Consider the following 72,089-nt stretch of genomic DNA (forward strand, 5'->3'; position numbering starts at 1 on the left):
TCTGTCTTTCTTACACACCATGACTCACCCTCCATCTCTCACACACTGTCTCACCCTCCATCACTCTCTCACATTGACACACCCTCAATCTCTTTCACACTGACTCAACATCCATCTCTCTCACACTGACTCATCCTCCATTTCTTTCACACACTGACTCACCCTTCATCTCTCTCACACTGACTCACCCTCCATCTCTAACTCACCCTCCATCCCTCTCACACACTGACTCACCCCTCATCTCTCTCACACTGACGCACCCTCCATCTCCCTCTTACACTGACGCATCCTCCATCTCTCTCACTGAGGCACCGTCCATCTCTCTCTCACAGTAAGGCACCCTACATCTCTGTCACAATGACTCACCCTCTATCTCACACACTGACTCACCCTCCATCTCTCTCACACTGACTCATCCTCCATCTTTCACACTAACATACCCTCTATCTCTCACTGACTAACCCTCCATCTGCCTCTCACATTGACTCACCCTCCATCTCTCTCACACTGAGGAACCCTCATTCTCTCTCACACTGACTCACTCTCTATCTGTCTCACACACTGACTTGCCCTCTGCCGTTGTCACACACTGACTCACCCTCCGTCTCTCTTACACACCATGACTCATCCTCCGTCTTTCTTACCATAACTCACCCTCCAGATCACACACTGACTCATCCTTCATCTCCCTCTTACACTGATGCACCCTCTATCTCTTTCACTAAGGCACCCTCCATCTCTCTCTCACACTAATGCACCCTACATCTCTCTCACAATGACTCATCCTTCATCTTTCACACTAACATACCCTCTATCTCTCACTGACTAACCCTCCATTTCTCTCTCACACTGAGGCATCCTACATCTGTCTCACAATGACTCACCCTACATCTCACACACACACTGACTAACCCTCCATGTCTCTCACACTGACACACCTTCCATGTCTCGCACACTGACACACCCTCCGTCTCTCACACACTGACTCACCATCTGTCTCACTGAGACCCTCCATGTCTTTCACACTGACACACCCTCCATCTCTCACACTGACTCATCCTCCATCTCTCACACACTGACTCACCCTTCATCTCTCCCTTACACTGACATCCTCCATCTCTCTCACTCACACTGACTTACCCGCTGTCTCTCACACTGACTCACCCTCAATCTCTCTCACACACTGACTCACCCTCTGTCTCTCACACACTGATGCACCCTCCATCTCCCTCTTACACTGATGCATCCTCCATCTCACTCACTGAGGCATCCTCCTTCTCTCACAGTAAGGCACCCTACATCTCTATCACAATGACTCATCCTCCATCTTTCACACTAACATACCCTCTATCTCTCACTGACTAACCCTCCATCTGCCTCTCACATTGACTCACCCTCCATCTCTCTCACACTGAGGCACCCTCATTCTCTCTCACACTGACTCACCCTCCATCTGCCTCACACACTGACTTGCCCTCTGCCTTTCTCACACACTGACACCCTCCATCTCTTACACACCATGACTCATCCTCTGTCTTTCTTACACACCATGACTCACCCTCCATCTCTTACTGACACCCTCCATCTCTCACACACTGACTCACCCTCCATCTCTCACAATGACACACCATCTCTCTCACACTGACTCACCCTCCATCTCTCTCACACTGACTCACCCCCCATCTCTTTCACACACTAACCCACCCTTCATCTTTCTCACACTGACTCACCCTCCGTCTCTCTCACACTGACTTACCCTCTTTCTCACAAACTGACTCACCCCTCATCGCTCTCACACTCACTCACCCTCCATCTCTCTCACATTGACTCCCCCTCCATGTCTCACACACACTGAATCACCTTTCATCTCTCTCACACTGACTCACCCTCCATCTCTCTCACACTGACTCACCCTCCGTCTCTCTCACACACTGACTCACCCTCCATCTCTCTCACACTGACATCCTCCATCTCTCTCACTTACACTGACTTACCCTTTGTCTCTCACACTGTCTCCTTCACACACTGACTCACCGTTCATCTCTCTCACACTGACTCACCCTATGTCTCTCTCACACTGACTCACCCTCCATCTCACACACACTGACTCACCCCTCATCTCTCTCACACTGACTCCCTCCGTCTCTCAAACACACTGACTCACCCTTCATCTCTCTCACACTGACTCACCTTCCAACTCTCTCACACTGACTCACCCTCCATCTCTATCTCACACTGACTCACCCTCATCTATTTCACACTGACTCACCCTCCATCTCTCACACTGACTCACCCTCCGTCTCTCTCACACACTGACTCACCCTTCATCTCTCTTACACACCATGACTCATCCTCTGTCTTTCTTACACATCATGACTCACCCTCCATCTCTTACTGACACCCTCCATCTCTCACACACTGACTCACCCTCCATCTCTCACAATGACACACCCTCCATCTCTCTCACACTGACTCACCCTCCATCTCTCACACTGACTCACCCTCCATCTCTCACACCATGACTCACCCTCCATCTCTTACTGACACCCTCCATCTCTCACACACTGACTCACCCTCCATCTCTCACAATGACACACCCTCCATCTCTCTCACACTGACTCACCTTCCATCTCTCTCACACTGACTCACCCTCATCTCTTTCACACTGACTCACCCTCTATCTCTCACACTGACTCACCCTCCGTCTCTCACACACTGACTCACCCTCCATCTCTCTTACACACCATGACTCATCCTCTGTCTTTCTTACACACCATGACTCACCCTCCATCTCTTACTGACACCCTCCATCTCTCACACACTGACTCACCCTCATCTCTTTCACACTGACTCACCCTCTATCTCTCACACTGACTCACCCTCCGTCTCTCACACACTGACTCACCCTCCATCTCTCTTACACACCATGACTCATCCTCTGTCTTTCTTACACACCATGACTCACCCTCCATCTCTTACTGACACCCTCCATCTCTCACACACTGACTCACCCTCATCTCTTTCACACTGACTCACCCTCTATCTCTCACACTGACTCACCCTCCGTCTCTCACACACTGACTCACCCTCCATCTCTCTTACACACCATGACTCATCCTCTGTCTTTCTTACACACCATGACTCACCCTCCATCTCCTACTGACACCCTCCATCTCTCACACACTGACTCACCCTCCATCTCTCACAATGACACACCCTTCATCTCTTTCACACTGACTCACCCTCCATCTCTCTCACACTGACTCACCCTCCATCTCTCTCACACTGACTCACCCTCCATCTCTCTCACACTGACTCACCCTCCATCTCTCACACTGACTCACCCTCCATCTCTCACAATGACACACCATCTCTCTCACACTGACTCACCCTCCATCTCTCTCACACTGACTCACCCCCCATCTCTTTCACACACTAACCCACCCTTCATCTTTCTCACACTGACTCACTGTCAGGAATCGACTTACTGCAGCTGCATCTGTCCGCCGGTGCGGCCTCCGTCTGGGGCTCCCATGTCTCACTGCCACTGGTCACCATGTCGCCAAGTGTCATCCTGGGCCCAAGGACACTCCTGTTGTCAGCAGGCGTGCATGCACGCCGCAGCATGGGCGCCGCCATGACAGTTCCCATCAGCTCCTTCGCATCGGCCAATCCGGAGCTTGGCCGCACCTCCCCATTCACTTCCAGCCAATACCTGCAGACCGGGGGGTATATCAGGAGCAGCAGGGAGAGTCAGTCCTTGCCTTGGACTTCGTGTCATTCTTCTGACCTGTGTCACTGGCTCCGTTCTCCAGTTCCTCTGAGTTCCTACTCTGCCTTCCAGTCTGATCCTGCATTGCCGTGGAACCACAAGCACCAGCAACCTGGGTGCTTGTGATTAAGCCTCGTCAGTTCCTCTGTGAATCTACTCCACATACCAGTTCGGTCCTGTACTGCTGTGGAACTACAAGCACCAGCAACCCGGGTACCTGTGATCAAGCTTCACACCTCTACCAGCTACAGTGTGCTCCAGCCCTCTGCAGTAGAGACTTTCCTCCAGGTGCATCTCGCTATCTACACCTGTTCATCAGCCTGCAAGCTCCCAGTGTTATTCAACCTGCACTGAGGATTTCAACACTTGTCTCCTGCAACTGTTACCTGGCTTGCTATTCTCACCATCATCTCTGCTGTGTTCCATTATCCAGGAACCATCGGTTTCCACACCGATACATCGATCCCCTGATCGATTGTTACATACCATACAGACTTTGCCATAAGACTTTCAACTTCTTATTATTTATTCATTATTGCATATCCTCTGTTACCATCAAGTATTCCTGCTGCCATACTACCTGTTGAAACGGTTTAATAAACAACTTAGCGCACATGCGCTGGAATCCTATCCGGCCTCCTCGTTTTCTCCATCCTATCTCCACTGACCCACTAGCGCCCCCTCCGGGAACACAAACTAGACAGAACCTGACAGTAAGTCCAAGGCCCATGGACTCGGATGGTGGTCAGAATGTGGGGTCAGGGGCCTTACAAAATCTGGTCTCCCGCTTGGATGGTCAAGAGGCTGCGCAGCAGCAGATGTTCCAATTCCTGCAGGGAATGTCCTCCCGTCTCGATACACTACAACAATCCTTGCCCAGTGCTCTCATTCCTTCAGTTCCAGTTACCCCTGCACCTGCAAGTTCAGCGGGTTCTCCTTCACCGGCTGCATCAACTCCAGTGTCACGCTTGCACCTGCCCGTGCCCAGCAAATATGATGGCAGTCCCAAGTTATGTCGCAGGTTTCTTAATCAATGTGAAATTCAGTTTGAGTTGTTATCACACAATTTCCCCACGCCAAGATCCAAGGTTGCTTACATTATATCACTGCTCTCTGGACCAGCCTTGAGTTGGGTATCTCCTCTGTGGGAGCGTGCTGACCCTCTTATGAATAACTATACCGAATTTGTGTCAACCTTCAGACGCATCTTTGATGAACCTGGTCGCGCAACATCAGCCTCTGCAGATCTTATCCAACTCCGTCAAGGTACCCGTAGCATGGGTCAATACGTCATCCAGTTCCAGACGTTGGCCGCAGAGATTCAATGGAATAACCAAGCGCTGGTAGCAGCCTTCTGGCATGGACTCTCTGATCGAATTAAAGATGAATTAGCCACTCGTGACATTCCTGAGCAATTATCAGATTTAATTTCTTTGTGTATCAAGTTGGACTCTCGCATTCGCGAACGCAACAGTGAGCGTGCTCGTAGTGAGCTCCGCAAGCCGAGAATGGTACCTCCGACACGATTTCAGCCTCCATCTTCTGATGAGCCTATGCAAATTAATAGGTCCCGCTTAACCCCTGAGGAGCGGTCAAGAAGACTCCGAGGGAGACTGTGTCTTTATTGTGCGGCTATAGGTCACCAAATTAATTCTTGTACAGCGCGTTCGGGAAACGCCACATCCTGCCTTGTAAAGGAGGAGTCAAGTTGGGATCTTCTAGACGAGCTCCTTCAAACCAAGACCTTATCCTTCCTGTGACTTTAGAGACTAGGGCTGGACTTCAGTCTGTATACGCGTTAGTGGACTGTGGAGCTGCTGGAAACTTCATTACTCAAGCTGCAGTTGATAAGTTCCATCTGCCTACCTGCGAACTCACATACCCAGCCTATATCACTGCAGTGGATGGTAGCCGAATTTCCAAGGGTTCTATCTCTCATCAAACCAAGCCAGTTGTTCTGGGAGTCGGGTTCCTGCATTCTGAATTAATTGAGTTCCTAGTCATCCCTAAGGCAACCCAGGAGATCATTTTGGGTATGCCCTGGCTCCAGCTACATAATCCACAGATTGACTGGTCCACGTTACAACTGACTTCTTGGGGATCACATTGCCAGCAGTCCTGTCTAGCCCAAGTTCGTCCTGTAAGGTCTTCAGAAGTTAAAATTCAGTCAAGTTTCCCTGTGGCCTACCAAGATTTCTCTGACGTCTTCAGCGAAGAGGCCGCTGATGTTCTGCCGCCCCATAGAGAGTGGGATTGTCCCATCGATCTCATCCCCGGCAAGAAGCCACCTAGGGGACGTACTTATCCGTTATCTGTACCTGAAACCGAGGCAATGAGTGAGTACATCAGGGAGAATTTACAGAAAGGATTCATCCGCCCTTCGTCCTCGCCCGCCGGAGCGGGTTTTTTCTTTGTTAAAAAGAAAGATGGAGGATTACGTCCGTGCATCGATTATCGGGGGCTCAACGATATTACCATCAAAAATAGTTATCCATTACCTCTCATCACTGAATTATTTGACAGAGTCAAGGGAGCCCGCATTTTCACTAAGTTGGATCTCCGCGGTGCCTACAATCTCATCAGGATCCGAAGTGGCGATGAATGGAAAACTGCCTTTAACACTCGGGATGGTCATTACGAGTACCTTGTTATGCCGTTCGGGTTGAGTAATGCCCCAGCAGTGTTCCAGCACTTTGTTAACGAAATTTTCCGTGATGTCTTGTATAAATATCTTGTAGTCTATCTGGATGATATCCTTATCTTCTCTCAAGATCTCTCCTCGCATCGCCTACAAGTTCGTGAGGTCCTCCGACGTCTTCGTGAGAACCGTCTCTACGGCAAGTTGTCTAAATGTACCTTCGAAGTTCCTTCCATACCCTTCCTGGGGTATGTAATCTCCGGATCGGATCTCCAGATGGACCCGACAAAATTAGAAGCTATTGCTAATTGGTCCATTCCGAGTACTCTCAAGTCCATTCAGCGATTCCTGGGGTTCGCTAATTATTATAGGAAGTTCATCAGAGGATTCTCAACCCTCATTGCTCCTATTACCAGCTTAACTCGAAAAGGGGCAGATCATTCCAACTGGTCAGAAGATGCCTTGGCTACGTTTCAGAAAATCAAGCAGGCTTTCATGTCCGCCCCAGTTCTGTCACAACCAGATGTTAACAAGCCGTTCGAGTTGGAGGTAGATGCTTCTACAGTGGGAGTTGGAGCTGTTCTCTCCCAAGTAGGGGTTGATGGAAAGATTCATCCTTGTGGGTTCTTCTCTCGCAAATTCCTTCCTGCGGAAGCTAATTACTCCATCGGTGACCAAGAATTACTGGCGATCAAGCTGGCCCTTGAGGAGTGGAGGTATCTCCTGGAAGGGGCAAAGTTTCCATTTAACATCTACACGGATCACAAGAACCTGCTCTACTTAAAGGCAGCCCAGTGTCTTAATCCTCGCCAGGCCCGATGGGCAATGTTCTTCTCTCGTTTCAACTTTAAGCTTCATTTCCGTCCAGGTTCTCAGAATACCAAAGCTGATGCTCTGTCCCGTTCTATGGGATCCGAAGAGGAGATTTCCGATCCAGTTCCTCATTCCGTTTTGAATCCAGTTGTGTTTGCCTCATCTCAAGTTACTCCTGTTTCGCCTCCTGGCAAGATTTTTGTTTCTCAAACACACTGACTCACCCTTCATCTCTCTCACACTGACTCACCTTCCATCTCTCTCACACTGACTCACCTTCCATCTCTCTCACACTGACTCACCTTCCATCTCTCTCACACTGACTCACCCTCATCTCTTTCACACTGACTCACCCTCCATCTCTCTCACACACTGACACCCTCCATCTCTCTTACACACCATGACTCATCCTCTGTCTTTCTTACACAACATGACTCACCCTCCATCTCTTACTGACACCCTCCATCTCTCACACACTGACTCACCCTCCATCTCTCACAATGACACACCCTCCATCTCTCTCACACTGACTCACCTTCCATCTCTCTCACACTGACTCACCCTCATCTCTTTCACACTGACTCACCCTCTATCTCTCACACTGACTCACCCTCCGTCTCTCACACACTGACTCACCCTCCATCTCTCTTACACACCATGACTCATCCTCTGTCTTTCTTACACACCATGACTCACCCTCCATCTCTTACTGACACCCTCCATCTCTCACACACTGACTCACCCTCCATCTCTCACAATGACACACCCTCCATCTCTCTCACACTGACTCACCCTCCATCTCTCACACTGACTCACCCTCCATCTCTCACACCATGACTCACCCTCCATCTCTTACTGACACCCTCCATCTCTCACACACTGACTCACCCTCCATCTCTCACAATGACACACCCTCCATCTCTCTCACACTGACTCACCTTCCATCTCTCTCACACTGACTCACCCTCCGTCTCTCACACACTGACTCACCCTCCATCTCTCTTACACACCATGACTCATCCTCTGTCTTTCTTACACACCATGACTCACCCTCCATCTCTTACTGACACCCTCCATCTCTCACACACTGACTCACCCTCCATCTCTCACAATGACACACCCTCCATCTCTCTCACACTGACTCACCCTCCATCTCTCACACTGACTCACCCTCCATCTCTCACACCATGACTCACCCTCCATCTCTTACTGACACCCTCCATCTCTCACACACTGACTCACCCTCCATCTCTCACAATGACACACCCTCCATCTCTCTCACACTGACTCACCTTCCATCTCTCTCACACTGACTCACCCTCATCTCTTTCACACTGACTCACCCTCTATCTCTCACACTGACTCACCCTCCGTCTCTCACACCATGACTCACCCTCCGTCTCTCACACACTGACTCACCCTCCATCTCTCTTACACACCATGACTCATCCTCTGTCTTTCTTACACACCATGACTCACCCTCCATCTCTTACTGACACCCTCCATCTCTCACACACTGACTCACACTCCATCTCTCACAATGACACACCCTCCATCTCTCTCACACTGACTCACCCTCCATCTCTCACACTGACTCACCCTCCATCTCTCACACCATGACTCACCCTCCATCTCTTACTGACACCCTCCATCTCTCACACACTGACTCACCCTCCATCTCTCACAATGACACACCCTCCATCTCTCTCACACTGACTCACCTTCCATCTCTCTCACACTGACTCACCCTCCGTCTCTCACACACTGACTCACCCTCCATCTCTCTTACACACCATGACTCATCCTCTGTCTTTCTTACACACCATGACTCACCCTCCATCTCTTACTGACACCCTCCATCTCTCACACACTGACTCACCCTCCATCTCTCACAATGACACACCCTCCATCTCTCTCACACTGACTCACCCTCCATCTCTCACACTGACTCACCCTCCATCTCTCACACCATGACTCACCCTCCATCTCTTACTGACACCCTCCATCTCTCACACACTGACTCACCCTCCATCTCTCACAAGGACACACCCTCCATCTCTCTCACACTGACTCACCCTCCATCTCTCACACTGACTCACCCTCCATCTCTCACACCATGACTCACCCTCCATCTCTTACTGACACCCTCCATCTCTCACACACTGACTCACCCTCCATCTCTCACAATGACACACCCTCCATCTCTCTCACACTGACTCACCCTCCATCTCTCACACTGACTCACCCTCCATCTCTCACACCATGACTCACCCTCCATCTCTTACTGACACCCTCCATCTCTCACAATGACACACCCTCCATCTCTCTCACATTGACTCACCCTCCATGTCTCACACACACTGACTCACCTTTCATCTCTCTCACACTGACTCACCCTCCATCTCTCTCACACTGACTCACCCTCCGTCTCTCTCACACACTGACTCACCCTCCATCTCTCTCACACTGACATCCTCCATCTCTCTCACTTACACTGACTTACCCTTTGTCTCTCACACTGTCTTACCCTCCGTCTCTTTCACACACTGACTCACCGTTCATCTCTCACACTGACTCACCCTATGTCTCTCTCACACTGACTCGCCCTCCATCTCTCTCACACACTGACTCACCCCTCATCTCTCTCACACTGACTCTCCCTCTGTCTCTCAAACACACTGACTCACCCTTCATCTCTCTCACACTGACTCACCTTCCATCTCTCTCACACTGACTCACCTTCCATCTCTCTCACACTGACTCACCCTCCATCTCTCACACTGACTCACCCTCCATCTCTCACACCATGACTCACCCTCCATCTCTTACTGACACCCTCCATCTCTCACACACTGACTCACCCTCCATCTCTCACAATGACACACCCTCCATCTCTCTCACACTGACTCACCTTCCATCTCTCTCACACTGACTCACCCTCCGTCTCTCACACACTGACTCACCCTCCATCTCTCTTACACACCATGACTCATCCTCTGTCTTTCTTACACACCATGACTCACCCTCCATCTCTTACTGACACCCTCCATCTCTCACACACTGACTCACCCTCCATCTCTCACAATGACACACCCTCCATCTCTCTCACACTGACTCACCCTCCATCTCTCACACTGACTCACCCTCCATCTCTCACACCATGACTCACCCTCCATCTCTTACTGACACCCTCCATCTCTCACACACTGACTCACCCTCCATCTCTCACAATGACACACCCTCCATCTCTCTCACACTGACTCACCTTCCATCTCTCTCACACTGACTCACCCTCATCTCTTTCACACTGACTCACCCTCTATCTCTCACACTGACTCACCCTCCGTCTCTCACACCATGACTCACCCTCCGTCTCTCACACACTGACTCACCCTCCATCTCTCTTACACACCATGACTCATCCTCTGTCTTTCTTACACACCATGACTCACCCTCCATCTCTTACTGACACCCTCCATCTCTCACACACTGACTCACCCTCCATCTCTCACAATGACACACCCTTCATCTCTCTCACACTGACTCACCCTCCATCTCTCTCACACTGACTCACCATCTCTCTCACACTGACTCACCCTCCATCTCTCACAATGACACACCATCTCTCTCACACTGACTCACCCTCCATCTCTCTCACACTGACTCACCCCCCCATCTCTTTCACACACTAACCCACCCTTCATCTTTCTCACACTGACTCACTGTCAGGAATCGACTTACTGCAGCTGCATCTGTCCGCCGGTGCGGCCTCCGTCTGGGGCTCCCATGTCTCGCTGCCACTGGTCACCTTGTCGCCAAGTGTCATCCTGGGCCCAAGGACACTCCTGTTGTCAGCAGGCGTGCATGCACGCCGCAGCATGGGCGCCGCCATGACAGTTCCCATCAGCTCCTTCGCATCGGCCAATCCGGAGCTTGGCCGCACCTCCCCATTCACTTCCAGCCAATACCTGCAGACCGGGGGGTATATCAGGAGCAGCAGGGAGAGTCAGTCCTTGCCTTGGACTTCGTGTCATTCCTCTGACCTGTGTCACTGGCTCCGTTCTCCAGTTCCTCTGAGTTCCTACTCTGCCTTCCAGTCTGATCCTGCATTGCCGTGGAACCACAAGCACCAGCAACCTGGGTGCTTGTGATTAAGCCTCGTCAGTTCCTCTGTGAATCTACTCCACATACCAGTCCGGTCCTGTACTGCTGTGGAACTACAAGCACCAGCAACCCGGGTACCTGTGATCAAGCTTCACACCTCTACCAGCTACAGTGTGCTCCAGCCCTCTGCAGTAGAAACTTTCCTCCAGGTGCATCTCGCTATCTACACCTGTTCATCAGCCTGCAAGCTCCCAGTGTTATTCAACCTGCACTGAGGATTTCAACACTTGTCTCCTGCAACTGTTACCTGGCTTGCTATTCTCACCATCATCTCTGCTGTGTTCCATTATCCAGGAACCATCGGTTTCCACACCGATACATCGATCCCCTGATCGATTGTTACATACCATACAGACTTTGCCATAAGACTTTCAACTTCTTATTATTTATTCATTATTGCATATCCTCTGTTACCATCAAGTATTCCTGCTGCCATACTACTTGTTGAAACGGTTTAATAAACAACTTAGCGCACATGCGCAGGAATCCTATCCGGCCTCCTCGTTTTCTCCATCCTATCTCCACTGACCCACTAGCGCCCCCTCCGGGAACACAAACTAGACAGAACCTGACACTCACCCTCCATCTCTCTCACATTGACTCACCCTCCATGTCTCACACACACTGACTCACCTTTCATCTCTCTCACACTGACTCACCCTCCATCTCTCTCACACTGACTCACCCTCCATCTCTCTCACACACTGACTCACCCTCCATCTCTCTCACACTGACATCCTCCATCTCTCTCACTTACACCAACTTACCCTTTGTCTCTCACACTGTCTGACCCTCCGTCTCTTTCACACACTGACTCACCGTTCATCTCTCACACTGACTCACCCTATGTCTCTCTCACACTGACTCACCCTCCATCTCTCTCACACACTGACTCACCCCTCATCTCTCTCACACTGACTCTCCCTCTGTCTCTCAAACACACTGACTCACCCTTCATCTCTCTCACACTGACTCACCTTCCATCTCTCTCACACTGACTCACCTTCCATCTCTCTCACACTGACTCACCCTCCATCTCTCACACTGACTCACCCTCCATATCTCACACCATGACTCACCCTCCATCTCTTACTGACACCCTCCATCTCTCACACACTGACTCACCCTCCATCTCTCACAATGACACACCCTCCATCTCTCTCACACTGACTCACCTTCCATCTCTCTCACACTGACTCACCCTCCGTCTCTCACACACTGACTCACCCTCCATCTCTCTTACACACCATGACTCATCCTCTGTCTTTCTTACACACCATGACTCACCCTCCATCTCTTACTGACACTCTCCATCTCTCACACACTGACTCACCCTCCATCTCTCACAATGACACACCCTCCATCTCTCTCACACTGACTCACCCTCCATCTCTCTTACACACCATGACTCATCCTCTGTCTTTCTTACACACCATGACTCACCCTCCATCTCTTACTGACACCCTCCATCTCTCACACACTGACTCACCCTCCATCTCTCACAATGACACACCCTTCATCTCTCTCACACTGACTCACCCTCCATCTCTCTCACACTGACTCACCATCTCTCTCACACTGACTCACCCTCCATCTCTCACAATGACACACCATCTCTCTCACACTGACTCACCCTCCATCTCTCTCACACTGACTCACCCCCCATCTCTTTCACACACTAACCCACCGTTCATCTTTCTCACACTGACTCACTGTCAGGAATCGACTTACTGCAGCTGCATCTGTCCGCCGGTGCGGCCTCCGTCTGGGGCTCCCATGTCTCGCTGCCACTGGTCACCTTGTCGCCAAGTGTCATCCTGGGCCCAAGGACACTCCTGTTGTCAGCAGGCGTGCATGCACGCCGCAGCATGGGCGCCGCCATGACAGTTCCCATCAGCTCCTTCGCATCGGCCAATCCGGAGCTTAGCCGCACCTCCCCATTCACTTCCAGCCAATACCTGCAGACCGGGGGGTATATCAGGAGCAGCAGGGAGAGTCAGTCCTTGCCTTGGACTTCGTGTCATTCCTCTGACCTGTGTCACTGGCTCCGTTCTCCAGTTCCTCTGAGTTCCTACTCTGCCTTCCAGTCTGATCCTGCATTGCCGTGGAACCACAAGCACCAGCAACCTGGGTGCTTGTGATTAAGCCTCGTCAGTTCCTCTGTGAATCTACTCCACATACCAGTCCGGTCCTGTACTGCTGTGGAACTACAAGCACCAGCAACCCGGGTACCTGTGATCAAGCTTCACACCTCTACCAGCTACAGTGTGCTCCAGCCCTCTGCAGTAGAGACTTTCCTCCAGGTGCATCTCGCTATCTACACCTGTTCATCAGCCTGCAAGCTCCCAGTGTTATTCAACCTGCACTGAGGATTTCAACACTTGTCTCCTGCAACTGTTACCTGGCTTGCTATTCTCACCATCATCTCTGCTGTGTTCCATTATCCAGGAACCATCGGTTTCCACACCGATACATCGATCCCCTGATCGATTGTTACATACCATACAGACTTTGCCATAAGACTTTCAACTTCTTATTATTTATTCATTATTGCATATCCTCTGTTACCATCAAGTATTCCTGCTGCCATACTACTTGTTGAAACGGTTTAATAAACAACTTAGCGCACATGCGCAGGAATCCTATCCGGCCTCCTCGTTTTCTCCATCCTATCTCCACTGACCCACTAGTGCCCCCTCCGGGAACACAAACTAGACAGAACCTGACACTCACCCTCCATCTCTCTCACATTGACTCACCCTCCATGTCTCACACACACTGACTCACCTTTCATCTCTCTCACACTGACTCACCCTCCATCTCTCTCACACTGACTCACCCTCCGTCTCTCTCACACACTGACTCACCCTCCATCTCTCTCACACTGACATCCTCCATCTCTCTCACTTACACTGACTTACCCTTTGTCTCTCACACTGTCTTACCCACCGTCTCTTTCACACACTGACTCACCGTTCATCTCTCACACTGACTCACCCTATGTCTCTCTCACACTGACTCACCCTCCATCTCTCTCACACACTGACTCACCCCTCATCTCTCTCACACTGACTCTCCCTCTGTCTCTCAAACACACTGACTCACCCTTCATCTCTCTCACACTGACTCACCTTCCATCTCTCTCACACTGACTCACCTTCCATCTCTCTCACACTGACTCACCCTCCATCTCTCACACTGACTCACCCTCCATCTCTCACACCATGACTCACCCTCCATCTCTTACTGACACCCTCCATCTCTCACACACTGACTCACCCTCCATCTCTCACAATGACACACCCTCCATCTCTCTCACACTGACTCACCTTTCATCTCTCTCACACTGACTCACCCTCCGTCTCTCACACACTGACTCACCCTCCATCTCTCTTACACACCATGACTCATCTTCTGTCTTTCTTACACACCATGACTCACCCTCCATCTCTTACTGACACCCTCCATCTCTCACACACTGACTCACCCTCCATCTCTCACAATGACACACCCTCCATCTCTCTCACACTGACTCACCCTCCATCTCTCACACTGACTCACCCTCCATCTCTCACACCATGACTCACCCTCCATCTCTTACTGACACCCTCCATCTCTCACACACTGACTCACCCTCCATCTCTCACAATGACACACCCTCCATCTCTCTCACACTGACTCACCTTCCATCTCTCTCACACTGACTCACCCTCATCTCTTTCACACTGACTCACCCTCTATCTCTCACACTGACTCACCCTCCGTCTCTCACACCATGACTCACCCTCCGTCTCTCACACACTGACTCACCCTCCATCTCTCTTACACACCATGACTCATCCTCTGTCTTTCTTACACACCATGACTCACCCTCCATCTCTTACTGACACCCTCCATCTCTCACACACTGACTCACCCTCCATCTCTCACAATGACACACCCTTCATCTCTCTCACACTGACTCACCCTCCATCTCTCTCACACTGACTCACCATCTCTCTCACACTGACTCACCCTCCATCTCTCACAATGACACACCATCTCTCTCACACTGACTCACCCCCCATCTCTTTCACACACTAACCCACCCTTCATCTTTCTCACACTGACTCACTGTCAGGAATCGACTTACTGCAGCTGCATCTGTCCGCCGGTGCGGCCTCCGTCTGGGGCTCCCATGTCTCGCTGCCACTGGTCACCTTGTCGCCAAGTGTCATCCTGGGCCCAAGGACACTCCTGTTGTCAGCAGGCGTGCATGCACGCCGCAGCATGGGCGCCGCCATGACAGTTCCCATCAGCTCCTTCGCATCGGCCAATCCGGAGCTTGGCCGCACCTCCCCATTCACTTCCAGCCAATACCTGCAGACCGGGGGGTATATCAGGAGCAGCAGGGAGAGTCAGTCCTTGCCTTGGACTTCGTGTCATTCCTCTGACCTGTGTCACTGGCTCCGTTCTCCAGTTCCTCTGAGTTCCTACTCTGCCTTCCAGTCTGATCCTGCATTGCCGTGGAACCACAAGCACCAGCAACCTGGGTGCTTGTGATTAAGCCTCGTCAGTTCCTCTGTGAATCTACTCCACATACCAGTCCGGTCCTGTACTTCTGTGGAACTACAAGCACCAGCAACCCGGGTACCTGTGATCAAGCTTCACACCTCTACCAGCTACAGTGTGCTCCAGCCCTCTGCAGTAGAAACTTTCCTCCAGGTGCATCTCGCTATCTACACCTGTTCATCAGCCTGCAAGCTCCCAGTGTTATTCAACCTGCACTGAGGATTTCAACACTTGTCTCCTGCAACTGTTACCTGGCTTGCTATTCTCACCATCATCTCTGCTGTGTTCCATTATCCAGGAACCATCGGTTTCCACACCGATACATCGATCCCCTGATCGATTGTTACATACCATACAGACTTTGCCATAAGACTTTCAACTTCTTATTATTTATTCATTATTGCATATCCTCTGTTACCATCAAGTATTCCTGCTGCCATACTACTTGTTGAAACGGTTTAATAAACAACTTAGCGCACATGCGCAGGAATCCTATCCGGCCTCCTCGTTTTCTCCATCCTATCTCCACTGACCCACTAGCGCCCCCTCCGGGAACACAAACTAGACAGAACCTGACACTCACCCTCCATCTCTCTCACATTGACTCACCCTCCATGTCTCACACACACTGACTCACCTTTCATCTCTCTCACACTGACTCACCCTCCATCTCTCTCACACTGACTCACCCTCCGTCTCTCTCACACACTGACTCACCCTCCATCTCTCTCACACTGACATCCTCCATCTCTCTCACTTACACTGACTTACCCTTTGTCTCTCACACTGTCTTACCCTCCGTCTCTTTCACACACTGACTCACCGTTCATCTCTCACACTGACTCACCCTATGTCTCTCTCACACTGACTCACCCTCCATCTCTCTCACACACTGACTCACCCCTCATCTCTCTCACACTGACTCTCCCTCTGTCTCTCAAATACACTGACTCACCCTTCATCTCTCTCACACTGACTCACCTTCCATCTCTCTCACACTGACTCACCTTCCATCTCTCTCACACTGACTCACCCTCATCTCTTTCACACTGACTCACCCTCCATCTCTCACACTGACTCACCCTCCGTCTCTCTCACACACTGACTCACCCTCCATCTCTATCTCACACTGACATCCTCCATCTTTCTCACTCACACTGACTTACCCTCTGTCTCTCACACTGACTCACCTCATTCTCTCTCACACTGAGGCACCCTCCATCTCCCTCTTACACTAACGCATCTTCCATCTCTCTCACTGAGGCACCCTCCATCTCTCTCTCACAGTAAGGCACCCTACATCTCTGTCACAATGACTCACCCTCTATCTCACACACACACTGACTCACCCGCCATCTCTCTCACACTGACTCATCCTCCATCTTTCACACTAACACCCTCTATCTCTCACTGGCTAACCCTCCTTCTGCCTCTCACATTGACTCACCCTCCATCTCTCTCACACTGAGGCACCCTCATTCTCTCTCACACTGACTAACCCTCCGTCTGTCTCACACACTGGCTCGCCCTCTGCCGTTCTCACACACTGACTCACCCTCCGTCTCTCTTACACACCATGACTCATTTTCTGTCTTTCTTACACGCCATGACTCACCCTCCATCTCTCACACACTGTCTCACCCTCCATCACTCTCTCACATTGACACACCCTCAATCTCTTTCACACTGACTCAACATCCATCTCTCTCACACTGACTCATCCTCCATTTCTTTCACACACTGACTCACCCTTCATCTCTCTCACACTGACTCACCCTCCATCTCTCTCACACTAACTCACCCTCCATCCCTCTCACACACTGACTCACCCCTCATCTCTCTCACACTGACGCACCCTCCATCTCCCTCTTACACTGACGCATCCTCCATCTCTCTCACTGAGGCACCCTCCATGTCTCTCTCACAGTAAGGCACCCTACATCTCTATCACAATGACTCACCCTCTATCTCACACACTGACTCACCCTCCATCTCTCTCACACTGACTCATCCTCCATCTTTCACACTAACATACCCTCTATCTCTCACTGTCTAACCATCCATCTGCCTCTCACATTGACTCATCCTCCATCTCTCTCACACTGAGGAACCCTCATTCTCTCTCACACTGACTCACTCTCTATCTGTCTCACACACTGACTTGCCCTCTGCCGTTGTCACACACTGACTCACCCTCCGTCTCTCTTACACACCATGGGGGAAATTTACTAAGCTCCCGATTTTGACCGAGATGCCGTTTTTTCATCAAAGTGTCATCTCGGTAATTTACTAAACACTAATCACGGCAGAGATGAGGGCATTCGTAATTTTTTGCAAGTCCAAGTAAAAAATTACGAATGAATACACCATCGGTCAAAACGCGGCTGTTTAAGTATGAATCTCGGTCATTTACTAAGAAGTGCAAAGCAAAAAAAAAACAAACACTGCCGTGAAAAATTACATCTCGTAAAAAAGTGCTAAAAAAAACAGACCTTTTTTTTTTATTCGTGATTGGATAGGCATGCACGGATCCATGAGATCCGTGCATGTATATCAGTGGGAAGGGGTGGGAAAGTGCTTATTTTTTCAAAAAAAATTGTGTGGGGTCCCCCCTCCTAAGCATAACCAGCCTCGGGCTCTTTGAGCCGATCCTGGTTGCCGAAATATGGGGGAAAAAATGACAGGGGTTCCCCCATATTTAAGCAACCAGCATCGGGCTCTGCGCCTGGTCCTGGTCCCAAAAATACGGGGGACAAAAAGAGTAGGGGTCCCCCGTATTTTTAAAACCAGCACCGGGCTCCACTAGCTGGACAGATAATGCCACAGCCGGGGGTCACTTTTATATAGTGCCCTGCGGCCGTGGCATCAAAAATCCAACTAGTCACTCCTGGCCGGTGTACCCTGGGGGAGTGGGGACCCCTTCAATCAAGGGGTCCCCCCCCCCCCCCAGCCACCCAAGGGCCAGGGGTGAAGCCCGAGGCTGTCCCCCCCCATCCAATGGGCTGCGGATGGGGAGGCTGATAGCCTTTGTTGTAAAAGAAAAGATATTGTTTTTAGTAGCAGTACTACAAGGCCCAGCAAGCCTCCCCCGCATGCTGGTACTTGGAGAACCACAAGTACCAGCATGCGATGGAAAAACGGGCCCGCTGGTACCTGTAGTACTACTACTAAAAAAATACCCAAAAAAAGACAAGACACACACACCGTGAAAGTATAATTTTATTACATACATACACACATACATACATACTTACCTTAAGTTCCCACGCAGGTCGGTCCTCTTCTCCAGTAGAATCCAAGGGGTACCTGTTGAAGAAATTATACTCACGAGATCCAGGGGTCCAGGCTCCTCGGGAAATCCAGGGGTAATCCACGTACTTGAAAAAAATAACAAAACGGTGTCCCGACCACGAACTGAAAGGGGACCCATGTTTGCACATGGGTCACCTTTCCACGAATGCCAGAAACCCACTTTGACTTCTGTCTAAGTGGGTTTCTTCAGCCAATCAGGGAGCGCCACGTTGTAGCACTCTCCTGATCAGCTGTGTGCTCCTGTCCTCACTGACAGGCAGCACACGGCAGTGTTACAATGTAGCGCCTATGCGCTACATTGTAACCAATGCTGGGAACTTTCTGCTCAGCGGTGACGTCACTTTAGGTCAACCGCAGGGCAGAAAGTTCCCATCATTGGTTACAATGTAGCGCATAGGCGCTACATTGTAACACTGCCGTGTGCTGCCTGTCAGTGAGGACAGGAGCACACAGCTGATCAGGAGAGTGCTACAACGTGGCGCTCCCTGATTGGCTGAAGAAACCCACTTAGACAGAAGTCAAAGTGGGTTTCTGGCATTCGTGGAAAGGTGACCCATGTGCAAACATGGGTCCCCTTTCAGTTCGTGGTCGGGACACCGTTTTGTTATTTTTTTCAAGTACGTGGATTACCCCTGGATTTCCCGAGGAGCCTGGACCCCTGGATCTCGTGAGTATAATTTCTTCAACAGGTACCCCTTGGATTCTACTGGAGAAGAGGACCGACCTGCGTGGGAACTTAAGGTAAGTATGTATGTATGTGTGTATGTATGTAATAAAATTATACTTTCACGGTGTGTGTGTCTTGTCTTTTTTTGGGTATTTTTTTAGTAATAGTACTACAGGTACCAGCGGGCCCGTTTTTCCGTCGCATGCTGGTACTTGTGGTTCTCCAAGTACCAGCATGCGGGGGAGGCTTGCTGGGCCTTGTAGTACTGCTACTAAAAACAATATCTTTTCTTTTACAACAAAGGCTATCAGCCTCCCCATCCGCAGCCCATTGGATGGGGGGGGACAGCCTCGGGCTTCACCCCTGGCCCTTGGGTGGCTGGGGGGGGGGGGGACCCCTTGATTGAAGGGGTCCCCACTCCCCCAGGGTACCCCGGCCAGGAGTGACTAGTTGGATTTTTGCTGCCACGGCCGCAGGGCACTATATAAAAGTGACCCCCGGCTGTGGCATTATCTGTCCAGCTAGTGGAGCCCGGTGCTGGTTTTAAAAATACGGGGGACCCCTACTCTTTTTGTCCCCCGTATTTTTGGGACCAGGACCAGGCGCAGAGCCCGATGCTGGTTGCTTAAATATGGGGGAACCCCTGTCATTTTTTTTCCCATATTTCGGCAACCAGGATCGGCTCAAAGAGCCCGAGGCTGGTTATGCTTAGGAGGGGGGACCCCACGCAATTTTTTTTTTAAATTTTACAGTGTTTAATTAAAAAAAAAAAAAAATAGAACCCCAGCACGGATCACACAGATCCGGCCGAGATTAATTGTAAAAAAGTCGGCAGTGTTTTGCTAATCACTGCCGTAAAAAACACAAAAAAAACACGAATGACATCGACATCGGAAGAAAAGAAAAACCCGAATACGACAGCTTAGTAAATCCATCGTAACAAATTCAAAAAGTTGCAGTTTTACACTTTCGATGTCATTCGTGATTGAACTTTGACCTGAAACGGGAAAATACGAATCTTAGTAAATTTACCCCCATGACTCATCCTCCGTCTTTCTTACCATGACTCACCCTCCAGATCACACACTGACTCACCCTTCATCTCCCTCTTACACTGATGCACCCTCTATCTCTTTCACTAAGGCACCCTCCATCTCTCTCTCACACTAATGCACCCTACATCTCTCTCACAATGACTCATCCTTCATCTTTCACACTAACATACCCTCTATCTGTCACTGACTAACCCTCCATTTCTCTCTCACACTGAGGCATCCTACATCTGTCTCACAATGACTCACCCTACATCTCACACACACACTGACTAACCCTCCATGTCTCTCACACTGACACACCTTCCATGTCTCGCACACTGACACACCCTCCGTCTCTCACACACTGACTCACCATCTGTCTCACTGAGACCCTCCATGTCTTTCACACTGATACACCCTCCATCTCTTACACTGACTCATCCTCCATCTCTCACACACTGACTCACCCTTCATCTCTCCGTTACACTGACATCCTCCATCTCTCTCACTCACACTGACTTACCCGCTGTCTCTCACACTGACTCACCCTCCATCTCTCTCACACTGACTCACCCTCTGTCTCTCACACTGACTCACCCTCCATCTCTCTCACACACTGACTCACCCTCTGTCTCTAACACACTGATGCACCCTCCATCTCCCTCTTACACTGATGCATCCTCCATCTCTCTCACTGAGGCATCCTCCATCTCTCACAGTAAGGCACCCTACATCTTTATCACAATGGCTCACCCTCCATCTCACACACACTGACTCACCCTCCATCTCTCTCACACTGACTCATCCTCCATCTTTCACACTAACACCCTCTATCTCTCACTGGCTAACCCTCCATCTGCCTCTCACATTAACTCACCCTCCATCTCTCTCACACTGAGGCACCCTCATTCTCTCTCACACTGACTAACCCTCCGTCTGTCAAACACACACTGGCTCGCCCTCTGCCGTTCTCACACACTGACTCATCCTCCGTCTCTCTTACACACCATGACTCATTTTCTGTCTTTCTTACACACCATGACTCACCCTCCATCTCTCACACACTGTCTCACCCACCATCACTCTCTCACATTGACACACCCTCAATCTCTTTCACACTGACTCAACATCCATCTCTCACACTGACTCATCCTCTATTTCTTTCACACACTGACTCACTCTTCATCTCTCTCACACTGACTCACCCTCCATCTCTCTCACACTGACTCACCCTCCATCCCTCTCACACACTGACTCACCCCTCATCTCTCTCACACTGACGCACCCTCCATCTCCCTCTTACACTGACGCATCCTCCATCTCTCTCACTGAGGCACCCTCCATCTCTCTCTCACAGTAAGGCACCCTACATCTCTGTCACAATGACTCACCCTCTATCTCACACACTGACTCACCCTCCATCTCTCTCACACTGACTCATCCTCCATCTTTCACACTGACATACCCTCTATCTCTCACTGACTAACCATCCATCTGCCTCTCACATTGACTCACCCTCCATCTCTCTCACACTGAGGAACCCTCATTCTCTCTCACACTGACTCACTCTCTATCTGTCTCACACACTGACTTGCCCTCTGCCGTTGTCACACACTGACTCACCCTCCGTCTCTCTTACACACCATGACTCATCCTCCGTCTTTCTTACCATGACTCACCCTCCAGATCACACACTGACTCACCCTTCATCTCCCTCTTACACTGATGCACCCTCTATCTCTTTCACTAAGGCACCCTCCATCTCTCCCACAATGACTCATCCTTCATCTTTCACACTAACATACCCTCTTTCTCTCACTGACTAACCTCCATTTCTCTCTCACACTGAGGCATCCTACATCTGTCTCACAATGACTCACCCTACATCTCACACACACACTGACTAACCCTCCATGTCTCTCACACTGACACACCTTCCATGTCTCGCACACTGACACACCCTCCGTCTCTCACACACTGACTCACCATCTGTCTCACTGAGACCCTCCATGTCTTTCACACTGATACACCCTCCATCTCTCACACTGACTCATCCTCCATCTCTCACACACTGACTCACCCTTCATCTCTCTCTTACACTGACATCCTCCATCTCTCTCACTCACACTGACTTGCCTGCTGTCTCTCACACTGACTCACCCTCAATCTCTCTCACACACTGACTCACCCTCTGTCTCTCACACACTGATGCACCCTCCATCTCCCTCTTACACTGATGCATCCTCCACCTCTTTCACTGAGGCATCCTCCATCTCTCACAGTAAGGCACCCTACATCTCTATCACAATGACTCACCCTCCATCTCACACACACTGACTCACCCTCCATCTCTCTCACACTGACTCATCCTCCATCTTTCACACTAACATACCCTCTATCTCACTGACTAACCCTCCATCTGCCTCTCACATTGACTCACCCTCCATCTCTCTCACACTGAGGCACCCTCATTCTCTCTCACACTGACTCACCCTCTGTCTCTCACACACTGATGCACCCTCCATCTCCCTCTTACACTGATGCATCCTCCATCTCTCTCACTGAGGCATCCTCCATCTCTCACAGTAAGGCACCCTACATCTTTATCACAATGACTCACCCTCCATCTCACACACACTGACTCACCCTCCATCTCTCTCACACTGACTCATCCTCCATCTTTCACACTAACACCCTCTATCTCTCACTGGCTAACCCTCCATCTGCCTCTCACATTAACTCACCCTCCATCTCTCTCACACTAAGGCACCCTCATTCTCTCTCACACTGACTAACCCTCCGTCTGTCAAACACACACTGGCTCGCCCTCTGCCGTTCTCACACACTGACTCACCCTCCGTCTCTCTTACACACCATGACTCATTTTCTGTCTTTATTACACACCATGACTCACCCTCCATCTCTCACACACTGTCTCACCCACCATCACTCTCTCACATTGACACACTCTCAATCTCTTTCACACTGACTCAACATCCATCTCTCACACTGACTCATCCTCCATTTCTTTCACACACTGACTCACTCTTCATCTCTCTCACACTGACTCACCCTCCATCTCTCTCACACTGACTCACCCTCCATCCCTCTCACACACTGACTCACCCCTCATCTCTCTCACACTGACGCACCCTCCATCTCCCTCTTACACTGACGCATCCTCCATCTCTTTCACTGAGGCACCCTCCATCTCTCTCTCACAGTAAGGCACCCTACATCTCTGTCACAATGACTCACCCTCTATCTCACACACTGACTCACCCTCCATCTCTCTCACACTGACTCATCCTCCATCTTTCACACTGACATACCCTCTATCTCTCACTGACTAACCATCCATCTGCCTCTCACATTGACTCACCCTCCATCTCTCTCACACTGAGGAACCCTCATTCTCTCTCACACTGACTCACTCTCTATCTGTCTCACACACTGACTTGCCCTCTGCCGTTGTCACACACTGACTCACCCTCCGTCTCTCTTACACACCATGACTCATCCTCCGTCTTTCTTACCACGACTCACCCTCCAGATCACACACTGACTCACCCTTCATCTCCCTCTTACACTGATGCACCCTACATCTCTCCCACAATGACTCATCCTTCATCTTTCACACTAACATACCCTCTTTCTCTCACTGACTAACCTCCATTTCTCTCTCACACTGAGGCATCCTACATCTGTCTCACAATGACTCACCCTACATCTCACACACACACTGACTAACCCTCCATGTCTCTCACACTGACACACCTTCCATGTCTCGCACACTGACACACCCTCCGTCTCTCACACACTGACTCACCATCTGTCTCACTGAGACCCTCCATGTCTTTCACACTGATACACCCTCCATCTCTCACACTAACTCATCCTCCATCTCTCACACACTGACTCACCCTTCATCTCTCTCTTACACTGACATCCTCCATCTCTCTCACTCACACTGACTTGCCTGCTGTCTCTCACACTGACTCACCCTCAATCTCTCTCACACACTGGCTCACCCTCTGTCTCTCACACACTGATGCACCCTCCATCTCCCTCTTACACTGATGCATCCTCCATCTCTTTCACTGAGGCATCCTCCATCTCTCACAGTAAGGCACCCTACATCTCTATCACAATGACTCACCCTCCATCTCACACACACTGACTCACCCTCCATCTCTCTCACACTGACTCATCCTCCATCTTTCACACTAACATACCCTCTATCTCACTGACTAACCCTCCATCTGCCTCTCACATTGACTCACCCTCCATCTCTCTCACACTGAGGCACCCTCATTCTCTCTCACACTGACTCACCCTCCATCTGTCTCACACACTGACTTGCCCTCTGCCTTTCTCACACATTGACACCCTCCATCTCTCTTACACACCATGACTCATCCTCTGTCTTTCTTACACACCATGACTCACCCTCCATATCTTACTGACACCCTCCATCTCTCACACACTTACTCACCCTCCAACTCTCACAATGACACACCATCTCTCTCACACTGACTCACCCTCCATCTCTCTCACACTGACTCACCCCTCATCTCTTTCACACACTAACCCACCCTTCATCTTTCTCACACTGACTCACCCTCCATCTCTCTCACACTGACTCACCCTCTATCTCACACACTGACTCACTCCTCATCGCTTTCACACTCACTCACCCTCCATCTCTCTCACATTGACACCCTCCATGTCTCACACACACTGACTCACCTTTCATCTCTCTCACACTGACTCACCCTCCGTCTCTCTCACACTGACTCACCCTCCATCTCTCTCACACACTGAGTCTGTTACGTTCCTGATGCTCAGAACTAGAAAGATGTTGCGAAGTGAGTCCAGTGCACCAGGACGTGACGCTGAAATAGGAAGGGAACGGGAATAGCCCCTAGCACCCTACCTCCGTTGTTTTACCCGTGTGGTCAGTTCACGCCTGAGTGACTATGGTTTCTTGGGCCCACGGCTGCCGCGTTTGAAGGGCGGATTAGGTCTGCCCAACTCCGATGCCCCCAGGTCTTAGCGTGAGACAAAGCATGAACCGAGACAGGATAAGAACAAGGGGACCTCTAACTAAAGCAAACAGAAGCCAGGGGCTACTAACTACCCTATAACTAAATTTATGTGCGGCACGCCGCCAAAGGAAAAGAACAACAAAAGATATCACTGTCCACTTCCCCACACGGCACCACCGAGTTCCGTGGAGGACAGTGAAAAGCGGAAACCTCCGCAAAAACCACCAATACAAAAAGTACCAACAGGACTAAGCGGCCTAGGCCGCAACACGCGGCAGAAGCCGCTACTCACGAAACCGGGAGAGAACCCCAACAAACGAGAACCCCTAGATGACTGCAACAGGTTCACTTGAACAGGAAGGATTCCCAGGACCGGCTTCAGAACTCCAGGACTCAGGAGCACAGGGAGCAGGATCGACCAGATACAGCTGACCAGGAACAGACGTTACAAGGCAGGAACAGCATACAGGAAGCTATCACCGGCGTCTGTGCCAGGCAGTGAGGGAGAATATAACAGGGAGCCCTCCAATAGCTGCAGCGAAGCTTAATTAGTAATGTCGTGCAGCTGCCCTGCTGCACGACCAGAGCTGACAGGTGTATTGATTGATAGGAAGCAACGGTGAACGCGGTTCGTCTGTGGCGTCCCCATTGCTAAGGGTCCGGCGGCTACGCGCGCACGGCGTCCCAGCATTGCCAGGGATCCGGCGGCTCAGCGCGCACGGCGTCCTGGCGTTGCCAGGGACCCGGCGGCTCAGCGCGCACGGCATCCTGGCGTTGCTAGGCGCCGGGCGGGCAGGTAGGGAGGTGCAGCGGCCGTGAGCATCGCCCGAAAGCAGACCGAGCGGCGCCGCAGACTGCGGCACCTAACAGTACCCCCCCCCCCCTTGAGGAGGGGTTAAAGAACCCCTAAAGCCGGGTTTCTGAGGAAATTACTGAAAGAATAATCTCTTAAGTTTAGGGGCATGTAGATCCTTATCCAGGATCCAAGACCTTTCTTCCAGGCCATAGCCTTTCCAGTGAACCACGGCCCGAGAAACTTTGGAATCTAAAACCTTCTCCACCAAGAACTCTTGTTGCCCCTGAACATCCACCGGAGGTCTACCCTGGGAAGTCTTCCGAGGGAATCTCCTGGAAGAAAAATACTGCTTCAGAAGGGAACAGTGAAAAGTATTGCCAATTTTGAGTGATTTAGGCAAGCGTAGCCGAAAAGCAACTTGGTTGACCTTCTTAATGATAAGGAACGATCCAATAAATTTGGGTCCCAATCTAGCCGAGGGTTGTCGGAGCTTGATGTTGCGGGTTGACAACCACACCTTATCTCCCACCTTAAAAGTGCATGGGCGTCGGAACCTATCAGAATTTTTTTTTTCTCGGAAGGCAGCCTTCTTAAGGGCAAGGTGCACATTTTTACAAATCATTCTGAGATGGGAAGTTAAGGTCAACGAGGAGACTGGAAAATGAGGGTAAAAAGAATTGGCTCTAGGATGAAAGCCCAAGACCGAAAAGAATGGGGACTCCTTGGTGGAAGAATGACAAGAGTTATTATAGGCAAACTCGGCCAAAGGAAGAAATTCAGACCAATCATTCTGAAGTTTGGCCGAATATAGCCGTAAATACTGTTTTAACGACTGATTAACACGTTCAGTTTGTCCGTTAGACTGTGGATGGTACCCAGATGTTAAAGAGAGTTTCATATTTAATGAGGAACAAAAACGTTTCCAGAAACGGGCGATGAATTGCGGTCCCCGATCAGAGACAATATCCCTGGGTAAACCATGGAGCCTGAACACATGGCGGAGAAATAAAACTGCCAACCCTTGAGCAGAGGGTAATCGGGGGAGAGCAATGAAGTGGGCCATCTTACTAAAACGGTCTACTACCATCCAAATGACTCGAAATCCAGCTGAAAGAGGAAGGTCCACCACGAAATCCATGGATATATGTGACCATGGCCTGAGAGGAATGGCTAAAGGTATGAGTTGCCCGACCGGCAACGATCGAGATACCTTGTACTGAGCACAAACCTGACAGGAACGGACAAATTCCCTTACATCTTTAGAAAGATTAGGCCACAACACTGAGCGAGAGACTAACTCCAAGGTCTTAGTGATACCCGGATGACCAGAAACCTTATTATCATGAAACTCAGCTAGAACAGTGCCTCTCAGAAATTCAGGGACGAAGAGACGATCTACAGGAGTGACTTTGGGAGCCTGCTGCTGAAGCTGGACTAGCTGTGTAAATAAATCCTGTGTGAGGCCAGCCCGGATGACAGACGATGGACCTATGGGGGTAGTAGCCGGGTGGTTATTGTGAACCGGAAGAAAACAACGTGACAGGGCATCGGCTTTTGTATTCTTGGAACCGGGCCTGAAGGTGATAATAAACCTGAAACGAGTAAAAAACAGCGCCCAACGTGCCTGTCGAGCATTAAGCCGTTTAGCTGACTCAATATACTATAGGTTCTTGTGGTCAGTAAACACCGTAATGGTATGCCTTGCTCCTTCCAACCAGTGCCTCCACTCCACGAAAGCCCATTTAACTGCCAACAATTCTCGATTACCAACATCATAGTTGGATTCTGCGGAGGAGAATTTCCTGGACATGAAGGCACATGGGTGTAATTCCTTAGACTCCGGGTCTTCCTGAGAAAGGATAGCCCCCACTCCAACCTCTGAGGCATCTACCTCGACAATAAAGGGGAGCTCCGGGTTAGAATGTCTGAGCACTGGAGCTGAGACAAATGCCTGCTTTAAGGCCAGATAGGCAGCCTTGGCTTCAGGCGACCAATTGGAAGGGTCCGCTCCTTTATTAGTCAATGCTACTATAGGAGCAACCAAATCAGAGAAGGTATGAATAAAACGCCTATAGTAATTTGCAAACCCTAAAAAGCGCTTAAGTTTGTGGGTTGTGCCCAATTTAGGATGGCCTGGAGTTTTTTTGGTTCCATGAAAAACCCCTTAGGAGAAATAATATACCCCAGGAAGGACACTTCTGTGATGTGGAAATCACATTTCTCCAGTTTGGCGTATAAATGATTTTCCCGTAACTTCTGAAGGACCAGTCACACATGGGTAATATGTTGTTCTAAAGACTCGGAGTAAATCAAAATGTCGTCTAAATAAACGACCACGAACTTTCCTAGAAAGTCGCGAAGGACGTCGTTAATGAGATCTTGAAATACAGCAGGAGCATTTGACAGCCCAAACGGCATCACCAGGTATTCATAATGTCCCGACTGTGTGCTGAAAGCCGTCTTCCACTCATCCCCAGATTTAATTCGGATGAGATTGTAAGCCCCTCTAAGATCGATCTTGGAAAAGATAACGGCAGTCCGGAGCTGATCAAATAGTTCTGAAATCAGTGGCAAGGGGTAGGTGTTTTTAACAGAGATTTTATTCAAAGCCCGAAAATCAATACATGGTCTGAGCGACCCATCTTTTTTTCTCAACAAAAAGGAACCCTGCACTCAATGGAGATTTCGAGGGCCTAATGAAGCCTTTTTTTAGGCTCTCCTGTACATAATCATTCATTGCCGTAGTTTCCGGCCCAGACGGGGCATATAGTCTCCCCTTAGGTAAAGAGGCACCGGGAACTAAGTCAATAGCGCAGTCATAGGACCGATGAGGAGGCAGAATATCCGCATTACCCTTGGAGAAAACGTCGGCAAAGTCCTGATATTCCAAAGGAATAAGTTCTGGGGTGACTGCCGCAACCCGGACTGGACGGGAAATACATTCCTTAACACAAAAGGGACCCCATCGGGAAATCTCCCCAGACTGCCAATCTATGGTGGGATTATGAAAGGCAAGCCAGGGGTGACCCAGAACTACGGGGACAGCCGGACAATGGGTAAGGTAAAATTCGATTTTCTCTGAATGTAGGGCCCCCACTGTCAGTTGTACTGGAGGTGTGCGGTGAGTGATTACCCCGTTAGAAAGCGGACCACCATCCAAGCCGTGCATGGTGAAACGTTTATCCATAGGTATCTGTGGAACGCCCAAAGCCTGAGCCCAACCAAGATCAATGAAATTTCCCGCAGCTCCACTGTCGACGAAGGCCGACACCAACGAACTGAGGCTACCAAAGGAAATTTTTACAGGAACTAATAAGGAATCATTAGAGGAGATTAAATGCAGACCCAAGTGAACCCCCTCACTATTCACTTGGTCAGAGCGTTTCCCTGCTTATTCGGGCAGTTACGTGTGATATGTCCCTTGCCACCACAATACAAGTAAAGACCAGAATTTAGCATTCTGGTTCTTTCCTCTGGGGACAGCCGGGAGAGACCCATTTGCATGGGCTCCTCGACGTCCTTAGGGAAAGTATACACACATGGACTAGGCCTGAAACTAGCTCCTCTTTCAGCCCTCCGCTCACGGAGACGACGATCAATTTTAATAGCAAGCTCCATGAGTTTGTCTAGAGTCTCTGGAGCGGGGTACTGAAGGAGACTGTCTTTAATAACTTCAGACAAACCGAGGCGAAACTGACTGCGAATGGCCGGATCATTCCAGCCACAGTCGTTCGACCAACGGCGAAACTCGGTACAATACGCCTCTGCTGGATTTTTCCCTTGCTTAAGTGCACGCAGGTGGCTCTCAGCCGACGCTTCTCTATAAGGGTCATCATACAAAAGGCCTAAGGACTTAAAAAAGGCATCTACAGATAGCAAGGCAACATCATCGGCTTTTAGCCCAAAAGCCCAGGTTTGTGGATCGCCTTGTAGTAATGATATCACAATCCCGACCCGTTGAGACTCAGTACCAGAGGATCGGGGCCTTAAACAAAAATAAAGCTTCAAGCTTCCTTGAAATTAAAAAAATCCTTTCGGTTACCCGAAAAACGGTCAGGTAGTGTTACGCACACCAGTGCTTACAGGAGTATACCGGTGTATGAACAGAGAGGGAAGCGAAGCAAACGAACTCACAGACAGTATAACATAACGTACACAGGAGGTGATGGAATAACTAATAAACACAAAGTGAACGGAGAAGCCCAAAGTCTCAGGAATTGGGTGTCTCCCTAGTGTCAGGAATGCTCAGATGGAATAGAGCGGACAATGAAGCGAGGTGTAGTGATTTAACATGTGGAGCACCTGAAATGATGTTGCTAAGAGCAACAGAAAAAACCCCAAAGGGTTACCAACGGGTGTGGGAATAAACTCCTTGGTCAGAGATAGAAATATAGACACAAGGAGAGTATCCACAATCCTAACCCCCACTTGCACGGCACAGGTTCAGCTTACTGCCACTAAACTGACACCTGGACGCCCTGCACAGTGAGGGAGGATTAAGCAAGCAGGTCTGAGAGTACAGCCGCAAACCTGCTGGGTTCACAGAATAGCAAAAGAACCCCAGCAGGTCAAACAACTGACTCCAGTCTTACTGCTAGGTCCGGATTGGCAGAATGAAGTACCGAATCCCAAGGCCTATTCGCAGTAAGCAACAAGTAAATACAAAGTCACACAGTACTAGCTAACTCTCTGGAACTGACTAACAAACAAAGATTCAGCAGCATTTGCCTAGCCTGAGAGGATGGTTTATATAGCAGGTGCTGTCCACGCCCCACTCAGACCTCACAGACTGTGAGCACAAAACCAGCGCCGGATTCCCTGCCGTGCACAGAGCCTGTAACCACTACACAGTAAAAACCCTGACCGGAGTATCAGCTGCGCTCAGGTTACTTCGCTAACACTTGCCTACCGGTTGCCATGGCGACGTGGCAGCACAGAGCAGGAGATCCTAACAGTACCCCCCCTCTAATGAGGGGTCAAAGAACCCCTACCACCGGGTTTATCGGGGAACTGCGAGAAGAAAGAGCGTATCAGTCTGGGGGCATGAAGATCACAACTGCGCACCCACGACCGCTCCTCCGGGCAATACCCCTTCCAGTGCACCAAAAATGACAGCCGACCCCGAACCATCTTGGAGTCAAGAACCCTTTCAACCACAAACTCCCTCTGACCCCGTATCAGAAGAGGAGAAGGTCTTCCACTGGAAGAAGGATTACTAACCGCCAGTTTTAAAAGGGAACAATGAAATGTTTTATTGATACCCAATGAACGGGGCAGATCTAACTGAAATGCAACCGGATTGATAACCCTGGTGATCTTATAAGGGCCGATGAACCGGGGGCCTAACTTATGAGATGGCTGTCTCAACTTCAAAATCTTGGTGGACAACCAGACAAAGTCTCCTAATTTGAAGCTGCAGGGTCTTCTCCACTTATCAAAAACCCTTTTGGTCACTAATGACACAGACACAAGGGCTTTCTTCACTTTCCTCCAAATACCCCTAAGGACCGAAACAACAGAGGAACCACCAGGCGTGGAATCCAGGGGGTCAAAAGAATTGGCCTTAGGATGATGCCCATACACACAAAGGAAGGGAGAGATCCCTGTAGCAGAGTGAGCCGCGTTGTTATAGGCAAACTCCGCCATGGACAGATGAGCAACCCAGTCAGTATGACACTTGAAGACATAACACCTGAGGAACTGCTCCAAGGACTGGTTCACCCTCTCAGTCTGCCCATTAGACTGTGGATGGTAGCCTGACGACAAGCTCACAGAAATCTGGAGATCAGAACAAAATGCCCTCCAGAATTTGGCCACAAACTGGGATCCACGGTCAGAGACCACATCAAGTGGCAACCCGTGGAGGCGCACAACATGCTGCATAAATAACTCAGACAGGCGTCTGGCCGATGGCAACCCAACCAGTGGAACGAAATGCGCCATCTTCGAAAACCTGTCAACGACAACCCAAATGGCTGTCATCCCCGAGGATTTGGGCAAGTCCACCACAAAATCCATGGAAATGTGGGTCCATGGCTTAGACGGAATAGAGAGTGGATGTAATGGGCCGACAGGAACCCCTCTAGGAGTTTTATTTCGGGCACAAACGTCACATGCCCGAACCCACTGATCCACATCCCTAGCCACCGAGGGCCACCACACCACCCTAGACAGCAACTCCCGAGTTCTGGCAATACCCGGATGCCCTGCCGACCTCTTGGCATGGAATTCCAGGAACACTCGCTGTCTTAACCTAGGAGGCACAAACAAGAGACCTACCGGAAGGTCTGGAGGAGCCTGCTCCTGTGCTCTAAGGACTAATGACAAGAGGTCCTGGGTAATGCCCACTTTTATACATGATGGGGACACAATGGGCAATGGCTCCTCGGTGGTCTCTTGAACTGGAGCAAAACTCTGCGAGAGCGCATCAGCCTTGATGTTTTTTGACCCAGGGCGATATGTTATCAAAAAATTAAAGCGAGCAAAAAACAGAGCCCATCGTGCCTGCCTGGCATTGAGCCGCTTCGCTGACTCTAAATATGCCAGATTCTTATGGTCGGTGAGAATTGAGACCACAAACTTAGCCCCCTCAAGCCAGTGTCTCCACTCCCCGAGTGCATCCTTTATAGCCAACAATTCCCGGTTACCCACATCATAATTCATCTCGGCAGAAGAAAATTTACGGGAAAAGTAAGCACAGGGATGAAGGCGATTATCAGACACCCCCATCTGAAAGAGCACTGCCCCAATACCTATCTCAGAGGCATCCACTTCTACCACAAAAGGACGCTCTGGATCTGGGTGTCGCAGCACCTTGGCCGAGACAAATGCCCTTTTGAGACGGGCAAAGGCCGCTTTGGCCTCACAAGACCAGTGAGCAACATCCGCCCCTTTCTTAGTGAGTGCCACCAAGGGGGCCACTATAGACGAAAATCCAGCGATAAACCGTCTATAAAAATTTGCAAAGCCCAGAAAACGCTGAAGCGCCTTCAAACTAGTGGGCTGCACCCAATCCAGGACTGCCTGTACCTTAGAACCCTCCATTTGGAAACCTTCTGAGGAGATAATATACCCTAGAAATGCGATTTGCTGGACTTCAAACTCGCACTTCTCCAGCTTCGCCCCAAGCTGGTGGTCTCTGAGTTTCTGGAGGACTAAGCGTACATGCTTCCGATGTTCCTCCAGGGAATGAGAGAAGATTAGGATGTCATCTAGATAAACAACTAAGAATCTATCCAAATATTCCCTGAGCACATCGTTCATGAATTCCTGGAAGACTGCCGGGGCATTACAGAGCCCAAAAGGCATCACCAAATATTCATAATGCCCTGAGTGGGTATTAAAGGCAGTCTTCCATTCATCCCCCTCTCTTATTCGGATTAGATTGTAAGCACCGCGTAGGTCAATCTTAGAAAAAATGGTGGCAGTACGAAGCTGGTCAAACAAAACCGAAATGAGAGGCAGTGGGTACGAGTTTTTAATCGTGATACGGTTAAATTCCCTGAAGTCGATGCAGGGTCGCAACGAACCGTCCTTTTTACCCACGAAGAAGAACCCCGACCCAACTGGGGACTGTGAGGGTCTGATAAATCCCTTAGCCAAGTTCTCCTGAATGTACTCTGCCATAGCCTGAGTCTCAGGACGTGACAGGGAGTACAACCTGCTCTTGGGAAGCTTAGCATCCGGCAACAAATCAATGGCACAGTCATAGGGGCGATGGGGAGGTAGTACCTCCGCAACTTTTTTGAAGAACACATCCGCAAAATCTGCATAACATCCTGGCAATCCTGGCAAACTTAGCTGCGAGAGCCTGACTGGAAGGCTCAAGCAACTCCTGAAACAATCACTACCCCAACTAAGAATCTCCCCAGAGACCCAGTCAAATTGAGGGTTATGGGCCCTTAACCAGGGTAACCCCAAAACCAATGGGGCAAAAGAACAGACAGTCACTTAAAAAGACAATTTTTCAGAGTGTGTGGCTCCAATAAACAAAGGAATTTGGCTGGTGCAGGAGTTAATTTTACCCTGGGACAATGGTTTCCCGTTTAACCCACAGATCTCAATCTCTGATGCCAAAGGTACTGAGGGAACAGAGTGTTCCAGGGCGAATTGACGGTCCATGAAAACCCCATCGGCCCCACTGTCAACAAAGGCCTCAGTCTTGACAGTTTGACTGAGGATCTCCAAAGTCACCGGAATGAGAAAAGTCTTTTTGGGAAATTCTGACTTCTGGCCTGACAGGATATTTCCCATCACCCTCAGGCCCTGAAGTTTTCCGGTTTTTCTGGGCATGATACTACAACATGACCTTTATTCCCACAGTACAAACACAAACCCTGCTGTCTCCTCCGCGTCTTCTCACGCGAGGAGAGGCGGGTAGCCCCAATCTGCATAGGCTCCTCGGAATATTCCTCAGAGTCTGAGGTTCCCTTGGGAAAAAAGGAAACTGCGGTCTCCCTTTCAAGCGTACGCTCTCTCAGCCGTCTATCCACCCGGATGGATAACTGCATGAGCTGATCTAAGCTATCAGGCGAGGGATATTGTACCAGTTGGTCCTTTATCTGGTCAGAAAGGCCCCTTCGGTACTGGTTTCTCAGGGCTGGGTCATTCCACTGGGTATCATGAGCCAACCTCCGAAACTCCGTACTATAAACCTCAGCTGGCCGTCGCCCTTGCTTAAGGACCGTAATCTGAGCCTCGGCTGAAGCCATCTTGTCAGGGTCATCATACAAAATGCCCAGTGCCGTAAAAAAAGCATCAACACTTTTAAGCGACGGACAGTCAGGCTGTAACCCATATGCCCAGACCTGTGGGTCTCCTTGTAGCAAGGAAATCACCATGCCCACCCGCTGAATCTCCGACCCAGAAGACTGGGGCCTAAGCCTGAAATATATCTTACAGCTCTCCTTGAAACAAAAGAACGGCGAGCGATCTCCAGAAAAACGATCCGGGAGATTTACTTTCGGCTCCTTAACCCCTGAACTTGCCGCTGCTGCTGCGGGAGCTCCGCTAGCGGCCTGCGGGGTGTTCATTTTAATGGACATCTCATTAAATTGTCGAGTCAGGACCTGCACCTGATCGACCACCTGTTGCAAAGTATTTTGAGGGGTATGCTCCATATTCCCACAAAATTTCAACAGGAGTAAGGCTGCTGAATATGTTACGCACACCAGTGCTTACAGGAGTATACCGGTGTATGAACAGAGAGGGAAGCGAAGCAAACGAACTCACAGACAGTATAACATAACATACACAGGAGGTGATGGAATAACTAATAAACACAAAGTGAACGGAGAAGCCCAAAGGCTCAGGAATTGGGTGTCTCCCTAGTGTCAGGAATGCTCAGATGGAATAGAGCGGACAATGAAGCGAGGTGTAGTGATTTAACATGTGGAGCACCTGAAATGATGTTGCTAAGAGCAACAGAAAAAACCCCAAAGGGTTACCAACGGGTGTGGGAATAAACTCCTTGGTCAGAGATAGAAATATAGACACAAGGAGAGTATCCACAATCCTAACCCCCACTTGCAGGGCACAGGTTCAGCTTACTGCCACTAAACTGACACCTGGACGCCCTGCACAGTGAGGGAGGATTAAGCAAGCAGGTCTGAGAGTACAGCCGCAAACCTGCTGGGTTCACAGAATAGCAAAAGAACCCCAGCAGGTCAAACAACTGACTCCAGTCTTACTGCTAGGTCCGGATTGGCAGAATGAAGTACCGAATCCCAAGGCCTATTCGCAGTAAGCAACAAGTAAATACAAAGTCACACAGTACTAGCTAACTCTCTGGAACTGACTAACAAACAAAGATTCAGCAGCATTTGCCTAGCCTGAGAGGATGGTTTATATAGCAGGTGCTGTCCACGCCCCACTCAGACCTCACAGACTGTGAGCACAAAACCAGCGCCAGATTCCCTGCCGTGCACAGAGCCTGTAACCACTACACAGTAAAAACCCTGACCGGAGTATAAGCTGCGCTCAGGTTACTTCGCTAACACTTGCCTCCCGGTTGCCATGGCGACGTGGCAGCACAGAGCAGGAGATCCTAACAGGTAGATGCATCTTTGGTTCTGGAATCATACTCGGGGAGGCTCGCAAAAGATCTTCCTGCGATCTCACCCGAAGAGTAAGATCCTGAACCATCTGAGTTAGTTCCTGAATCTGGTTGGCCAAAAGCTGGCTGGGATTCGGTCCTAATACTGCCGGATTCATGAGGCCGAATTTCAAAGCCCACCAAATACAAATAACTTTTTTTTTGTGTGTGTGTTTTTTGGGCCGGTGATAATGTTACGTTCCTGATGCTCAGAACTAGAAAGATGTTGTGAAGTGAGTCCAGAGCACCAGGACGTGATGCTGAAATAGGGAGGGAACGGGAATAGCCCCTAGCACCCTACCTCCGTTGTTTTACCCGTGTGGTCAGTTCACGCCTGAGTGACTATGGTTTCTTGGGCCCACGGCAGCCGCGTTTGAAGGGCGGATTAGGTCTGCCCAACTCCGATGCCCCCAGGTTTTAGCGTGAGACAAAGCGTGAACCGAGACAGGATAAGAACAAGGGGACCTCTAACTAAAGCAAACAGAAGCTAGGGGCTACTAACTACCCTAAAACTAAATATATGTGCGGCACGCCGCCAAAGGAAAAGAACAACAAAAGATACCACTGTCCACTCCCCCACACGACACCGCCGAGTTCCGGGGAGGACAGTGAAAAGCGGAAACCTCCGCAAAAACCACAAATACAAAAAGTACCAAAAGGACTAAGCGGCCTAGGCCGCAACACGCGGCAGAAGCCGCTACTCACGAAACCGGGAGAGAACCCCAACAAACGAGAACCCCAGATGACTGCAACAGGTTCACTTGAACAGGAAGGATTCCCAGGACCGGCTTCAGAACTCCAGGACTCAGGAGCACAGGGAGCAGGATCGACCAGATACAGCTGACCAGGAACAGACGTTACAAGGCAGGAACAGCATACAAGAAGCTATCACCGGCGTCTGTGCCAGGTAGTGAGGGAGAATATAACAGGGAGCCCTCTAATAGCTGCAGCGAAGCTTAATTAGTAATGTCGTGCAGCTGCCCTGCTGCACGACCAGAGCTAACAGGTATATTGATTGATAGGAAGCAACGGGGAACGCGGTTCGTCTGTGGCATCCCCGTTGCTAAGGGTCCGGCGGCTACGCGCGCACGGCGTCCCAGCGGTGCCAGGGACCCGGCGGCTCAGCGCGCACGGCGTCCTGGCGTTGCCAGGGACCCGGCGGCTCAGCGCGCACGGCGTCCTGGCGTTGCTAGGCGCCGGGCGGGCAGGAAGGGAGGTGGGGCGGCCGTGAGCGTCGCTCGGAAGCAGACCGAGCGGCGCCGCGGACCGCGGCACCTAACAATACTAAAATAATGTGACAAGGGTGTGAAAACAGAAAACCCCCTTTTTCACATTATTTTAGTAAAAATAAGTTTCTAGGGACCACAATCTCCCGAGACCTTAAATGGGGGTCCAACGCTGACACCACTGTCGGGAAAGCGCAGCAGAGGTTGTTCTTCCTCAGGCAACTAAGGAAGTTCAGCATCCCACAGAAGCTTCTGCTCCTCTTCTACTCCGCGATTATGGAGTCGGTACTGTGCTCCTTGATACTGGTATGGTACAGCTCCGCCAGCGCGAGGGACAGATGCAGGCTCCAAAAGGTGGTCAGAACCGCAGAGAAGATCATCGGGGCCCACCTTCCCTCAGTCCAGGACCTGTGCCTCTCCAGAGCTAAAATGCGGGCCACGAAGATAGTAAAGGACCAGCTACACCCCGGCCACAGCATGATTAACTTGCTTCCTTCAGGCAGGCGTTACAGGGCCGTCCCCGCCAGGTCCGCCTGCTGAACTCCTGAACATTGACTGACTAGACGTACATGTAACTCACTTGTGTCCCTACAGTATACCTATCTGTGTGACTTTACCCCCCCCCCCCCCACCCACCTGCTTATCTGTTACCTACTTGGCTGATGTATAGAAAACCAAAGACAAATTCCTAGTATGCGCAAGTATACCTGGCCAGTAAAGCTGATTCTGATAAATAGACCCCTTAATCTGGTCACCTGCCCAGTGCAGCCTAGAAGAATATTTTCCTGTTTCCACATTTGACCACTTACTTTGCACGTTTTGCTTGAGAAGTTGCCATCAAATGTTCAGAGTTCTGCACCACAAGGGGGTCATTCCGAGTTGTTCGCTCGGTAAAAATCTTCGCATCGCAGCGATTTTCCGCTTAATGCGCATGCGCAATGTCCGCACTGCGACTGCACCAAGTAAATTTGCTATGCATTTAGGAATTTTACCCACGGCATTTTCATCGTTCTGGCGATCGTAGTGTGATTGACAGGAAATGGGTGTTACTGGGCGGAAACAGGCCGTTTTATGGGCGTGTGGGGAAAAACGCTACCGTTTCCGGAAAAAACGCAGGAGTGGCTGGAGAAACGGGGGAGTGTCTGTGCGAACGCTGGGTGTGTTTGTGACGTCAAACCAGGAACGACAAGCAGTGAAATGATCGCAGATGCCGAGTAAGTCTGAAGCTACTCAGAAACTGCTACGAGGTGTGTAATCGCAATATTGCGAATACATCGTTCGCAATTTTAAGATGCTAAGATTCACTCCCAGTAGGCGGCGGCTTAGCATGAGCAAATCTGCTAAAATTCACTTGCGAGCGAACAACTCGGAATGACCCCCCAAATCTGCTACACAGCAGAGTGATCCGACCTTCATTATTACCTTTGTTCTTCCCATTAAATTCTGGAAACTAGGATGAAATTGCCTTTTCTAAACAATACTCTATTCGCGCAAACTTTTGCTGCCATTTTTGCTCATATATCGGGCAGAGCTCAGGGGCGGTTTAAGAGAAGAGAGGGCCCCTGTGCAGGCTCTGTGCTGACCCCTCCCCACTGGCAGCACAATAGACTCGGGCTTTGCGCAGGTCTCCAGGAACATGGTGCCAGAGCCTTGCACTTGTTCTCTACTGGGAAAATGGCCACCCCACATCCTGCACCCATCACAGATGTGTCATTTGCAGCGCAGACACTGACAACAAAGTTCTGCTGGCATGTCCATGAGGCAGGATACAAACTAGGTGCCATTTACCTATATCACTACTCTTATAGCCCTGGACCTATATAAATTCCTAGTCGCAGGTTTCAAATACAAATATGCAAATTATTGGTTTACCTGCACTTCCCATAAATGCAGTTATTTTGGTTCTGAAGGTAGGACTAGGACATCTGATAAGGCTACCATCATTATACCTACCACTATTTGTAGAATCGAGACAGCAAATGCCGCACACCATTGACAAAGGGGTGTTTTCCCGACATTCATGGTTGTGCCACGTATTGGCGTACCACATCCCCTGGGGGCGTGTCTAGCATTTCCCCACTGAAAGCATCCCTCATAGAAACATAGAATGTGACGGCAGATACGAACAATTGGCGCATCTACTGTAGTCTCCCCATGAACACGCACACACATTCACACTAGGGTTAATTTATTGTTGGTAGCCAATTGATCTACCAGTATATTTTTGGATTGTAGGAGGAAACCGGAGTACCCAGAGGAAACCCACACAAGTACGGGGAGAATATACAAACTCCACACAGTTAGGGCCATGATGGGAATCAAACCCATGACCTCAGTGCTGTGAGGCGGTAATGCTAACCACTACACTTTCATATTGCCCTAATTCCTCAACCCGCTACCTTAAAAACACCCCTGCAGCATTCTAATGTATGCCCCATGGTCTTAGGGGGTAATTCAGAGGCAATCGCTGCAAAAGGATCTCACTGGAGCGACTGCCTCTGCTTGATTGACAGGCAGTGGCAGTCACGGGGTCAGAGGGGGCGTGCCAACGGTGTTAAAATGTCATTGGGGTGGAGCAGTCCGCTTGGGCGGGCTATGGCGGCTGCATAATGTCACTCGCAGCCGCTGCGACGCAATACATGGTGGGTAGGCTGCACAGGTAGGGAGCTACTCGCCGGGTATGAAAGCACCGCTGCTGTGCGATGCTATCACACCTGTGCGGGGAAGGGGGGGGGGGATAGGGCTTGACATGCGGGGCGGATTAGCCCTGTGCTGGGCGTCCCCCCGCATCTCTGAGAATCTGATCGTAGATGTGCTAATTTTAGCACATCTACGATCAGCTCTGAATCACCCCCTTTAGTGCAGCAGGTGGAACCCCCCTCCTAACAGTCCCGGCACTCAGGGCTGAGAGTTGTGGCACATCCTGGAATCAGTGCACATGGGAGTTATGCATCATCCTCGACTAATATTGACCCATACTACCATTAATTTAAACTTTACTACTTACTAATTTAACAGTTTACTAAAATGCTTAGGGACAAATTCAATTGGCTAAAAAAATATTTCCCAGAGCGAAATACATTTGAGGCAGACATGAGGTGTTTGCCGCACGATTAATCGTGAGAATTTCAGCTATGGTAATTTCTATAGGAATCAACACAGTTTGTTTTAGCAGCTTCAGAGCAGGTGCAAAGTCAGAGAAAATCCCTATTTTAACCCGATAAGACCCATTGTAGATGTGTAACAACAAAATCAGGAGGACACTTGCAGCATCAGTGTAATATGAGCCAGACACCAATTAGAAGTAACAGGAGACAAACAGGAAGTGAGTCACCTCGGCATGACATCATCTCCCATGATGCACGGCATGCATTTGCATCTCCCCTTTTAAACTGGAAGGATGCAGAACATAGACGAAACAAATGCAACAATGGGACAATGTTGGGCGTGAACAAAAGAAAAGACATTATACAATAAAGTCTTGGAAGTTTGGGTTGAGTTTGGGCACACGGCCCGATCTGGTAATGGTACACTGGGAACCTATTGGCATGTCCGCTGTGACACCAGAGGGCTCTATTACTTTAGAAGTGGTCTCTAAGGAAGGACTATCCATGCAATGCCTGTCATTACTGACATTGGTTGCAGCTGTGGTAGAAACTGATGAGTCAGGCTGTGTAGAGCTTTCTTCAGGTACACCTAACAGATGGTGGCGGTTGCGTTCATAGAGCGCATTATCAGACTGTACCACGTAGCTATTTGGACGACCTGCAGGATGCTGAACCACTGCCATTCTGTCAAATCCGTGCTCAGTTTGCATGCGGACAGGCTGGCCTGGAGACAGTGGTGGCAGGCGGTATGCTGATCTGTCATAAGAAGCTTTGGCAGCCATTCTGTGCTTGCTGATGTTCTCCCGTACCTGTGGCTCTACTCTGGGTTACAGGAGCTGCTTTGCCATTGGGATGCCTGTGCAGGTGCGCCGTACTAATAGGCACTGTGCAGAGGATGGAAGTCCATCTCGGGGCGTGTTTCTCAAGTTTAACAGTGCCAAGTATATATCGATCCATCTCGTGCACACTTCTCCATTAGGTGCTTTGCAGAGTGGACTGCACGCTCTGCCAATCCATTTGACTGTGGGTAGTGTGGACTACCAGTGATGTGCTGGAAGTCCCATGTATTCGCAAAGTCCTTGAACTCTCTACTCTTGAATTGCATGGCATTATCAGTGATCAGCTGGGGTGCCATGTGCTGCAAAGTGTCTCTTCAGCTTTGCAATGACCATTTGACTTGAGGTGCTGGGCAAGTAGTTTATCTTGAACCATCCTGAATAGGAGTCAACTAGTACCAGGTACTCCTTCCCCCTCCATTCGAATAGATCAGCCGCAAGAATGGACCACGGAAGATTAGGAATGTCATGGAGCAGCATGGGCTCCCGTGGCAGGTGTGGACGCAAGGCATTGCAGGGTGCACAAAACGAGACAGCACGGTCAATGTCACCATACATGGAGGGCCAGAACGTGGTTTCACGGGCCCTACGCTTGGTAGCCTCCAGGCCAGGATGGCCCTGGTGCATCTGCTGGGTGTAGAACATCTGAAGGGCAGCCGGAATCACAAAGCCATGACCCCGCAGGATGACACCATCAGACACGGTGAGCTCAGTAGAAGGAGCGAAGGCAGTGCTGCAGTTCCTTGGAAGAGAATGGCCAGCCATTGAGAATCACAGCAGAGAGACGCTGGCAAAGATCAAGTGTAGCAGCACGCAGCTCTCCCAGCCACTTGGTAGGGAGCACCTCCACAGCCATGACCTCATAGTCATCCTCAGCAGCGTTCATGTCAGTAGTCGAAAGGAAGGCACGAGACAGAGCATCAGCAACGTACATTTCTTTGCCTTGCTTATATACGACATCCAGGTTGTACCGCTGCAGCTTGAGCATCATGCCCTGAATACGGGAAGAAGCAGAGTGGATGGGCTTCTTCAGTATGGTGATGAGAGGCTGATGGTCGGTTTCCACCGTGACAGGACGTCCATAGATGAAGTCATGGAAACAGTTGCAGGCGAACACCAGTGCCAACAGTTCTTTCTCAATTTCTGCATACCTGGTTTCAGTGTCAGTGAGAGCCCTGGAAGCAAAAGCCACCGGTCTGCGGTGTTGGAGGCACACGGCCCCTAGACCACTCTGTGAAGCGTCGGCAGAGAGGACTACCGGATCATGCACGTTGAAGTATTGCAGGACCGGTGGATTTGTCAGCATGGTCTTCAATCGATCAACAGCAGCCATGTGTGCGTCCAGCCAGCACCATTCTGAGTCCTGGTGGAGTAGCTGCCGCAAAGGTGCCGTGGTTTCAGTGTATTGCGGAACAAATTTAGACAGGTAGTTGGTCATCCCTAGGAAGCGCTGCAGTGCCTGTTGGTCAGCCGGAAGTGGCATTTGCAGGATGGCAGTGATTTTATTCGGATCCGGTTTGACGCCTTGACTAGTGAGCACATGGCCCACATACGCCACTTCTGTAACTCTAAACTTGCATTTGTCTGGGTTGAGCTTGAGGTTCAAAGCACGGGCCCGTTCAAGTAGCTGGCGCAGTCGCTGGTCGTGTTCTTCCTTGATGCGGCCCCACACCATGATGTCATCGACGAGGATTTCACAGGGATAGCCTGCAAACAATTGCTCCATGCCACGCTGGAAGACCTCACTGCCCGTAGTGATTCCATAGGGCATGCGGAGGAAGACATACCACCCTATCGGGGTCATGAAAGCGGTGAGCAGGGACGAAGCTCTGTCCAAAGGGATTTGCTGAAAACTGTGGCACCTGCTCGATCACTTGCTCGATGGTGCGGAGAGGGTGATATGGACGCAGCAGTGATTTGTTCAAGTGTACTGGATCAATACAAAGACGTACAGTCCCATCCTTTTTTAATGTGGCCACCATGGCAGACACCCACTGTGTTGCTTCCTCTATGGGGACAATGACACCCAATTGAGTCATTCTGTGGATCTCTTTAATGATTTGGTCGTTCATTGCGATAGAAACCCTCCGGGGGGCACAGACAGTAGGTACAATGGAGTCATCCAGCCTCATATGGTACACAACAGGGAGCTTGCCAAGTGTACTGCAACCAAATAAAACCTGAAAGTCTTTTTATCTCTGGGACGGTCATCTGTATTGCGTGTACCTCAGGCCCCAATTTGAGAAGGCCTAGCTTCATACTGTCAGGGAGGCCTAGCAATGGTTTAACCTTTTGATCCACAATGTGGAATAGTAAATCAGCACGGGTAAACTGTAGCTTTGTGGTACCCAGGGTGGTGATGATCAGGCCATCATAAGCTATGAAGTTGATCTTGTCTCGTGGCTTTATCTGTGCAGTTGGATCTATTTCACGTAGTTGTTTGTAGCATATGACATTGCACTTTGCTCCTGAGTCTATTTTGACTATGGCCACCTTATCGTATGCTTTGTTCTCAGTTTGATAAATATTTCGCCCTTTTCATCCAAGTGGGCTACACTATCACAAACTGTCATGCAAACCGATTCACACCCCGGCTCCGTTTCAACCTGGTTAATCCGCCGGGGTGAGCGGCTATAGCGCGACTCAGACTATCGCTTTATGGAAGTTTGATCTTTGGAGCGGCAGCACCTTGCAAAATTATTCCATTTGCCACATGCATTACAGCGTTTATCATATGCGGGGCAGCTTTGTTTGTCAGGAGGGTGCTGTGCCGCGCAGTTCCGACAGTGGATGATCGGTGTGGAACGGCCGCTATGACACACACCTCAGCGTCCCTTCTTAGTTCCCTTGTGCCCTTTTCAGACTGCTCGTTAAACATACAGATATTTATGCTAGTTTCTGATGTGATCCCTTCTCCGGCAGCAGCTGTGCATGTACCTTGTCGCTGCATATGCCGCATACGATTCTGTCATGGATGAGCTCCTCTGTGAGGATACCAAAATTGCACTTCTTTGCCAGCAGCTTTAGCGTGGAGACGTAGGACTGTATAGTGTCATCACCCTTTTGGTTTGTGCTGTTGAAAACATGCCTGTCCATAATTACATTCTTTACTGGCATGCAGATCTCTTCAAACTTTGCAATTAGGATGTCGGGATCCTCTCTGTCTTCTCCATCAGCGTATAAAAAAGCATCTGATGTGTCCACAGCATCGGTGCCTGCAAGGTTCAGCAGCGTGTATGCCTGGACTTTTTTTTTACTTGTCTGAAAGGCCTGCTATGGAGTATACGTGCCATTCCCTTTTAAACCTCAGCCAGTTGTCAGCCACGTTTTCATCAAATATCAGCGGATCTATTCTCCTGAGACCTTGTGTCATGGCATCCCAGTTCTGACACCTTGTAGATGTGTAACAACAAAATCAGGACGACACTTTCAGCTTCACTGTAATACAGGTCTTTACTCAGCATGAGCCAGACGCCAAGTGGAAATAACAAGAGACAAACAGGAAGTGAGTCACCTCGGCATGACATCATCTCCCATGATGCACAGCATGCATTTACACCCATTGTCCTATTAATAATGACATTTGTGCACAACAAAATACTATTCACACATATTTGCATACATATAGATCCAATGTTCTACACATAGGACTCGTGATCATTTTGTAACTGGGGCCTGATTTGTACATAGAAACATAGAATGTGACGGCAGATAAGAACCACTTGGCCCATCTAGTCTGTCCCTTTTTTTTCCCATATTTTTATCTCAAACCTTATTTGATCCTTGTTTCTTTGTAAGGATATCCTTATGTCTATCCCATGCATGTTTACATTGCTCTACTGTCTTACCCTCTACCACCTCTGATGGGAGGTTATTCCACTTGTCCACTACCCTTTCTGTGAAGTCATTTTTTTCTCAAATTTCCCCTGAACCTCCCCCCTCCAGTCTCAGTGCATCTCCTCGTGTCCTATTGCTTCTCCTCCATAGCATATTGAATTCATGTTTAGAATGTTTGTTAGAGTAAGTTTATCAATAAATATTTTGAAAACATAAAATTTCGTATTGGGGGGTTCAGGTAAAAAATGTTGTACCTTGGTTCAGAACCCTTTGGACGGGTTGGGTCAGGGAGACTGGGGCCTGGGATCCCGGCAGCAGAATGGGGGGGAAGGTGAGCGCAACGGAGCCCCTTGAGCTTCGCCACAAGTTCTATTCCCACTCTATGGGTGTCGTGGACGCCCACAAGTCGTAATAGTCCCTGTTAGTTGGCTGGCCGACTATGACCGCTAGGAACACGAGCGCCGGCCATCTGACCGGATCCCCCCTGGACAACCCGCTGCCCTAATGACTTATTGGGCAATTGGACTTTTTCAATTAGCTTAATTGGGACAATCATTAATTACATGTCATTATTGAGGCAAAAATTGTGCAAAGTGAAGAATAATTAGTTAGAAGATGTGGGACAGGTATATGGGGGTGTTGTATGGATGAGACAGGTGTTTTAAAGTTTGCAAGTGCGAGTTACAGGTATTTTTATAGTTAAATTTTTTATAGTGCCCACAAATTACACCAAAATCAAGTTTTGGTTTTTTTGTTAGTATTTCTTTAAACAAAAAAGTTTGCTTTTTATTTTTTCTAACTGCTATAAAAAAAATGCACAGTCCAACTTTTGAACCATTTTAAATGCATTAAATATTTTATTTGGGGGTAGTAATAAATAGACATAATATGTTTTCCAATATTTATTTGGTATTTTTTAGGGTACTGCCTGTTCACTTTTTTCTCTCTATTTTTCACACAAGTTGAAAAAATAAATTCTCACGCCCAATTTTTTACATATGGATAGAACGAGAATTGGGAGCGTGCATAGCTGCAGTAATGTCTATAGGTGATCATTCCGAGTTAATCGCTCGCTAGCTGTTTTTAGCAGCCGTGCAAACGCTATGCCGCCTCCCACTGGGAGTGTATCTTAGCTTAGCAGAAGTGCAAACGAAAGGATTGCACAGCGGCGGCATAATTTTTTTGTGCAGTTTTAGAGTAGCTTCAGACCTACTCAGCGCTTGCGATCACTTCAGACTGTTCAGTTCCTGTTTTGATGTCACAAATACACCCTGCGTTCGGCCAACCACGCCTACGTTTTTCCTGGCACGCCTGCGTTTTTTCGAACACTCCCTGAAAACGGTCAGTTGCCACCCAGAAACGCCCTCTTCATGTCAATCACTCTGCGGCCAGCAGTGCGACTGAAAAGCTTCGCTAGACCTTGTGTAAAATCACATTGGCCATTGTAATAATTCTCTACGTGTGCGCATTGCACCGCATACGCATGCGCAGAAGTGCCGGTTTTTTGCCTAATCGCTGCGCTGCGAACAAAAGCAGCTAGCGATCAACTCGGAATGACCCCCATAATGTAGATATATTGACTATAGTTTAAATATGTTGCAGCTGAAGGACATTATTATTATTATTATTATTATTATTATTATTATTATTTTTAACAAAAATAAAATGTAAAAAGCTTATATATTATTATAGTCATAAAAATACTGCACAAGCACTTCCCTAGATTAAAGTGAGCGTAATACAGTATCTCTCTCTTTCATCTGGTAGGGGAGAATGGAGGTGAGTGCGGGGCAGCAGTAGGGATGGGAAATAAGCTGGCGATAAACGCTTTACTAGCCAACATTCATGTAGTGGAGTGTGGTATCAAAGTATGGGGTGTGGCTTCACTGTATGGGGTGTGGCTTCACTGTATTGGGTGTGGCTTCTCTTTATGATGTGTGCCTGAGCATTATGCTTCCGCTTTTGGGGACATGCCCACACAGCATCTTGCCCATCACAGCCACCTCCTTTCTTTGCTGGGTTGTCGGCAGAGGGGTTCTAAACTCACCACTTAGTAAATTCAGAGGGTTTTATACCTATAGGGGTGTATTCAATACCTGTCGGAAACTGCCATCTTGTCGGAAAGATGGCAGTTTCCGACAGGTTTAGGTCGGAAGGGGTTCCGCCCTATTCAATGCCGAGCCACTTTTTCCAACAAGTCGGGAATTCCCAGACTTGTCGGAAATCATGTGGATTGTCGGATAAACCGCGGATCCACATGTTCCGCTGCCAAATCCGACAGGTTTTGGATCTGGTTCTGACAATGTCAAGCTGACTTTTTTTAAAGTCGGATTGACATTTTTCGGAAGTGGGGAGATGAGACGAGGGAGCGTGGACAGAGCGGGGACGGATGCTGGAGACAGCGTGGAGCGGGGACGGATGCCATGGACCGGGTGAGTAGTGGGGCGAGGATGGGGCAGCGTGGATGGGTGAGGAGTGTGGACGGGGGAAAGGCAGTCAGGACGGAATGGCGGGGACCAGCTGTCAGGACGGAGCGGCAGGGAACGGCTGTCGGAACCAAGGGCCGTGGACGGGTGAGGAGCGTGGACGGGGGAAAGGCAATGAACACACGCTTTGTTTCATGCACAAAATTATTAAAAATAATGTATAGAATGACCCTCAGGCTGTGTATACGGTGTATAGGAAACATAAATACACTTACTGTTTAGATGTAGGTCCCATCCCCAAGATATCTCATTACAGTATGCAAATATTCCAAACTACGGACAGTAACGAAATCTAAAACACTTCTGGTCCCAAGAATTCTGTATTATACTTTCCGACCTCCCAACTGTCCTGATTTTGGAAGGAGAGTCCCAAATTAAGGTTAAGGGATGTGGGGGAAGAGGTGGAGGTGGTGGGGAGGAGGAGGGGGCGGGTGGCTGTCCAACTGTTCTGCACAGTTGTCCCAACTTAAAATATGCCTGGAGGTATGTCCACAGTGAGTGGCTGCCGCAGACTCCACAGGTAGGTGTCTCTGGTGCCTGCGGCAATTGTATGGTGATTTTAGGGGAGGGCCTGGGTGTTGCATTGGGGCCTAGTGTTTTGGACATCCCCCTGCACAGTGACCATACACCCTAACATCTCACGCCCTCTTTCAGACCTGTGCTCCTATTTATATGTTTCTGCGATATGATATATGAGTTGGTTTTATATATGTATATTTAGTGCTAGTTATAGGATTACTGTACACCCCAGCGAAGTTAATTGACCATATAATAATGACTTCTGCTGTCTGTTATCATTTACACAGGAGAGGTGCAATATTTCTTATAATACCAAAGTTTTCCTGACGGACTCTGAAATGATGCAATCAGAGCTTATCAATAACAAGCGATGACATCATAGACACATTATTACATATATTAGCGTCACCTGTACATTATCATCATTGCTGGCACAGAATTTGCTCAGCAACCAATTTAAACAGACCTGTGCAAGACTGCCTGCGACTATGTAATAGCATAGATAAAGCGCTCGCTGCCAGCGTCGCGTCACGGAGCAGAGTCCCAGTAGTGCTAACCCCTGATCCAACTGACTGGACACTTATATTTTAATTGCACTAGAATCACATTAATGGGAACTCATCTCCCCCCATCACCTGCAGCAGAATAATCAATTTCCATTAACTCTTTGCCTTGTTACAAATATATAAAAGTAACAGTGATGATTCCGCCGGTATAGCATTCAGCCCTGCTAAAGCTTTCATCGTATAATCGCCAACTTTACAACTTTTCTCCAAGAATTATTTATATTTTACTGCTACATAATAATAATAATAATAATAATAATACTACATATGATATGACACAGGTTGAGTCTCCCATATCAGAAGTATTTAGGATATCTGATGTTTCCATAGTTTGGAATATTTGCATACTGTACCATAATGAGATATCTTGGGGTTGGAGCCCAAGTTCAGGGCCGGATTAAGGATGGTGAGAGCCAGTGTAACGAAGGTGTGGGGGTCCCCACTACTGACATTGCTGCCATAGCTCCCCCCCTGCAATAGCTCACCGCCTCACTCACGGAGCAGCAGCCTGATCAGGGACAGTGAGCAGGAGCAGCAAACAACAGCGGTGCACAGTCAGTGTTTCACAGGGTTTACCTTCACTATCCTGTGAGACTGACTGTACACGGATGAGCTCTTTAGCGGGCGCTGTTAATGAGTCGCTGGGGGGGAGACTCCTCTGATTGTAAACGCAATGTGTGGGGGCCTCCCATGTGTGGGGTCTCCGACATGGCTACTATAATCCGGCCCTGCCAAAGTCTAACCACGGATTGCATTTTGGTTTGTGCACATTCAGCCATCCGAAGTCAAAGGTTTCACTATCTCAGTTGTGTTCAAAAATTTCTGTATTTTGGAATATTCCGTATTTCGGAAATTTGGATATGGGAGAATCAATCACCTTGTAATATTTTTTTCGATAGACAACAATGTTAAAAATATTGAAACAAATTCGGAGTAATGGATAATTATCTTTATGTGTGAAATTGTGTGGTTGCACAGAAGTACTTACCAAAAGCCGAAATACTGTAGTTGCAGGGAGTGCAGCCTCACCAGGACTAGAGTAAGACACTAGTGCGCCATCTCATTACTATGCATATGCATACATGCTGGGCACTAGGACCCAGGGAGGTCTGTCCTCCAATCTATTGTACTGCTGCACCATGTGACTGCAGCCATCCTTAGTACAGTTAGACTCAAGTGACACGGTGGAGACACCAGTCTCAATGCTTAGCTCCAGAGGGACCTGTATATAGCATCCCGGCACCACCACCTGCAAGCAGCACACACTCCCCGGCTGGTGAGCGATATGAGACCCTACTACACTATGTGTTTACACTGAGTATGGTGGTACCTGTTATCTATTAATAAACCAGCACCACCGCTTAAGCAACTGGCCTGTTCATCCCCTGGTGTGTGCCTATATAACTGTGCAATATTAGTCCCCGCACTCACATCATTCCCAACAGCTAGTACCCGGGGGGAGGCGTCTCACCAATCACACAGTTGTGGGACCCTATAGCAGCTGCATCCCCTTTTCTAGATCCTCCTGGAATAGAATCTGGGTTGGTGTGTGTGGGGAGGGCAATGTGCAGTATAAAAGGTGGGTACTCGGGTCCCACTAGCGTATGTTAGTCCACTAGGTGCTCGTTTCCCCTCTTGTGTAAATACACAAATATGAGATCATTAGATACAGATGATACCTATATAATGGCTAACCATATTGGAAATCATTGTGAGCATCAGCTTTCTGAAGGAAGAGTCAGGAGCTGGGAATGCACTATGGGCGTTTTCGCACAGCAGCCGATCAGGTCTAAACTGCGCATACGTTGGCGTCGCAGTGCCCTATATCTCTTACATTGTGAAATCCCTCCACACAGAAGGCTTACATGCTGCTGAGTAAGTCAGGTTTCTGAAATTATCCTGCATTTTATGTCTTTGAAATTGTATCCTAATCGCTGTGTACTTTTACATATTTCTCATAATCTTTGTAACTCTTTTTTGTAACGCAAAGCTCTGAAGATATTCTTGAAATTAAACACCTAATTTTTCGTTTTGGTTTTCTGTTCTTATGTCCAAGGCCTCATGGTCCGTGTAATCTGCTTTGTGACGTATTAGTAATTGTGTGTGTAGGCCGAAGCGAAGACGGCCTTGCGTTTAGTCACTAAACTCTTCTCGCTGGTGGCAGTGTTGTGTTTAAAGTAATCCAGTAGTCACGGACGGCGATTCTCGGATTGGTGTATCTGGAAAATCAGCCGGTGTTCGTGACAATGTAAGCGATATGGTGCAGGCCACACTCCTATCGCTAAGATTTCTCACGTGCTGCTCCCTTTCTCTGGAATTCCTTACCTTTTCCCCCTCAGACTCTCCACCTCTCTACAGAACTTCAAACGGGCTCTTAAGACCCACTTCTTTACCAAACCCAGCCAAATCTATTCCTAACCCTCTGTTCCACGCTCTCTATGTACCCCGTCTGTGTCACCCCTGTCTGTCTGCCCCTCCCCTTAGAATGTAAGCTCTCACGAGCAGGGCCCTCTTCCCTCATGTGCTTATCCTTTTCTTACTTTAATAATCCTCAACTGCCCAAATCCAGCAGTTTTTTGGCCACCTTGATACTTATGTCAGTGTTGTCTACTGGTGTAATTATGCTTAGTTACCCTGTACTTGTCCTATATTGTCTTCAACTGTAAGTCACTGATTTCCTGTTTTCATTATGTGCATATGTACTCTGTAATTGGGCGCTGCGGAACCCTTGTGGCGCCATATAAATAAAGGATAATAATAATAATAATCAGGATCCCCTTGTCTGACAGAATACAAATGACGCTTTCACGTCTCATCAATACCCACTGATTTCCAGGCACAAAGCTTCTGAAATGCACATGATGCGGAAGCTGGGTCACCCGGGAACCCCAAGCATGACAGCAACTTCAGATCCAGATGGATCCCGGACGCCAATTCAGCGGGACCCGGAGCAGCCCTCATACATGGCGACGGACTTGGGTAGGGGAGGATCCGACCCCCATCTGCCCTCTCAGTAGAGTGTAGCGCGGGCGTGGGAGCAGTAAACAGCACCGCCCCATGTGGAGAGTGGTGGCGGACATGAATTTACCAGGATTCAGGCCCAGCCAGTCACGTTGCAGCTATTCAAAATTGGTGAAAGCTCGCCACAGCATCTATCTAAGGTGGCCACGGCGAGAGAATCACGATGAACCGCATCATCACCAGTCTGATGGCGCAGAGGAAGCAAGAGCTACTGAAGAAAGAAAAAGAAAGAAAACGGCGGAAGTACTGCGCTAACAGCGGCCTCTGAAAAAGAGCGTCCTAGTCACATTGTGCTCCGTATACAGCCTCAGTCACACACAGTATACAGGTGTCACATATCACATTACTCAGTGCAGTCTCCTGGTGCGTCCTAGTCACATTGTGCTCCGTATACAGCCTCAGTCACACACAGTATACAGGTGTCACATATCACATTACTCAGTGCAGTCTCCTGGTGCGTCCTAGTCACATTGTGCTCAGTATACAGCCTCAGTCACACACAGTATACAGGTGTCATATATCACATTACTCAGCTCAGTGTCCTGGTGCGTCCTAGTCACATTGTGCTCCGTATACAGCCTCAGTCACACACAGTATACAGGTGTCATATATCACATTACTCAGCGCTGTCTCCTGGTGCGTCCTAGTCACATTGTGCTCCGTATACAGCCTCAGTCACACACAGTATACAGGTGTCATATATCACATTACTCAGCTCAGTGTCCTGGTGCGTCCTAGTCACATTGTGCTCCGTATACAGCCTCAGTCACACACAGTATACAGGTGTCATATATCACATTACTCAGTGCAGTCTCCTGGTGCGTTCTAGTCACATTGTGCTCCGTATACAGCCTCAGTCACACACAGTATACAGGTGTCATATATCACATTACTCAGCGCAGTCTCCTGGTGCGTCCTAGTTACATTGTGCTCCGTATACAGCCTCAGTCACACACAGTATACAGGTGTCATATATCACATTACTCAGCGCAGTCTCCTGGTGCGTCCTAGTTACATTGTGCTCCGTATACAGCCTCAGTCACACACAGTATACAGGTGTCATATATCACATTACTCAGTGCAGTCTCCTGGTGCGTCCTAGTCACATTGTGCTCCGTATACAGCCTCAGTCACACATAGTATACAGGTGTCATATATCACATTACTCAGCGCAGTCTCCTGGTGCGTCCTAGTTACATTGTGCTCCGTATACAGCCTCAGTCACACACAGTATACAGGTGTCATATATCACATTACTCAGCTCAGTGTCCTGGTGCGTCCTAGTTACATTGTGCTCTGTATACAGCCTCAGTCACACACAGTATACAGGTGTCATATATCACATTACTCAGCGCAGTCTCCTGGTGCGTCCTAGTCACATTGTGCTCCGTATACAGCCTCAGTCACACACAGTATACAGGTGTCATATATCACATTACTCAGCACAGTCTCCTGGTGCCTCCTAGTCACATTGTGCTCCGTATACAGCCTCAGTCACACACAGTATACAGGTGTCACATATCACATTACTCAGCACAGTCTCCTGGTGCATCCTAGTCACATTGTGCTCCGTATACAGCCTCAGTCACACACAGTATACAGGTGTCATATCACATTACTCAGCGCAGTCTCCTGGTGTGTTCTAGTTACATTGTGCTCCGTATACAGCCTCAGTCACACACAGTATACAGGTGTCATATATCACATTACTCAGCACAGTCTCCTGGTGCGTCCTAGTCACATTGTGCTCTGTATACAGCCTCAGTCACACACAGTATACAGGTGTCATATATCACATTACTCAGCACAGTCTCCTGGTGCGTCCTAGTCACATTGTGCTCCGTATACAGCCTCAGTCACACACAGTATACAGGTGTCACATATCACATTACTCAGCGCAGTCTCCTGGTGCATCCTGATCACATTGTGCTCTGTATACAGCCTCAGTCACACACAGTATACAGGTGTCATATATCACATTACTCAGTGCAGTCTCCTGGTGCGTCCTAGTCACATTGTGCTCCGTATACAGCCTCAGTCACACACAGTATACAGGTGTCATATATCACATTACTCAGCGCAGTCTCCTGGTGCGTCCTAGTCACATTGTGCTCTGTATGCAGCCTCAGTCACACACAGTATACAGGTGTCATATATCACATTACTCAGCGCAGTCTCCTGGTGCGTTCTAGTCACATTGTGCTCCGTATACAGCCTCAGTCACACACAGTATACAGGTGTCATATATCACATTACTCAGCGCAGTTTCCTGGTGCGTTCTAGTCACATTGTGCTCCGTATACAGCCTCAGTCACACACAGTATACAGGTGTCACATATCACATTACTCAGCGCAGTCTACTGGTGCGTCCTAGTCACATTGTGCTCCGTATACAGCCTCAGTCACAAACAGTATACAGGTGTCATATATCACATTACTCAGCACAGTCTCCTGGTGCATCCTAGTCACATTGTGCTCCGTATACAGCCTCAGTCACACACGGTATACAGATGTCATATATCACATTACTCAGCGCAGTCTCCTGGTGCGTCCTAGACACATTGTGCTCTGTATACAGCCTCAGTCACACACAGTATACAGGGGTCATATATCACATTACTCAGCACAGTCTCCTGGTGTGTTCTAGTTACATTGTGCTCCATATACAGCCTCAGTTACACACAGTATACAGGTGTCATATATCACATTATTCAGCGCAGTCTCCTGGTGCGTCCTAGTCACATTGTGCTCCGTATACAGCCTCAGTCACAAACAGTATACAGGTGTCATATATCACATTATTCAGCGCAGTCTCCTGGTGCGTCCTAGTCACATTGTGCTCCGTATACAGCCTCAGTCACACACAGTATACAGGTGTCATATATCACATTACTCAGCACAGTCTCCTGGTGCGTCCCAGTCACATTGTGCTCCGTATACAGCCTCAGTCACACACAGTATACAGGTGTCATATATCACATTACTCAGCGTAGTCTCCTGGTGTGTCCTAGTCACACTGTGCTCCGTATACAGCCTCAGTCACACAGTATACAGGTGTCATATATCACATTACTCAGCGCAGTCTCCTGGTGCGTCCTAGTCACATTGTGCTCCGTATACAGCCTCAGTCACACACAGTATACAGGTGTCATATATCACATTACTCAGCACAGTCTCCTGGTGCCTCCTAGTCACATTGTGCTCCGTATACAGCCTCAGTCACACACAGTATACAGGTGTCACATATCACATTACTCAGCGCAGTCTCCTGGTGAGTCCTAGTCACATTGTGCTCCGTATACAGCCTCAGTCACACACAGTATACAGGTGTCACATATTACATTACTCAGCGCAGTCTCCTGGTACGTCCTAGTCACATTGTGCTCCGTATACAGCCTCAGTCACACACAGTATACAGGTGTCATATATCACATTACTCAGCGCAGTCTCCTGGTGCGTCCTAGTCACATTGTGCTCCGTATACAGCCTCAGTCACACACAGTATACAGGTGTCATATCACATTACTCAGCGCAGTCTCCTGGTGTGTTCTAGTTACATTGTGCTCCGTATACAGCCTCAGTCACACACAGTATACAGGTGTCATATATCACATTACTCAGCACAGTCTCCTGGTGCGTCCTAGTCACATTGTGCTCTGTATACAGCCTCAGTCACACACAGTATACAGGTGTCATATATCACATTACTCAGCACAGTCTCCTGGTGCGTCCTAGTCACATTGTGCTCCGTATACAGCCTCAGTCACACACAGTATACAGGTGTCACATATCACATTACTCAGCGCAGTCTCCTGGTGCATCCTGATCACATTGTGCTCTGTATACAGCCTCAGTCACACACAGTATACAGGTGTCATATATCACATTACTCAGTGCAGTCTCCTGGTGCGTCCTAGTCACATTGTGCTCCGTATACAGCCTCAGTCACACACAGTATACAGGTGTCATATATCACATTACTCAGCGCAGTCTCCTGGTGCGTCCTAGTCACATTGTGCTCTGTATGCAGCCTCAGTCACACACAGTATACAGGTGTCATATATCACATTACTCAGCGCAGTCTCCTGGTGCGTTCTAGTCACATTGTGCTCCGTATACAGCCTCAGTCACACACAGTATACAGGTGTCATATATCACATTACTCAGCGCAGTTTCCTGGTGCGTTCTAGTCACATTGTGCTCCGTATACAGCCTCAGTCACACACAGTATACAGGTGTCACATATCACATTACTCAGCGCAGTCTACTGGTGCGTCCTAGTCACATTGTGCTCCGTATACAGCCTCAGTCACAAACAGTATACAGGTGTCATATATCACATTACTCAGCACAGTCTCTTGGTGCATCCTAGTCACATTGTGCTCCGTATACAGCCTCAGTCACACACGGTATACAGATGTCATATATCACATTACTCAGCGCAGTCTCCTGGTGCGTCCTAGACACATTGTGCTCTGTATACAGCCTCAGTCACACACAGTATACAGGGGTCATATATCACATTACTCAGCACAGTCTCCTGGTGTGTTCTAGTTACATTGTGCTCCATATACAGCCTCAGTTACACACAGTATACAGGTGTCATATATCACATTATTCAGCGCAGTCTCCTGGTGCGTCCTAGTCACATTGTGCTCCGTATACAGCCTCAGTCACAAACAGTATACAGGTGTCATATATCACATTATTCAGCGCAGTCTCCTGGTGCGTCCTAGTCACATTGTGCTCCGTATACAGCCTCAGTCACACACAGTATACAGGTGTCATATATCACATTACTCAGCACAGTCTCCTGGTGCGTCCCAGTCACATTGTGCTCCGTATACAGCCTCAGTCACACACAGTATACAGGTGTCATATATCACATTACTCAGCGTAGTCTCCTGGTGTGTCCTAGTCACACTGTGCTCCGTATACAGCCTCAGTCACACAGTATACAGGTGTCATATATCACATTACTCAGCGCAGTCTCCTGGTGCGTCCTAGTCACACTGTGCTCCGTGTACAGCCTCAGTCACACACAGTATACAGGTGTCATATATCACATTACTCAGCGCAGTCTCCTGGTGCCTCCTAGTCACATTGTGCTCCGTATACAGCCTCAGTCACACACAGTATACAGGTGGCACATATCACATTACTCAGCGCAGTCTCCTGGTACGTCCTAGTCACATTGTGCTCCGTATTGATAAAGCTAAATATTTATCTTATATAATACCCTTTATGAGGTCTAAGAACACTGTACGCTATCTACGTATGAAGTACCGTAAGGGTACGCACGTTGCGTAACAATCGCTTAGCCGTAGTCGAGACGCTCAAGCGTCACGTTCGCTCACGGCCAAGAGATCACTGGCAGGCACGCTATTGGCTGCTGACTAACGTAATGATTCGCTATAGCGTAGCGGACGCTCGGGACCACGAGGAGATCACCAGCGGCGCTGACGCTCACAATGTTAAACCTTTATATCTAAACCATAAACAATGAAATATGCTGTAAAACCTTAGTGTAGAGATAGGGTGTAGATGCAACCTAGTGTAACCTTATTAACTTAAAAGCTGTTTGAGCGTCACCGACGCTCTGAGAATACTAAACACTATAAGAAATACACAGATACCGTGCTTAGGGTCCAACGCCTAATATATATATATTATGAATGATATACTTGCAAAAGAATTAATACAAATACAAATCATACACTACAATATAACATAGACTACCTAACCAGATAACTACACAGGAAATATAATACAATTACTATTTAAAGGAAAATAAGAGAGAAAGAGGAGAAGGGAGAGAGAGAGAGAAATTGGCCCACAATAACAAGAAGATCAATATAGTTGCGGAGAAACACTTACGCACAAGGGGAAACGATCGCATGCGCCTCGATATCCAGCTCCCGATTATCAGCAATGAGAACCGTTGAAGAGAGTGAACTGGATATGGTCGGCCTGCCTATTTATGCCCCACACACAATACAATTCAATGGTCCCTACAATCTCATTGTTCATTGGACACAGGAATTCGGCTTCGCATTATAACAAAAGGTCATAGGTTGATTCATACAGGTGGGTTGTGACTGCTTCCAACTGTTCAGGTGGGTGGGACACTGAGTTTCCCGCCGCATGACTAACTAAGAACAAATAATAGTAAATGGACATAAACTTCTTATGTCCATAACTATTCGCACGAGCGATTAATCCGCTCCAAACCAACACCGGAATATTGCTATTTAAATACTCTTCCGATGGGTACCAAACACCACTGTATGACCCCTGTTAGACCCTTCGTACAATACAAAGAGGGATCTCTCTGTTCAGGAACATGCTAGGTTAACTAAACTTTCAGAATCTATCAAAGGGACCATGATCTACAAAATACATTATATAGTGAAAATATGTAACGATTGAGTCGCACGCTACGATCACATAAACTCTACCGTAAATACGCATACCGTGCGCCTGCGGGTGCCCGCGACTGTGAGTATGCGCACGTACGGGAGAGCGTACGCATGCGCAGCACGGACCTGTGTGAGGTGCAAATATGGTAGTGTGCATAGAGATATTTTTCTGACTTTGACAGTCCACCCTTTGGCAGTCAATAATAACTGCCACCTTCTAAAACATTTCAAAAAGAGAAAAATATATGTCAGGGGTTAATACATTTATATGGTTGGGTAGGGGAGGAGAGGAGAAGGTAGGAAAAGGGTATGACCTAGTGAGATAGCAGAAGCATGTGTGTATGAATCCGTGCTTGGGGGTCATGTATCATCGTGCCGTACGTGTTTTAACTCAAGCTTCGAGGTATTGCGAAGTATACATTTGAATTCCTTCTTATCCCGTGGTACGGGTCTGTGGATGGGCTGTCAAACTTTACCGAGCTCTTTTCGGCTTTGGTTGTAACAAAATGGGGGAGCACATTTTAGTTGATGATACCTGAATGGGGGAGATATGTGATTGCTGATATCTGTGCCTGTATTCCCTATCGACTATGTGTGTCATTACCTGAGGGTTGTAGAAATGAAGAAAATACATAATTACGGTAAATGCGGTGGTATTCTATGTCAGGTAAATGTACATTCGTCGATTGAGGTCTTGTTTGGTGTCTGTTGAATGCAGTCTTCTTTGTGCTTTTGCCCATAAGGTGCGAGCAAAAGCTGTCAATGTCCATAGATTTACAAAAGTGTTGGGCTAGCGTAATTTTAAAATTTCTAGGGAAACTGGGGATCCATGGCATAGTTCATCAAAAATCTGTGTATCAGGTTGTCAAAACTTCTTCTTTAATCCCTCTGTTGTCTGTATATCGGCTCATCAAATTCCTCGTCCAAGTGGGTCTTTTTACCTTGGAGGAAACGGAAAAACAGGTGAAAGAAACGGACCGTAGAAATCGCATTTTCATCACATCATTGTTTCTACATTTGGGTCATAAATCAAGTCCATTGGAATTACAGTTTCCTCGCTCCTTAAACTCATTACCCTAGTACGACGATTGCACCTCATTAAAGCCTGACCGCATCTAAATATCAAACCAATCGTTATGATAACACCTAAGATACATAGGAGAAACTTCCCAACATCCATTATGACTCCTTGAGCCCAGTCTCCTAAACCAGAGAACCAATTTCGCGGGTTCAACCATGACACCCAACCAGTCAGCTCATTACCTACAGCAGCAAGAGTGAGATTGTGTCTCCTGCGAAATTCCCACTTCAGTTGGAGAATATCGTCCATCTTTTGGTCTATGACCTCGACCGGGTCCTCGGTGCTATTCGTAATATATGTGCAACATTTCACGCCGTATTGTGTTGCCAGTGTGACACAATATCCGCCTGTCACTGCTGTGAGGTAATTAAGAACCATTCTATGCTGTACCAGTTCTGTTTTATAAGCCTGAAGTTCTCTTCCAGTATACCTAAACGTGTCATCATACATTTCAGTGATATTATCTAACAAATTGGCGAGCGCAGATATGTATTTATAATTCAACACTCCTCTGGCGGTGCGAGTGATGTCTAACGCGATTAGAAACTGAATCCCGGTGGATTCATGGATCATGTCAGAGGCCGGATGCTCTGTTCTTTCTATCAGGTGTCGTTTAACTACGTGCTCGTAATGGGTGTGAGTATAAGGAGTTTGGGCAACACGGTGTATGTCTTTCATTTTGTCATGTGATACAGTCATTACTTCAGGCAGTACTTTTCCAATATAACACAATCCTTCAGAGTTTGGGGCAAGCCACTTATACGCCTTTCTCCCGCATATGAAATATGCATCATCGGGGAGAACATATGGGACGGAGTAGGACATAACCATATTACACACCTTCCATGTGAAATCTCCTAACCCTAATTCTTCCATCTGCTTAGTACACGTATCAGGTTGTACGATATGTGCACAGTATCCTGGTGATACCTCTCCAACTCTCGTAATCCTATTTCCTAAGGTATACCTATACCGGAAAGATTTTTCTCTACTGGCTATGTGGCGTATAAGCTCTGTATCTGTAGGCATTCTATCTGCTCTATGTGAAAAGGTCATGGTTTGATTACTCCATGACACTTCCCAATTTCCCGGCTTTCGGGGATTGGAGATGTTAAAACATAATAGGGACCTATCCACATGGTATTGGTGGAGCTTCAAACTAGGAGGGCTGGAGATATTAAACCTCCTGTCCACCGGTCTCCCACCGCTTAACTCAAGTACCTCCCCTAACGTTAAAGGAAATGGTACTAGCCCTGATTTGCTATGACCTTGAGGTACTTGAGAGCATACCCAACAATCTGTTTTATTTAACACACTACCCACTAAGGAGTGATAGTCACTCAATGGATGCCGGTCCATATGGATATTAAAACTGGATTGGCATTTCTTTATGCACCCATCCTCAATGACATTGTTACAGAGCCGACAGATACAGTTTTCTTCAGCTAACAATCCTTCACAATTCCTTCTATGGTCAATGTTATCGGATCGTTTTCTGATACTCGCCTTTGCTTGTTGATTATGTTGTTCTTGGAAAACTACGCCTCCATCTCTGTCATCAGAACCCATTCCAGAACCTCTCTCGACCTCCATGGTACTCTCGCCGGAACAGACTGCTCTGGTCAACATCATGGTCAACAGGAAAATCCGGATCACAGTCTCTTGGGGCAAGTCCATCTTGTAGGAGGAAACGGAGAAGAATGAGAAGGGGAAAAAAAATAATTTGAGGGAGAGGGGATGGGAAGTTGGAGAAAAACAATAAAAGGGAACAGGGGATCGACAACTGCTTTTGGTCTTGTGATTTTCAATGCTCAGGTGCCGCCTCAATCCTCCTGGAACAGACACTCCAGTGATACAACCTCTACCGTCTGTTCCTTATCACGGGACCTCTCTGGATCAGCAACCTTTTTACAGTGGGACGAATGAACCCAAGTCTCTCTCTCAGCAACCTTCAATGCTGTAGTGCTAGTCAATAAGACCTGGTATGGTCCTTCCCATCTGTCAATAAGGCAACCAGAGCGTAGAAAATTCCGTATCATTACATAATCCCCAGGTTCAATGTCATGACAATTACTATCTGGTAAATCAGGAATCACTAACTTCAGATTATCATTTTGATTCCTCAACTGTTTACTCATGTTAATCAAGTATTTTACAGTCACTTCATTGTTACACTTCAAATCATCCTGAGGGTTAATCATAACATGCGGTTGTCGACCAAACAAGATTTCAAAGGGAGACAGATTAAGAGGGGACCTGGGAGTGGTTCTGATGCTGTACAGTACAATGGGTAAAGCTTCTGGCCATGTCAATCCTGTCTCTGCCATCACTTTACTCAGTTTATTTTTAATAGTGCTGTTCACTCTTTCCACTTTCGCACTCGCCTGTGGACGGTATGGAGTGTGCAGCTTGCTATCAATTCCCATCAATTTACACATTCCTTGAAAGACATCACCTGTAAAATGGGTACCCCTATCACTTTCGATAATTCTAGGGATACCATATCTACATACAAATTCCTGCACAATTTTCTTAGCAGTAAACATAGCGGTATTTGTGGCCGCCGGAAATGCTTCGACCCAATTTGAGAAAACATCTATACAAACAAGTACATATTTCAAATTTCGACAAGGGGGTAATTGAATAAAGTCAATCTGTATTACCTGGAAAGGGCCGCCGGCAGGTGGGATATGAGATGGTTCTGTAGGTATTGCCTTTCCGATGTTCTTTCTCAGACAGGTAAGGCATGACATTGCCCTTTTACTCGCATGAGAAGAAAATCCTGGGGCACACCAATATGCTCTTACCAACTTGCACATCCCTTCCTTGCCCAGATGAGTCAGCCCGTGAGCTGCCTCAGCTAAGCATGGAAGGTATGCTTTGGGGGCCACTGGTTTACCGTGTCCATCCGTCCAGAGTCCTGAGGACTCCTGACCATATCCCTTTGCCTTCCAGACTGCCTTTTCCTGTGTGGAACACAAATTTTGCATCTCACACAACTTCTGTGTGTTGATGGTATTAAATACCATCAGTTGTGTGGTGTCTGTCTGTCTGGGGGTAGCAGCTGCTAATTTAGCAGCTTCGTCTGCTCGGCTGTTACCAAGTGATACTGGGTCTTGGCTATATGTGTGTGCTTTACATTTGATAACAGCCACTCTGTCGGGTTCCTGTATCGCTGTTAGAAGCCTTTTTATGTGAGCTGCATGCGCTACCAGTGTACCAGCTGCCGTCATGAAATTTCTGAGGCGCCATAGGGCTCCGAAATCATGGACTACCCCGAATGCGTATCTAGAGTCGGTGTAGATATTGGCTGATTTGCCCTTAGCCAATTCACATGCTCTGGTTAGGGCGACTAGTTCAGCAACCTGGGCTGAGTGAGGTGGGCCTAGCGGTTCCGCTTCTATGGTGCCTTGGTCATCTACGACTGCGTATCCAGTACACAAGTCTCCCGAGTCTGACTGTCTATGACAACTACCGTCCGTGTAGAACGTAAGTTCTACATCTTCCAGTGGGTTGTCACTGATGTCAGGCCTTGCGGTAAAATGTTGGGTCAAATATTCCATACAATCATGAGTGTCTTCCTTTGTATTAAATCCTCCTTCCCCACCACTCTCATCCTCCACCCTTTGTGCCTGTCCAGGCACACCTGGGAGATATGTTGCAGGATTTAATGCACTGCATCTCCTTATGGTGATGTTTACGGGGGCCATTAGTGCCAATTCCCATCTTGTAAACCGCGCTGATGAGACGTGTCTGGTTTGGGCAGAATTCAACAAGGCTGACACTGCATGTGGTGTATGAATTGTGAGGTTGTGACCTAGCACGACGTCTTCGCTTTTCGTTACTAGCAATGCTATCGCAGCAACGCTTCGCAAGCATGTGGGGAGGGATCGCGCTACCGTATCTAGCTGAGCGCTGTAATATGCTACCGGCCTGCTGGCATCACCGTGCTTTTGGGTTAGTACGCCTGCCGCGCAACCAGCACTTTCTGTTCCGTATAGTTCAAAGGGTTTCCCATAGTCAGGCATACCTAATGCTGGTGCCTGCGTTAGGCACTGTTTAAGTCTCTCAAATGCTGTCTCAGACTCGTCTGTATGCGAAATCCGATCAGGTTTGTTTGAGGAGACCATCTCCTGCAAGGGTAACGCTAGGATGGAAAACCCTGGGATCCAGTTACGGCAATACCCACACATTCCTAAAAATGTTCTGATCTGTTGCTGGGTTTGTGGCAGAGTCATGTCTCTAATTGCATGAATTCTATCAGCGGTCAGGTGTCTCAGTCCTTGTGTTAAACAGTGTCCCAAATATTTTACCTTAGTTTGGCATAATTGCAACTTGTCTTTGGAAACCTTGTGTCCTGTGTCTGAAAGATGAAACAGGAGCTGTTTCGTATCCTTCAGGGATGCTTCCAATGAATCAGAACACAGTAGTAGATCATCCACGTACTGTATTAATACTGATCCACTCACTGGTTGGAAAGACTGTAAACAATCATGCAAAGCCTGAGAAAATATACTTGGGCTATCTATGAATCCTTGTGGTAATCGAGTCCATGTGTATTGGACTCCTCTGTATGTAAATGCAAACAAATATTGACTGTCAGGGTGCAGAGGTACCGAAAAGAAAGCGGAGCAGAGGTCAATAACAGTGAAAAATTTCGCAGTGGGAGGGATTTGCATTAAGATGACAGCTGGATTTGGCACTACGGGGAACTGACTCTCAACTATTTTGTTAATCCCCCTTAGATCCTGCACTAGCCGGTAACCCCTCCCCCCACTCTTTTTAACAGGGAAGATGGGACTATTGGCAGTGCTGGATGTTCTTACCAGAATGCCCTGTTGTAGCAAGCGCTCTATTACGGGATACACTCCTAACTCCACCTCTGGCTTCAGAGGGTACTGTGGGATTTTTGGAGCTATCCTACCATCTTTTACTTGTACAACTACCGGAGCTACGTTTGCCATTAATCCAGTGTCCTGTCCATCTTTAGTCCAAAGTGACTCTGGTATCTGAGATGTCATTTCTTCTACTTGGGAGGGAGTCCTATTTGTCATAATGGTATGTGACATTAATTTTGACGGGGAGTCTAACATGTCTCGCACTTCCTGAGCGTGATTCTCAGGTATGTCCAAGAATACACCTTCAGGAGTACAATAAATGACGCACCCCATTTTACACAATAAGTCTCTTCCCAGGAGATTAGTCGGTGCCGATGCAGCCAGCAAAAAGGAATGCTTGGTATGTAAAGGCCCTATTGTAATCTCGGCTGGTTTGCTAACGGGGTAGTGCTGGACTACTCCCGTTACCCCTATGGCTGGAATTGTCTTACCAGTGGTTCTCATGCCCACTGTCGAATTTATCACTGATTTGGCCGCCCCTGTGTCTACAAGAAAGTTTAATGATTTACCAGCTACATTGATTGCAATTTCTGGTTCGCTTTCAAGGCTTGCAATCAATTTTACTGGCTGCAGATTACAGGTATGGCCACACCCCTATTGGGTATGGTGACCTCCCTGAATCCCGCTGGCAGCAACTACTTGTGATGGAGTTAATTGGGAGCTACCAGAGGCTTGCCAGTCTCTGTTCGGGGGGTATCTTTTTGTTTCCCCTGTATGTGGCTCATAACTCCGTTTCTGCGGACCTTGCTCCCAATGTCGTGTGTCGTGTCGTTGTCTAGGGGGTTGGTATGAGTTTCGTGAATTCTTCATTCTACAATCTCGTGCCATGTGTCCCTGTTTATGACAAGAATAACAAGTAACTACATTTGACTTACCCACAGGGTTTGGTGATATAAACAAAGGCTGCCTTGTGGTCAGGGCCTGTATACTTACTGCCATTAACTTATCACCTTGTTGTTCCCTGTGTCTGGTGATGTTCCTATCGTGATCAATAGCAGCCTCTCTCAAAGTAGCCACAGACAGACCTCGCCAACATGGTTGTGTGGTCTGTACCCTAGTTTTCAATGACTCTTTTAAACCATCCATCAGTACCGATACTGCTACTTCTCGATGGTTTATGTTTGTTTTAATTTCCTCTATGCCTGTGTATTTTGCCATTTCTGATAATGCTCTGTGAAAATACTCTGCAGCTGTTTCTGACTCCTTCTGTTTAATGGAGAATATTTTGTTCCATTTAACTACGGCTGGGAAATACTCTTTTAACTGTAAGCTTATTCTTTTTACATTGTCTTTGTTGTACACATCTGTAAGAGGTACATCCTGATCTAATCCACAGTCAGCTAAAAATTGAGCTGCGTCGACATTGGAGGGTAAACATGCTCTCAGCAATATCTGCCAGTCTTTATTGTTGGGCTCTAACGTGTTACCTAGGTCTCTGATGTATTTTTGGCTGGCAACTAAGTCTTTTCTAGGGTCAGGGAATTCCGACACTATGGTCCTTAATTCCATTCGGGAAAATGGGCTGTACATGGCAATGTTCCTAACAGGAGTGACTCCTGAAGTGTCTGTTTTCCCATTTGGAACTACTATTACCTTAACAGGATTAACTCTAACAACCTCATCCTGTGTAGATTCTACAGGCTGTGGTGAAATAGTTTCAGCATAGTGTATGGTGCCGTACTTACCCGTTGATACGACCTCACCTATCCCTCCGCTAGGGGCTTTCGTTACTAATCTCGGGGGTTGAGCTGTGCCTACAGTGGTCTCTGCTATGGTGGCTGCTAGAGAGAGCGCTGAAATTGTTGCCGATTCGTCCTCTTGATCACACTCCTGAGGAAAGTTCAAAACAGGGTACAACTTGCACGGGTTAATACTTGCATTGGTTAATTGGTTAACATTATCTTTAACATTTACACAGTTGCTAAGTGTTTGTTTGTTACACCTTAATGCGTCATTCTCCGCAACCAATTTTTCTCCCGATATATATGGTGGCGGTGGGGCCGTGGCTATCAGTTTTCTGATCGAGCCAGATCCCGCCGCCTGAGCCAATCCTCTCTGTATGTCACCCTCCTGTTGCCACAACTGTAAATAATCATAATGTTTGATTCGTCTCTTGGCTGATTTAATGAGACATATCCTTCTCCTTAAATTCGTTAACACTTCTGTGCTGAAGCTACCTACTCTTGGGAATTTCTCCCTGTCATGTACCGTCATTCTCTCCCATTCATCACATAAAGCTTCTGTGTGACTTCCGTATTTCTCACACATTACGTATCTTGCCGACCCGACTGGTCGGTTCACTGAATCAACCCGAACCGAGGTTGATCGCCCCCTACCTGAACAAGTGGCCCCCATAGTTCGAAGGTGTTGCTTTATTCAACTAACCCTTACGCAAACCAAAATGTTCAAAATAGGCTGACGGTGGCGGTTTACCGAGTACCCCACTCACTCGCCCACGCCGACCAATACGACCTGATCACACCGATATGGTGCTGGCGTACTCGACCCAGGGCCCCTGCGACCTGAACCTCTATTTACTGGAACCTGTGAGGGTGATCCGAAGAACACTTACTCTTTCCAGTAACTATTGGTTGTTGGATAGTTCCTGAGTGAGCAGCGAACCTCCCTTAAAATAAAAAAAATTACACAAATCACGTTAGAATGTACAAATAGCGTTTATGACCTTCGTACACAAATAGTACCGGTCAGGTTTACTAATGCACACAATTACGTGCGGTACAATCGTTCACCTGAACCTGCTGGTCTGCTATGACCTCCTGGTCTGTTACAGTATGACCTCCTGGTCTGCTACACTCTAATGCTCAAATTGTATGTTTTAACCAGGGATGCCTCCCTAGCCACCATGTACGTCACTTACACGCATGTACCTCACGAGAACTCGACTTTTCTTGTGGTTCAACCTCAAAAATTGTAAAAACAAACACTCACTCACCACATATACACTTTTGTTTCTATTTCTATTTCTGCGCAGAAATTTTTCTTTAGACCAGATGTGTTACAAATTAGGAGAAGGATCTGTTAATTTAAATTTCGAATGTTAAAATAGATTTGTGCGATTTATCGCCTTGCGTTATTTACCGCGTTGCGCTATTTATCGCGTTGAAATTTTTTTTAACACTTGTGATTTGAGTTATGTGGGCGTACCCGTACGCTCCGTTGCGTAATATACGCTGTGTGCGTCGGCCCTTGGGTTGCGTACACAAGTCTCAGTCCTTTGTTAGAGACACGTGTACGCAAAGCAAAGATCCACCGTAACACAATTTATACGTTTATCAATGTAGATGATCCTTTATCATCTACCACGCACCACACTGACTTCGCCTTGTCTCTCAGGCACAGCTGTGTGTTTGTCTATACTTTAACTATATTACCTTTACTCTTAAACTATGAAATAGCGGCAAATCTCTCTTAGCACGTTTATCAACTATAAAACTGGCAAACAGGAGAGTGATATACGAAAATACACAAATGAAAAAAAGAAATGCAGATATGTGTGCGTGTGTACGCAAGACAGAAAAATAAACAGTTTTAAAAGAGACTAGCGTGTTGTTCTTACCTCCGGTTCCCGGATTCCTTCAGCACCCTTTACTAAGAGAAGCAGACGCTTATCCCGACAGCACTACGAGGAATATAACCTCCCGCCCTTTGCTGATGGATAATGTCTGCTGTATCTACCTAGTGCAGATATGTGAAGGACGGGCGAGCCGCCAATTGATAAAGCTAAATATTTATCTTATATAATACCCTTTATGAGGTCTAAGAACACTGTACGCTATCTACGTATGAAGTACCGTAAGGGTACGCACGTTGCGTAACAATCGCTTAGCCGTAGTCGAGACGCTCAAGCGTCACGTTCGCTCACGGCCAAGAGATCACTGGCAGGCACGCTATTGGCTGCTGACTAACGTAATGATTCGCTATAGCGTAGCGGACGCTCGGGACCACGAGGAGATCACCAGCGGCGCTGACGCTCACAATGTTAAACCTTTATATCTAAACCATAAACAATGAAATATGCTGTAAAACCTTAGTGTAGAGATAGGGTGTAGATGCAACCTAGTGTAACCTTATTAACTTAAAAGCTGTTTGAGCGTCACCGACGCTCTGAGAATACTAAACACTATAAGAAATACACAGATACCGTGCTTAGGGTCCAACGCCTAATATATATATTATGAATGATATACTTGCAAAAGAATTAATACAAATACAAATCATACACTACAATATAACATAGACTACCTAACCAGATAACTACACAGGAAATATAATACAATTACTATTTAAAGGAAAATAAGAGAGAAAGAGGAGAAGGGAGAGAGAGAGAGAAATTGGCCCACAATAACAAGAAGATCAATATAGTTGCGGAGAAACACTTACGCACAAGGGGAAACGATCGCATGCGCCTCGATATCCAGCTCCCGATTATCAGCAATGAGAACCGTTGAAGAGAGTGAACTGGATATGGTCGGCCTGCCTATTTATGCCCCACACACAATACAATTCAATGGTCCCTACAATCTCATTGTTCATTGGACACAGGAATTCGGCTTCGCATTATAACAAAAGGTCATAGGTTGATTCATACAGGTGGGTTGTGACTGCTTCCAACTGTTCAGGTGGGTGGGACACTGAGTTTCCCGCCGCATGACTAACTAAGAACAAATAATAGTAAATGGACATAAACTTCTTATGTCCATAACTATTCGCACGAGCGATTAATCCGCTCCAAACCAACACCGGAATATTGCTATTTAAATACTCTTCCGATGGGTACCAAACACCACTGTATGACCCCTGTTAGACCCTTCGTACAATACAAAGAGGGATCTCTCTGTTCAGGAACATGCTAGGTTAACTAAACTTTCAGAATCTATCAAAGGGACCATGATCTACAAAATACATTATATAGTGAAAATATGTAACGATTGAGTCGCACGCTACGATCACATAAACTCTACCGTAAATACGCATACCGTGCGCCTGCGGGTGCCCGCGACTGTGAGTATGCGCACGTACGGGAGAGCGTACGCATGCGCAGCACGGACCTGTGTGAGGTGCAAATATGGTAGTGTGCATAGAGATATTTTTCTGACTTTGACAGTGTACAGCCTCAGTCACACACAGTATACAGGTATCATACATCACATTACTCAGCGCAGTCTCCTGGTGCATCCTAGTCACATTGTGCTCCGTATACATCCTCAGTCACACAGTATACAGGTGTCACATATCACATTACTCAGCGCAGTCTCCTGGTGCGTCCTAGTCACACTGTGCTCCGTATACAGCCTCAGTCACACACAGTATACAGGTGTCATATATCACATTACTCAGCGCAGTCTCCTGGTGAGTCCTAGTCACATTGTGCTCCGTATACAGCCTCAGTCACACACAGTATACAGGTGTCACATATTACATTACTCAGCGCAGTCTCCTGGTACGTCCTAGTCACATTGTGCTCCGTATACAGCCTCAGTCACACACAGTATACAGGTGTCATATATCACATTACTCAGCGCAGTCTCCTGGTGTGTCCTAGTCCCATTGTGCTCCGTATACAGCCTCAGTCACACACAGTATACAGGTGTCATATATCACATTAGTCAGCGCAGTCTCCTGGTGCGTCCTAGTCACATTGTGCTCCATATACAGCCTCAGTCACACACAGTATACAGGTGTCATATATCACATTACTCAGCGCAGTCTCCTGGTGCGTCCTAGTCACATTGTGCTCCGTATACAGCCTCAGTCACACACAGTATGAAGGTGTCATATATCACATTACTCAGCGCAGTCTCCTGGTGCGTCCTAGTCACATTGTGCTCCGTATACAGCCTCAGTCACACACAGTATACACAGTATACAGGTGTCATATATCACATTACTCAGCTCAGTCTACTGGTGTGTCCTAGTCACATTGTGCTCCGTATACAGCCTCAGTCACACTCAGTATACAGGTGTCATATATCACATTACTTAGCGCAGTCTCCTGGTGCGTCCTAGTCACATTGTGCTCCGTATACAGCCTCAGTCACACTCAGTATACAGGTGTCATATATCACATTACTCAGTGCAGTCTCCTGGTGCGTCCTAGTCACATTGTGCTCTGTATACAGCCTCAGTCACACACAGTATACAGGTGTCATATATCACATTACTCAGCGCAGTCTCCTGGTGCCTCCTAGTCACATTGTGCTCAGTATACAGCCTCAGTCACACACAGTATACAGGTGTCACATATCACATTACTCAGCGCAGTCTCCTGGTGCGTCCTAGTCACATTGTGTTCTGTATACAGCCTCAGTCACACACAGTATACAGGTGTCATATATCACATTCCTCAGCGCAGTCTCCTGGTGCGTCCTAGTCACATTGTGCTCCGTATACAGCCTCAGTCACACACAGTATACAGGTGTCATATATCACATTACTCAGCGCAGTCTCCTGGTGCGTCCTAGTCACATTGTGCTCCGTATACAGCCTCAGTCACACACAGTATACAGGTGTCATATATCACATTACTCAGCGCAGTCTCCTGGTGCGCCCTAGTCACATTGTGCTCCGTATACAGCCTCAGTCACACACAGTATACAGGTGTCATATATCACATTACTCAGCGCAGTCTCCTGGTGCCTCCTAGTCACATTGTGCTCTGTATACAGCCTCAGTCACACACAGTATACAGGGGTCCTATATCACATTACTCAGCGCAGTCTCCTGGTGCGTCCTAGTCACATTGTGCTCCGTATACAGCCTCAGTCACACACAGTATACAAGTGTCATATATCACATTACTCAGTGCAGTCTCCTGGTGCGTCCTAGTCACATTGTGCTCCGTATACAGCCTCAGTCACACACAGTATACAGGTGTCATATATCACATTACTCAGTGCAGTCTCCTGGTGTGTCCTAGTCACATTGTGCTCAGTATACAGCCTCAGTCACACACAGTATACAGGTGTCACATATTACATTAATCAGCACAGTCTCCTAGTGCGTCTTAGCCAGGATGTGGTCAACTTACCTATAATCAAAATCCCGACGGTCAAAATACCGACATAGTCAAAATATCAACATTTAAATTACCGACAAGGTCAAAATACCGACATTTAAAATACCAACAAGGTCAAATACTGACATTTAAAATGTCGACAGGTCAAAAAGTCGACATTAGTTTTTCA

The sequence above is a fragment of the Pseudophryne corroboree genome, chromosome 4 (genome assembly GCF_028390025.1).
Source record: "Pseudophryne corroboree isolate aPseCor3 chromosome 4, aPseCor3.hap2, whole genome shotgun sequence".
In the NCBI taxonomy this organism is placed as follows: Eukaryota; Metazoa; Chordata; class Amphibia; order Anura; family Myobatrachidae; genus Pseudophryne; species Pseudophryne corroboree.